This window comes from Taurulus bubalis, assembly GCF_910589615.1.
Source record: "Taurulus bubalis genome assembly, chromosome: 21".
In the NCBI taxonomy this organism is placed as follows: Eukaryota; Metazoa; Chordata; class Actinopteri; order Perciformes; family Cottidae; genus Taurulus; species Taurulus bubalis.
The window spans coordinates 8,294,244-8,366,332 of record NC_136609.1 but is presented as its reverse complement, the minus strand read 5'-3'; the positions used below and the strand labels follow the sequence as shown (position 1 = coordinate 8,366,332).

General features: G+C 44.7%; 1 protein-coding gene across 1 annotated transcript; it reads left to right on the top strand.

The window, feature by feature from the left end:
* Window positions 1–19,858: 19,858 nt before the first annotated feature.
* slitrk6 (SLIT and NTRK-like family, member 6) lies at window positions 19,859–35,888 on the top strand. Its single transcript, XM_079236502.1, has 2 exons — window positions 19,859–19,937; window positions 31,911–35,888. Exon 2 carries the CDS (start codon window positions 31,926–31,928, stop codon window positions 34,452–34,454), a length of 2,529 nt encoding a protein of 842 aa, XP_079092628.1. The 5' UTR covers window positions 19,859–19,937; window positions 31,911–31,925; the 3' UTR covers window positions 34,455–35,888.
* Window positions 35,889–72,089: the final 36,201 nt, after the last annotated feature.

Here is a 72,089-nt window from a genome sequence, read left to right as displayed (position 1 = left end):
AAAAATATTTTATTTTTTTGGGTGGTTCAAGGTGGGTGGGGCCAGGCCCCGCGGCCCTCCATTGGCCGGCCGCCACTGTTCAAATTGGATATGCTGGTCCAAGAACTTTTTGGGGCCGTCATTTATCGATATAAGTGTCCATTACTTCTCCGTCCAGTTGACTGATCAGTAAAAGACAGTTTTTAGTTCCAAAATGCCTCATGCTTAATTTTCAGCACAATGAATTTGAATGAAATGTTTTGATTAACTTTTTGTTTTGTTTCATTCCCCATTTTAAAAAAGCCTTCACGCTACGTTTATCCAACACCATATATCACTTTAGATTGATGGCGTCCTTCAGTGATGTAGCCAGATGTGTGTATTGTGGGTAAGCTATGACAATGGATGCTGACAAGTTGTTGTGATTAATCAGCAGCCAGCTCTGGTTTGCTGTGGGGATGAAGACTGAGTTTATCGTCCTTGCAGTGCATCTTTGGGACAAACTTAAGCCCCCCTTTAGAAGCAGCTGGCTAAGTTGTGTTTGCAACAGCCTCATTAAATGTACATTGACCACAGTACAGTACATTTGTTGTAACAGGTACTTTTATGATCTCAGTATCTTCTAAAGAAATAAATAGGATACTGAAGAGGGGAAAGAAAGTTCTGCTTACTAGCACTGTATTCAATATCGGGTAGAAATAAGTGCCGCACTTGAAAAACCTAAATAGCCGTGTGCACAGGAGCCACATTGCCTGAAGGTGGTTTGTAAAATAATACATTGTATTTAAAGGAATCACACGAGACTTGGACCTTAGACTCATTGATCAGCGGCATATTTAAAGTTAACCATGTTGGGGGCATTGTCTGGGGGACGCTTTGCCCTTTTAGAAACACTCATTACGGTCATTTGAGTGAGTCTAGCTGTTCTGCCCCATTCATCAGGGCAGCCTCTTTGTCAGCATTTGTACTCCATCTCATCAGCTTGTTTTTCAAAGTCTCCTCTTTTGTGTGCATTCGTGATGAGCGGTGAATGCAGCAAGGCCGTTGTCAAAGGTGTTTTTTGTGTAAAGAATGGACTTATTCATCAGCTTCTGCCTCAGGGTCTCTGCCTACCAGTTAATTAAATGAGAATAAGTGTGTCTTTGTTGTGGCAATTCATGAACCTGTTTTATCAATAGTCATCCTTTTAGATATAGGCTAGATCCCTAGCATTTAGCAGGAGTGGGTGATATAGAATATTGTGGTGGGTGTTTGTGCATAAACTTTCATATTGAAATGTCGATAAGAAAAGGAAAAAACAAAAAACTTCCTGAAGGCCACACTAGTTTTTTCTCTCGTGGACAAACATACAGTGTTGTATCGAGACATACAAGCATGTAGGATTTTACAAGATATAAAAAAACCCTCTTCTTCAAAGGCAGAATGATTACAAATCCACTCTTTAAACGCTCCCCCTAGAGGTCTGAATCAAGAGGATGAAATAGCCCTGCACCTATAGTGGTGTATGGCTCCACAACGCCATGCAATCAATAGATTGAGACTTTTGTACTTCTGATTGTGAACAACAACAATAAAATGTATTTTCTTTTCTTTGCTCACCACAATCAATACTGTTTATTTTTTTGTTCTCCTCCCTGATGCTTGCCGCTCCATTTTTTTTTCTCCCCAGAACCAAAATGGAACACTCACCCTTTTTTTCATTCACTCTCAACAACTATTATGACACTCAAATGTTTTTATATATATAATACCCTACCAGTCCCACTCAGTTAAGTACGTTATTTCTCTCCATCAACTTGCATCTAAATCTGCACTTACTGATTTAGATTGTGTGTTAAAATAAGATGCAAAACAGCTGACATCCTCTCTGTTACAGTTGCGCAACCACCAGTAGTTTTGACGAATATTTACGCCTGAAATTTGAATTATTCATGAATGCTAAATAAAGATATGAGAACCAGGGAGAAGCTTTGAAAATAAAGATTTGGATATATTTATGTAGATCTTGAGCCAAGACAGAGGATCACAGGGCAGACAGTGATTCGTATGTCAACTCCCTCTCATTGTGAACTAACACCAATCCCGAGTCATCAAGTTGAGAGAGGCTTTGAAGGTTGTCTCGTCAGACAACCAGAGCATCACTTAGACATGCAGGCAGTTCTTAAACACAGGAACTGCTTCTGGACATCCACCTGCCAGCGATTCCCACCCATCAGCACTTCTCTCTCACACACACACACACACACACACACGTTCGCCAGGCGGATGTTGCCAAGTGAGTCTTGAACCCGGGCCTTTTACAGAACACGCGCGTCCATTCCAATGACAATGGCCGAGAGCGTTGCGGCGCAGTGTGTTGGAGGAGCGACAAGAGCGGTTAGGCATGAATATGGGACACCAGCGAGAACACCAGAGAGATCAGGCTATTGTTTCCATCCTCTAAATATACAGGATTCTGCTTCCTGTGGCTGAACAGAGACGGAGAGAGAATGACATAACCATCCCTTGGAGAGGCAGACTCTCCCCTGCCTTTGCCACAAGCTTTTAATGCCCTCTTGCTGTTAGTCGGTGAACTGCATTTGAAAATGGAGGCTGCTTTTCATGAACCTGGCTTTACATGTGATCATTATGTTAGAGCAAGAACGATTGCATGTTTTCCTGTGTGGTGTTTTTAGCTTCTGTTTCCTCCCACAGACCTGAAACATTCTGGAAACCCCTAAATGTGATGACATTACATCCACTTAGTTTTTCACGTGCCAATGTGTTTTTTCTTCATTTAAGCTAGTCCGTTGTTCCCTCTGATACCAGCATGCGTGTTGTAAAATGCTGTGCCTTTGGCTCCCACTATGCTTTTTGATGGATGTAGAAAACACAGGCAGGTAATTACTCATAAAGTGTGTGAAATCTCATGATACTCACGCCAACGCAATACATTTACAGAAGGTAGAGGAGCTAAGGGTGGAGAACATGGTGAATGCTAAACATTTAGCATTTTTCTCCGAGAGCCACTGTTTAAATAAGTCACTGTGGGTAATAAACTCACACATGACTCATCTTCAGAATGGATATTAAGTAGCACAGACAGCTTGTATCTGGGAAGAAATTAAGTTAATATGAAAGGGCCTTTTTTTTTACTTTCCTGGAGGCCCATAGCAAGTGACTCATGATGTCACATGGGCGATTTCCCCAAAAGAGTCATCCCCGCTGACCCTGTATTCAGACAGTGAGATGTGTCTTGTAGCCTCTCCAGAGACTGTCAGCGGGGTGTCGGGATCACACTTAAACACATTTTACACGTTGGACACAGAGTTTGCGCCGCGGCAATTAATGTGACTTATTATTTCCCAGCTGCTGGAAACATCAAAGATTTGGCCAAGAAACTGAGCCTTTAACGGGCAGGTTCTGTGTTAAAACAGACCTACAAACGGAGAGATAACGAGCTGCAGTGGCTTCTGCGGCACTTATAGAGATATATGAGACATGAAAGGGAGGATTCCGTGGATGCCGCTGTACTGTATGTTACCAAAGATTTAAAAATAACTTCCTGCCTAAACATCTGTTCCTTCAGGCCGAGGGATTTAATGACTCATCCAAGAAAGAGAGCAACAGATACGATTTTTTTTAATATATATTTTTTACCCTCTCACCAAAGCATGGGATCATTTACTCCACATTGCAGCACGGTGCAGATGATTTTTCAATTTCCATGTTCCTTCTGGGTTTTCGTGAAACATATTGAGACTTCTTCTCTGAGTAATGGCTTGCCGGGGTTGCCTATAGATACAATTTACAACCCCTGCTATCCTCAGGAAGCACTATGCAATGCACAAGTGTCAATAGCTGTGTAAAAATGGCCAGAGGGATGATATGATTCCTTTTTTTTTTTTTTAAAGCTGAGGAATCCCGCTCATAATCGGCACCAAAATAAACGTTTGCGGAGATGAAAAGTCGAGGAGTAAAAGTTGCTTTTTGTTGTTTTTGTTTCTGTCGCTTTCACTCGTTTTATCGAGCACAAAGAAACAAGCCAAACTTATTTTACTTAAACGTGTTTCAAACCGAGCCCTCCGCCCACCGACCTGCACTCCTGTGCAGTTGTTGGCTCCAATAATATTTTACTGTATAATTTGCTACATAAATGACCTGCGGTGCTCCAGGTGTCATTAGAAACATACTTCCTCAGTATGTGTTTTATTGCCACTGTTAATTTTATGAGGGCCGTTAACTTAAGTGGAGGTGTACGCTGCCAGCAATCATGCTGCTTGAATCAGCGGTTTATTAACACCTCCATCTCCACATCCCCCCACCAAAAAAAGGAGGAAAAAGTAGATTAAGTTTGGTTAGCCACCGCCCTGAAGGCCTGAGAATGCAACTTGTGCCAATGCGGCTCTGTGCATGGAAGGATGAAGCCCGGGTGGAATTGGAATGCGGCGGCCATCGCCCGACATCGATGTTTCGCACTAAACTTCCTTCACTGACTCCGTTTAAAGGGGCAATGAGTGAGATTTATAGCGCCCCATAACGCCAAATGACCGAACATATCAGCGGTGGAGTTATTGATAAACGCCAGTGACAAAAGAAGAAAAAAAAACATTAATACACGAGCAGGTGTTTGGAATGTCTGGGTTTCGGAATGCGTGTCCAGCACAACCCCGGCATTCTGAACCGCATGGCATTGACATGATCTGAACTTTTCTCAAGCGTGTATTAATACTATATCCATATTTTGGATTGAATAATTACCACAAATCCTTTGAAAAATGTTGAACTTTTTCAGCAATTCCACAAAGATCCAAGCTCGGGGAGTGGGAATGTGAGAATAGGCGGGGAGCCGAGAGATTTAGAGCAGGACACAGGTGTCGCCTGCCGGTCACCTTGAGAGCAGCCTAAAGTTACACAATACTGATGAGCTTTTGAGTTTGTAGTGTTGCTCCAAAAAGCAGCTTTTTTGTTCTGATTAAGGACACACACAGAGGTGCAGAAACACCCCACTGACCCTGATGCTTTTAGCGTGAGTCGGTGTAAACAGGCAAAACTATTTTATCCACTGCTCGAGCTAATGGTATTGTTTCGTTCGTGTATATTTTAAAAATGCCACAAAAGAGTTCAAGCGATGCTCACATAATCTGTTTTAAGACCTTGTGCTTTTGCCCGCTGCTTTGCAACACTCTTGCAGATAATTCTCTCAAATTCGACCGGTCACCACCCTTTCTGTCACTCAAATTCACAACTTTGAATTACATTCCTTGATCTGAACAAACTCATTTCCAGACAAATCTGGAAGTTTTGTTCTGACAGAGGACGCTGGGTTCTCCGTTTTCTAAACGAACAAGGTCCCTGTATTCTAATCTGCAGTGCTCACAAAAAACCCACATTTGCATTGTGAAAATCTTTTTTCTATTTCTTTGACATATCTTGGGTTAGTTATGAGTTATTCAAACAACCTCTACTTGTCTCGCAGTCGTATAATTCTGATGTTTAACTTTCACCCGTGAATAAAAAACTGTAATTATTATGTTTTGTTTGCGGCTGAGCAGAACATTTCATCAGTGAGAGTAAATGGGGGTGGTGGTATCCTGCTTTGTGTATACTTAAGCGCTGAACTGTTGACAGTACGATTACATTTCCTCATGCAAAAATATGATCATAGACTGTCCTTATCTAATATTTCCCCAGATTGAATTGCCTCTGCACGTGGACGGACTCCAGCAGTCCCGCTCAGACTGCAAGAGTCACTTTAGATGAAGGTGACACGCAACATTTAACCCCTTCCTCTTGATATGGGGATTAAACGCCTGCATCCCTCGCCAATGGCCCTTTTTCATGGAGTGACTTTGGCCGCCGTCTGCCCCGAGCACTTGAAAGTGCTGAGCATTAACCCGCGCCCCTGGCACATGATCAATAAAGCTTGCCGGGGCGCGTGCACAGACTCACACACACACACAATGTGGCGTCATGCCTTCCATCATTGAAACTATTAACACCATGCCAAGATCGATCAGTCACCCTGGGCTCCTCCCTTCGCCCCAACACTGCCGCCCATCGACGGCATACGTGTCTGCACGGCATGCATGTGATGCCCCATACTGTTTTTCCTCACTTTTTAAAATAGTTTTATGTTGCTTAACAGCGGACATTACTTCCTTTTTTAAGGAGGAAACATTCAGGGAGAACCGTGCCAAACAGTTAATAAAATGCATGGTATGAAAATATCTGCAGGAACTGGAGAAGAAATGGCCACCCTATGTGAGGAGTTGACCTTTTGGAGTGTGGGAGGAGGCTCCTGCAGCACTCTGATGGCAGGAATTCAGCTGCAGGTTCACAGTGGAGCGCTCAGCGACTATATCCTCCCCAGCGGCGCCATTAATAATGGGAGGCAATCTGCCTCGCCGAGATGTGGGAGATGTAGTCATCTGTAGCGCCGTGGTGCGGAGGGCTAAATGCTGCTAATTGATATGGACAGCAGGAGCAGCTCAGTGTGTGGGATTAGAAGGTGGCGGGTTGTAGAGAGCCTGACGCGTTTTCAAGCTGCGACAACCCCCGACCCCCAAATAAAAAAGGATGAAATATATATATTTTCCTCCCTATTTTTATATATTTTATATATAGACATAATCCACATGCATGCATGCAGCGCTATGAGGCACATCTATTTTTACCCCTGGTCCGGTTGATTGATGCGTCCTTTCAGCATGTACACCCTTGCTATCCACAGGGATGGATAAACCACAGATGAGCGGCAATCTGTGGGGAGTACACACACACACACACACACACACACACGCACACACAGCGCAAGCACTTACAGTGGAAGTGCACTCGGATGTCGGGCACGCGCGCAGGATGAGAGCGCACGCTGAGGTACAAAATGTTTACGGAGGGGTGAGCACACATGCACACGTGATGCTCTCAGCCTTGGCTGCACCTTTTGTAGTCCTTCCCATTATTCACTCTGTTGCATCTGTCATGGATGCTCACTTGTTTGGCTGCAGTGTGTGAGTGTGTGTGTGTGTGAGGCCTCATCCCCCACCCACCCACTCCCCCCGCACTGTGACTCTGGGACAAGACAGCCCCACATCTATTCCTCAGACGTGCTTTGCCGAACGCAACAGATACGAGACGGACAACCGCGACCGGCGACACACGCGTCTCCTCAAAGAGCTGTCTGTTGGCGCCGCGCTCGGCGAGCTAATAGGGCCAGGTTTGTGAGTGATGGGGGGGGGGGGGAGGCCCCCGTTTGCCGCCATTACGAAGCGGAGGTGAGTTATGGAGTTGGTGTGCCCCCTCTGCTGCAGGGTAAAGACACAAACAGGTGGAGGCGGGGGGAATGGATGCTTGGTGGCAAAAGATACAGGGTCATGTGTTGGATGTAGGGTGCACGCTCACGCGGGGTGACATAAGGTCTCAATCTTTTTTCTTACTTTTTTTCCAGTCTCAATGACAGACCTAATTGCGATCCCTTTCACTCACAGACAGGCAATTTATAGGACATTCACCTTGGGGGACTATTTATATATGAACAAGTGCCAGAGAATGGGCTACTTACTCCAGGGGGGCATTGCAGTGTTATTGACTCGCCTGGATGCTTTGCAGCCAGAGCTTCGGAGAGCCACCAGTGCCCTCTTGTGTCCGTCCCAGAGCTGCTTCAGAAATGTGTCTATTTGGGTTTTCTTTTTTTTTTTTTTACTTAAGTGAATCCGTGAGGGGTTATTAGACGGTTGCAGTGGTCCGTTGACGCGAGGGGGAGTTTGCAAATCTGTCGCCACTGAACCGGCCCTTCAGAGTCGCGGTGTGTGACGCTGTAAGCTCCAAGCGCGAGGAGGTGGCTGAGTTCAAGTTGAAAGGCAAATTATGGAGTGTGAGGGGGGGGGCTTCTGGTGACTCTGCAAAAGAATGGCTCATAAATCCACGGGCTTCGATTGCGATACATCGACTCCCGTGTCACGTCAGTCTCTTCCTCTCTCTCAATAAGCACCAACACTTTCTAATAATGCAAACCCCATTAAAGTGAAGTCGCTGGTTACGTGTCTAATGAGATGATTGTGTCACGCTGCCGCCACGGGGGGCAATCAAGCGTTTGCATCTCATCTGTCTCGTCTGGCCCGGACTGCTGCTTTGATTCTATGCAAACAGGAGCACTAAATCCGGCCGATCGGTGCGATCGTAAAGCGCCCGGCGGCCTTTCCCGGTCACTCCTTTCCCGGACACATCCTCATATTAAGCGGATACCTACAGCGATTATTAACACGCAGCACTACATGCAGCAGTTGTGGCATAATTCCTAGTAATATTCAGCAAGATGAGAACATCGTGCAGCAAGGCACATTCCAGCCAATTATAACATCTGCCTCCACCCCTCGCCCTCACCAGTCAGAGTCAAACCACATCTGCCGTTGGTGTTGACAGTCTAAGACTTCATCGCGGCATAATTAGCTTTGAGGTGGTGGCTGAAAGTAAACAGATGAAAGTAATGCAAAGATACACAGCGGCTATAAAGAGCTCCTCTCTGACTGATCGGGTCGGTGGGGTGGGCGCTCCTCAAACAGAAGCTGTACATTATGTTTTGCTTGCTGGGTAATTAGGTGGCAGGTTTTCTTGTTGTTTGTGTGTGTGTGTGTGTGTGTTTGCGGAGAGGGTGTGTCTACCTGTTTATAGTCCCGTCTCATACATATGTGTAGAGCCCCGCGCTCATCTCTCAGCGTGTGTGTGTGTGTGCTTTTTTTGGCAAATCACCTTCATTATAAATGTGTCTCATTACAGTAATGAGACGCTTTCATTATCACTTAAACGACCTTGTCCCCGGTGCTAAACAAGGCCGGCTGTTACACACCCAGTGGGCCTCTTGAGTTGATTCGCAGCGGGGGGCCAGGCAGGTGGGCGGGTCGGCAGGTGTTCGCCGGCTAAAATTTGAATGGAGACGTCTAATTGAAGTGCACGACTGCACGAGCGAGGCTAAGTATGCGCATGTTTGACTGGGGATGGGGGTTGGCGGCATTAATGTGCAGTGGATTTTGGTGTTTCACTCGTGTAAACATCACACAAACACTCGTCGCTCATCGGCCTCAAAGTGAGGCGGATCCAGAGGGTTATATGCATAGTACACCGCTACGCTACGCTAACACTTGTAGCGTTCGCCACATATTGGCACAGATACTCGCCAATGAGGATGCTGTATTTGCACAGCAGGGGTCGGAATGAAGAAGGGTTCTTGGCCCAATCATAACCACGACATAAAACAACATCATCTAGCCGAATGTCCATGCATGCATTTCTGGCAGATTAGCCTCGCACCGCTGAACCTTAAATCACCGCTCGCATCTCCTCCATTTATTTTAGCGATGACTCAAATCAGTGTGGTGTTGCTCTCACGCCTCGCCCATCACCACATGGGCAAAACTAAATATAACAACCCTCACCCTCATTTCCAGGATTTCAGTTCAGAATAAAGTTTAAAAACTCTGCGCTATTTGACAGATTGAATGCTCTTTTTGGTCGGAAAGCTCACTCAGTGATGGGTCAAGACCAGTAAAGTTGGTCGAGCGTATTTCCCCTCGCACAGCGCTGCCACGGGGCCCAGTTTTAATTGCACAAGTGCCACTACAAGTGCAAAGCGGCAGGTCTTGTGTTTTGACTTTGACTTAACAAAAAAGGGAGCCAGGGGTCGTCCTGCAATCCTGGAAGGGTTTCTTCTATTATGACGCCTGGATCTTTTCATACAAAGTGCGTGGACACAGTAGATACATATGCACCACACGCGCCCACTCTCTCTTTACGGAGCTCTACCTGGCGGCCACTGAGATCTCCTCTCATCCTTGCTAAGCACTCAATCTGTTTGGTGAGTGACCTTTAGTTGTTGGAGAGCTTATCTCTTGCTTTTAAAGCGCCCTGCACCCCTGAACTAATCCTTGGAGCCAAACACTGCCGCCCTAATCCCCACTCCCCGAAGTCCTCGTTCACTATTTGCTTTCACTCTAATTGTCTTCAAGGCCCTTCAGAGCTCATTCAGGTTACTTTCCCTCTATGACTTTACCGATCTATGGATGTATGCATACATCATCACCTCATCCGTGTCGATCTGGGGCACTAAATGCTTGGTAAACCGGTGTAGGTGTGTGTGTGTGTGTATGTGTGCACATGTCTTTATGGGTTTGAGCTCCACAGTCGAGCAGGGACCGGTGACCACGCGGCCATCAGGGTGCATTTAGGAGGATTTCCACTGTAGGAAGGGATCAGGACCGCAGTCGGAACCAAAGCTGCACAGGCAGAAGCCCAGAATCAGCATTCAGCAGGTTAGGTGTGTGTGTGTGTGTGTGTGTGTGTGAGAGAGTGTGAGAGAGAGTGAGTATGCGCGCCAACCCCAAGGGTAACAGTTCCCGGTCACAGTCTGTGGATGAAAGTAATTGCCAGTGGAGGGCAACCTGCAGCTGAGGCCCAGAGATGGTGTGTGTGTGTGTGTGTGTGTGTGTGTGTGTGTGTGTGTGTGTGTGTGTGTGTGTGCGCGCGCCTGCCAGTGTGTGTCTATGCATGAAATTCAGGGCTGCTGCTTTTGTCCAGTGAGCCAATACTCCAAACACACTGTGCATTTCTGCTTAGACAGAGACCCAAACATGGAGTGTTTGAAGTGGGCTATTAAGAGATGCCTTTGTTTTATTGTTGTTGCTGTACAACCAATAATGAACGTGGGTGCATATGTCGAGTTATTTCAAGTATCTCGCTGGATCACTTCCCCTGCCAGAAATGAAGTGTGCACAGTCTGAGGTGAACAAGCTATGGCTGGACAGCTGCAGGGTGACACTTGGACTCTCGCCCCACAAAAAGTCTCCCGTTAGTAAAAGGTTTGCCATCCGAGTACAGCCCTGACGGGGAGAGAGAGAAAGAGAGAGAGAGAGAGTGGGCGGCCGACTCACTGTGGCAGTTTATTCATGGAAGACTTCCTCTCGGTCACGGAGGACCTGAGAAGTAAACCCATCTGAAATCACCTCACTCATCTTCTGAAGCCGTCCCATAAATCTTTTGGGCTGAGATCGATGGCCGCTCCGGCTTGAGACTCAGGGCTGTTTAGAGGCCGATGTGCTACACTCCCCTAGAAGACCATATATTAAACGGGGAAAAAACGGACCCAGTATTTTCCAGATCTTAAAGATTCTGCTTCTGAGAGTTTGCGGTTATTTACCTGGTGTTTCAAAGTGATTTTGATCAGTGGTGTGACTGGGTGAGAGCACTTTTATTAATCACCTCACCCTCAGATCAATATTCGCTGACACGCTGCTTTTGCGCTGCACGCCGCTGCACATGCATGGACCAAAGCAGTGGGTGTGCTGTGAGATGCTCACACTGTCCCTGTAACCCAGGACCTACCGCTCTGAGCTTAAAACTTAAAAAAGGCCCTTCGACTGGAAATCTGTCCACGCTGAGTGTGCAACTGTCTCTTATCTCAAAATGTGCTGGAGCAATTTGAGAGAGGACCAAAAAGAAAAAAGCAATTAGCTGCTTCTTTTAATCCACAAAGCAGTTTAGTTTTCCACAAAAACCAACTGCAGTTCTAAATTACTAAAGTGAGACGAAGACATTCTTTTTCGGAGATACATTTTTCTCTTATTCTTTAAACTGATGAGCTCCCACAAACGGAGGAGAACGGTTGGTGCATGAAGGCTGTATAGCTGCATGTGCTGCAGCTTTACGGCACGTATTCCATCACTGCAGGACATGCCGAATGTACAGTTGAGGAGATCTCCGGGTTCCCTTTAGAGCCATGATGTATAGAAAATGTGTCATATCTCTCCCTACATGGTAAAGCTAATATGAATCTCACCGTTTTAAATTTGCATTCATAATGTACAGTATCTTGTGTTTGTGTTGCATATTTTAGCATTTTGCAATACTGTTTCATCAATAAAGGATAACCAGGAACTGATTAATGCGGTTCTAATGTAAAAATGTATGTAGAGCAGAGGACAGTGTTTTATGTGCTTTTCATGACTGCACTGAACTATATTCAGTGTGAAATGTTGTAATACCGACTCGCCAGCAGAGGTCCACCAAAACTAGCAATTGACAACACTGCAGTGGTTTGTTGAAATCTAATATTAGGTTTATTGGCAAACAGTGAAATTGACATTTCTTCCCTCTAATCTTTTTTTTATGAATTCTCAAGAAAGAAAGAAAAAGATGCCGTTGCTAATTTTGTGCCAACTTATTGCATTTCCCCCAGGTGAATGAAGGCAGCCATGTATGTCCTGAGTGTGAACGTGATATTAGACCCCATACCCCTGCATGAAAAACATTCAGCGTGTGTGTGTGTGGGTATGTGTGTGAGAAATTAATGCAACGCTGAGGCCACTGGACCAAACTGGCCCCCGATTTCCGCAGTGACCCAAACAGTCTGCATGTGGCGCCAACAGAATGAAGGCTAGAGTGGAGGACAGGAGGGAGTCGGGGCCGACATGCAGAGTGACAGGCACCGCGAGCGAAATAAACCAGGAATCAGAGCGCAATAGACCGAGGGACCATGTGGCAGAGGGCTCCCGTCCCGGGGCCCTTCCGATCTCCCTTTCTGTCTCGGAGCCACTTACTTCATCGAGGGGAACAAGCTGTCCCCTTTCACCAGAGTTCCCGTCTGCCGCGCTGCCAGATCGGGGACGGGTTAGTCACTTGCTGTGTCACCTGGAAGTGGCTCGTAGATCACCAGTCAATAAAGGACGGCGCACAAAAGGCAGAGGTGGCTCCCAGCCTGATTACAATGGCCCCAGAAGCTTTGTTGCAAACACAAAAGCTCGCATTGGGTTTTAATTAAGAGTCGTCCCGGGTGTACAATGAGCAGGATATTGCCCAGGTGGTCAGCTTTTGTCGCTGTTTGCGACCGGAGGGGTGTGGTGCCGCGGGGGTCTCGACTGGAGCGGTGTCAAATTGAGCGTCCCCTGGGAGAGCAGACAGGTGAAAATCACGGGGGCGTTCTGTTCATACAGCACCCATGACTCACCCGCTTGCACAGGTGAAAAAGCCACGATGCTGAGGGGAAGGGCACCGTGACAAATGGGACTGGATTGCTAATATGATTTTGGTTCAATAATAGATCAATGGGCTCCGGCAGCATGAGTAATACACGTGCAAGATCAGTTGGCTCGCCTTCCGCTGAAGGACAGAGGGCCTCCATGCACAGTGTATTTCATGTTGAGGGTTTACTTTAATTGATGGCCGAACAGCTCTAATAGCCGGATGTCATGGTGTGTCGCCGTTGATCAGAGGTTAGCGGTAATCGGATTCTCATCGCACGACGGTTGAGGTGATGTAAGGTCCACAAAAAATGCTTTAGAGTTGGAGCCATTTGCGGGGAGGTGATTTGTCCCACGCCGCTGTAACGCAGAACGCCTACTAATTCTTCTCGCAAAGGCGATTTGGATTTGCAGTCGTCTGCAGAAACGAGAACGTAGAAACCGCGGAACTTTGCAAAGTGAACTTTGTCGAACTTGCAGACGTCTTCAAGAAGCAAATATGCCACGTGTGTGTGTGTGTGTGTGTGTGTGTGTTTCAAGGTGGCTTTTCTTATATATAGCCTCATTTTTTAGTGTCTGATCTACTGCTCTTGTGATTTATAGTATTTCTAGGGTTTCCTAGGAGTTTGGAACTTTGGATCTTACAAGTGTGTTCAGCTGTATTTGTTCACCCTTTACATAGCACCCGTGCGCTCCATTAGCTCCCATTAAAGGTGTTGGATTGCCGTGCGGCAAACGTCTGCTTCAGGCCGCTTGTTTGAATGCCTGCAATGGGCCGAAGTGTGCAGAATCTCTTCGGTCTGGAGTGTGTTGTGTGAGACTATAGTAATGGCATTAACTTCAGAGAGCATTTCAGGACAAATAAAGAAAGGCTTGCAGCACAGTTTCTTGTTTTAGTGCTCCTGCACCTCATAATACCTATAGACGTAACCCAGCACTCGTGTTTTATGTCCTTCCCTGTCAAGTTGTGCTCCACCAGGCACATTTTTTTACACCCTGTCATACACTTGAAATGTGTCTCCCTGCGGGGAACGGGATCAAATGCGACACCTGCCATGTCCCCTGCCCTGCCTTTGCATCTGGCCGCCATGCGTTCTCACCTTTTAGCCCGCTTCATCACAAGAACAGTGTAAGAGTGGAATTGGAAACAAAAGTGCCACCACGTACCCTGAAAACAGAAAGCGCTGCCAGGGCGAATGAGTGAGACTGTCTGAGAGTGGCTGCTGTGACTTTTTCAATAACGATGAGAATTACAGCCGTGGAACTCTGAAGCGCTGTGTTTTCGGAGCCGACAGTGACATCAGACGACGGGGGACGCAGGAGGAATGTGGTGGACGAAGAGGGTGGAATTACACAAGTTGCTCGTTGTTGTGGCGCTCAAAGCAGGTACGGTCTACTGGCCTGCAGCGGTTGCTTTGTTTTTGTTTTCAGTAACCACCAGAAGAACAAAAAATAATTTTATGAATTCCAGTACGTGGATAAGTATCTCATTACAAAACCATAAATCATTGCTAACCACAGGGAGAGCAACAAGGCAGAAACAAACTGTTACATTAAGTTAAAGAAAAGCATGTCGTAGCATGAAGTGTGTGTCATAAAACACTTGGTGTCTTGTATGACCCCAAACTGTGTGTAAAACATCCATTTCCCATGAAGCTTTGAACTCCAATGAACCCTTGAATATCACAGATGTTACATATATGGCACATTTCTGCATTTTGTGTTTAAAAAACATAATTCTTGTCCTGTCTCAGGACCGGTTCGACTTGCCAGAGCTTAGCAAATACAAGTCTGGACCTGAGTGAGGAAGCCTTCGGGCTCGTCAATCACGTTTGTCAAACCAGGGTTTGAAACTGACAAGAGGCAGCGGCGGCTGACCGCTGGATGACGAAAGAGGAACCTTAGAAGATTTAGGAGTAAACAGGTGTACATACCAGCAACGCGCTCGCTTTGACGGTTTTGAAAGACGGCTATTGCATCACATGCTGAATGTAAATGTTGTGAAAGTTGCATGGGAAGACGGTGTCGTGCGAGCTTTCCAACGTGACCGTCTTACTTTCCTCATCTAACTAGTCCGACCGCATACTCCGTGGGTGGAGAACCGTGAGAGGATGTCTTTTGAAGAAGATATTCTTTGAAAAGGCGATAAGAGCGTAGGCAGGCCTTCCATTGCCTCTCCATCAGGTGGTGCTTCCTGCTAACAATACCTGAGCGATCAGAGACCAGCGGCATTATCAAAAGCATCTAGGTTGACCTCATTTAAGTGACTCAACCACTTGCAGTCTCAGGAAACTCACCGCTACCGCGTTGTTCTCTTTCCATGCACTATGATCTGATACTTGAAATGTAGGGAACAGTTTCTTGTATCCTGTTTTTTTGTTTGTTGAGAAAGCTCGCCACACACTTACTTTGAGTATCGACCCGGTGTTGTTAGGGTTCATTGTCTAAGCTAGAGCCGCAGCAAAACAGCATTAGTCTGAATCAAAAGAGCACTTGGCTTGACCACAAGGGCCCTTGGGGAGATGCAGGGCAATTAGTCCAGCTGAAGCAACAATCGCGCCAACTGTGAAGGCACCGTGGGCCAACCAGAGGAGCACATGGGAGCAACTGGTCTGACAAAAGGGGCACACCGGGGCACTAAATTGCCCCTCTAAGGACAAATGGAACATGGAAGTAGCAAGTACGTATGTACCAAGGTTAAATGAGGTGTGGAAACTGGCCTCACCGCTGACTCAGGCTAAAGATAGAATATACGTGTTCCAATACATATATATGTTAATCTATCCTTGGCTTCAGTATTAAATACTTTTCAACTTATTTTAAGAATGAAGACTGTCCGGAATTACATGTCAGGGTTTACCTGTAATTAGTGTAATTTATAAACAGGTTTTGAGTACTGGCAGAACACTGCGTTCATCGAACCTGATCCACACAGAAGCAGCTTGGGGAGCAGCGCAAAAGATTCTCAAGTTTGGCTGGGGAGGCCTGTTTCTGGAGCTTCTCCTTTTTGACAGGAGAAGCAGCGAGGAGCGAGACTAAATTTACCCCGTCTGGGTTCCGGCAAGATGATTTATTATTTTTTTATTCCATAAGAATCCCTGATGCAGAGCATGGGAGACATCTCAGACTGCAACACACCAAATTGTGCAGCGTATGACTGTGGGTGGGCTATAGCTCCTTGGGCCAAGACCAAAAAAATAAGAAAAACAACACACACACACATGCAAGAGGCTCTTCCATTATTTGGGCAGAGATTCTCATCGCAGCATAAGCAAAAGTTGCCCTGCCTTTCGGATGTCATCACGCAGCAGCGTTCCACTCCTTTTGGCTTCTTGGGTACCGTGCGACTCCCGTGAAGATGAGCGATGGTGACATGAGGAGTATACAAAGTAGGAGCTGACATGGCTCTGAATGGGTGGCGAAATCCGTGAGCCTCGAGGTCCAAACAAAGCCAGGAACACATCCACAGGTTTTTTTTTTTTCTGCTTTTTGTGATGCAGAGAATATGGCCTTGATGGAGAGAAAAGAAATCGACAAACAGCTGCAGAATACATTGATGATAATTGTGCATATTGTTACAGCTCCATTATGCAAAATAGTATGGAGAAAGAAAATCTGTTTTAGCAAAGGGACTCAACTTTCAGAAAAGAGGAGTCGCCTCAGAAAGCTGTGACTCGAGAGCTCTTAAATTCTGCATGGGAGCAGTTGTAGCTAAGAAACTAACAAAACCAGATACTCAGATCATGGATGGCTTTGTTGCAAATTGAACATTCTCCAAAAAGAAAAATAGTTTAAAACCATCTGCATTGTTCAAGCACAGATTTTCCAACCCACGTCCAACATGAGAATAGTCGGATGGAGTCCTGCCCTTGCATATCTCCAGGCTCTCTTTCAGCTCGGATGCTGCTTCATCAGACGATTGGGAGCTATGTGATTGTGTTCAGACAATAGCGGTGCCCCTTTTTTTTCAATTCAGTAGCACAGTTAACAGAGAGGTACTGCCACTGATGGAGCTATGGGAGGAAGACAAAGGAGCACATTGTGGATGCAGTGGAGCTTGATTTTAATTTTTTTTGCTGTTAGGTAGATGGTGATTATAATGAAAATAGGACAGGTGTGTTTGAGCCGTTGCCAACAGATGGTTCCTCTGCGAGTGTCACCCTACTTTTTCAGTGGATGTTTAAAACCAGATGCATGCACTGCTGCCTCGAGCGCTTGGCTCTGTATTTTAAAGCCTGCAAACGTACAGCAGGGAAATCAACAGCAGGGTTCCCATGGTACGGGGGGCCGGGGGGGAAGAAAAAAAAGAAGAAAAACTTTAAAAACAGATTTCATGAATTGAATTATTTCAGTGTTGAGGGCCTCATCAAGATCCACGCTGACGAGTCTGTCAATATGTTGCTGCTCTGCACACACGCTGCAAAGTTACGCAACGCGGCAAAGGGAAACTCTCAAACGATGACACATCCCCCAAAACGTGGACCGACCCAAATCCCACACTGCCTGCGAGACACTTAGATGATATTTGCTCGTAAACACGACACGCTACATCCACTAAACACAGATTTAATAAATAGCAGCAGGTTGCATCACTATCCACAACGGTCTCAGGAAGAAAAGAATAAAGAGTAAAGCATTGTGAGCCACCCCTGACTGCTACTTCCTGCGGCGCCATACATTGCATGATGCCATGTTTCTTTTATTTTGTCCACCCACGGTCTGTTCAGTGCTCTGCTATGGAGCTACAAAGATGAACACAACGTGTGACATGCCGTTTGAACTGTAAACGTAATTTTTAAAGTTTTCAAGAGTGCTGCAAGGGTGACGCATTTGTGTTGACAGACCAGGAAGTTCACATCGCACCGGTTCCCTCTCTCTTCACCCCCCTGTTCTCCGACAAGGTGAAATAGTGTTTTGTATTAAACTTGGTGAATATCGATGTCCCATCTGCACATCAGCGGGGCTAATATTTAATCTGATTAGGGCCACCTTGTTCTGTGTTCAGACAACAGATCAATAAAAAAGACGTTAATAATCCCGATGACAGCCACCCACGCCCAGTTTGCTCCCGGTCCCGGTCCACAAAGGGGAACACAAAACCGATAGGCATCTTATCTCAGTTTTTTATTTGCTATTAGTCAGTGTGATAAAGCACCTGGACTGCTTAGAAACAGCGCATAAAGAAGTTACGGACAAAAGGGGCCTTTTTGTGGTTTTCATTAACTGGAAATCCAGGAAGTGGTTGAGCGCCACTGAAAGGATAGTGTGTGTTTACTCTGGAAGAGAGCGGGACACCAGGCGGGGGAGTTATTGGGAGAGTGACATTGCTGAGACCATTTCAAATACTCCAGCACTTGCTTTTAAAACCTTATCACTGCCAATAAAGCATGTAAATGAATATGTAAGTGGTATAGTGTACTGGCTAACTTTGTTCATCCTGCAATAACTCCTAGGGGCCCCATTGCAAGGATTTTCAAGGTTGCCATTTTGTCACTTTGACTTCCGCAATCCTCCAACCATTTTTTTTTTTTTTTTAGAAGATCTATCTGGGTTGGGTCACTGGTGAGGACTTGCATCACTTTGGGATGCTCCAGCTGGGAGGTGCAGTCACACTAATCCTGTGACAAACACGCTTGGCTTTCTGGGGCAGACAAACCAAGGAGAGGGAGACATCAGAAAGCGATCAAACCAGTAAGTGCCAGTGGATGCCGGCCAGGGGTTTAGATGATCAGACGAATCAGTAGCTCGCTGATGTTTTGATAAATCAAAGCTGGGGCTGATCAGCGTTTTGTTGGTCGCTGCATGGTGGAAGGTGAGCAACATGTGTGTGTCTGTGCCAAAGGAATTAGCCACTGGACGAAAACTACCCTTTTTTCTCTCGCTCTTAAGGACTGATTCTATTGCATTACATGTTTTCTGAATAAAGAGGGTTCTTTTTTTGTTGGTTGACGAGCTGCATCTGTAGCATTAGTTTCATGTTGCTGCAGCCGGGCTATTTAAAGCTCACCAATGCAAATGTTCTTCTTGAGCATTGTAAGAACCAAGAGGAGGAGCTCTGTGAAACTGCTAGAGAGCTGTCCCAGTTGCATCAACCACTACCAGATATAGACAGGGAAATCCCGGAAGCTGAGTGGCTTCTCCTTCTAAATAAAATTGCATGACGTTTCGGTTGTAAAGAGATGAAGCATGGACATAATACTTATTGGAATTGATGAAACAATATGTTTATTATATAGCAAAGTGTTTGGCTGATATAATGCCTCATATATTTTTTGCAAAGGAATAGTGTGCTAAATGAGGACAAACATTGAAATCGCGCTCGTGTCCTTTGAGCGTTGGGCTTTTATTGTGAAGGGCACCGCCAGAACTCCCTCCATTTACTGTGTCTGACTTGACGCAGCTTCCAGTCTCGGTCGTCCACCTCTACAGCATGCAAATTGCGGAGCAACTCCAATATATCGCAGATTGGTTAACTACACAGAGCGCGCGGCGCGGCGCATGAGCTGGACCCGGTGCGCGCCCTCATCCTTCAGAGTGGCCCCCTATCAGAAGACAGGAGAGAGTGTTTCTAGTCACAACAGTGCGCTGTCCCCGTGGCCCGAACCTGCAACTTAATCCTAATTAATTCCGAGGAGGCTGCGGGAGGAGGAGGACGACACTCGGGCATCCCGGGACCGGAGAGAGAAAGAAAAGCTCTCCGCGAGCTCCTCGCGCCAAAGGGAATAATCGGTGTGTGACAGCGGTGTCAGACTCGAGAAAAGACTGTGGACCCGAGAGGACAAGTGGGGACTGACGGGTCCTGTGAAGTTTATCCGTGTGTGAGCCCGTTTGTTTTTTTGTTTTTTTGGTGTCTTTTAAGGACCGAAGTGAAAGTGTGGACGAGGTTAGTCCCTCTCCGATGCGTATACTGATGGACTGAGGACGGTGACATTTGGAATAGCATTCCCCTGTTTTCATCTGTGTAAGACGGTAAGCCAAGAAGCAGTCACTTGTAAAAAATATATATATATATATATATATATATATATATATATATATATATATATATATATATTGTGTGTGTTTTTCACTATTAATGTGCTCAATTACTTTATTGTTTTATGACCAGCTTGGCTTAATGGAAGGTTTCACCTTTGTGTACAATACAACAGCCTATAAGTCTCCAGGAACCCAGGTGTCCATCATGGGCAGGTTCCAACTAGCTGCAGTATGTTACACAGCAGTGTGCCCCTCCATTTTTTTTTTTTTACACCTAAGTACATTCCTGTGAAATGCACAGTGCTGTATGTGGAGTGAGGTGTCAACGTGACGCGTTAGTTGTTCGCCACAAGCAGCAAGTCCTGTCAGAAAAAAAAAAGTGCCTGGACTTGGCAGGGAGAGAGAGAGAGAGAGAGAGAGAGGGTGAGCAGGGAGTTTTTCCTGAGGGGGCTCCATTACCTCGAGCACACCTGGCCGCTTGCCACCCGCAGTTACTGTATCCTACGCGTATGTTAATCAGGCCCGGTGCTGTGCCCACACACTGCTTTTTTAACTTCAAGCGGCTCTATTTGTCTTTGCGTCGATGGACGCGCATTCGAATTACGCTGCGCTGCGGCTCCTCCGCGTATGAATATTTATAATTACCGTCAGTGGTCGCAGGTGTGTTTAATGAGGACTGCGTCACGACGCCTAACGGACCTCAGCCAATCAGAGAGGAGATTTTTTTATTTTTTTTTAATCAGAAGCATATTTAGTATGTTTTATCTCATTTAAATGAATTAAGCGTTACACAGCACTGTTAACATTGAGCATACACATGGTTACATTGTTGATTGGGATGGATTAAATACCTCTTTAATGCATACAAGCCTAATTTAATCAGCCCCCTCCCCTCCCACAATGTGAGAGAGAGGTTATAGTCCTACTTAAATACAAGTTAATGAGGGGGAGAAGAAGTGTCTAATTAGCTTTAAGTTGTGAATTGCATAATTGAGTTTGGGCCCCAATTATTTGCTTGGATGAGTCGCTGGGTTAATAGCTTGGTTATAAGCGCCCCTTGCCATAAATGTATGGACTGCTCAAGCCTCATGTGTCTGAATAGTGTGAGATTAATTATTGATGGCTGGTTTGAGGACCAATTTAACGAATCATTCGACAAGGGAGGATTCACAAAGGGAGTATTGTATGCTGCTAATGGCTCGTGTTCCTGCTTTCTCATCAAAAATGTAAAAAGAGGTCTACATGCAAGTATTTAAATTCCTGAAGACTCCCATGGGCTCAACACCAACAACCAACCGCTATTGATTGCCCTGTTGAACAAATGGCTCGCAGTGGTCGGGGGAGCACAAGTGTTTGAATAGGCGTCGCAATGCAATGTGTACAACTGCCAAAAAGGTTTTTTTTTTTAAAGAGCATCAGGGTAAAAGGGCACTGTGGAACTTTATTAATAAAGCACAGATAGAAGGAACCGACGGATATATTGGAGAGCCCCTGCCTCCTCTGTGACATGGAGAAAGCACGGCGAGCCCACAGAATATTGAATCAGTCCCAAAAAAATAAATAAAAAAAAGGTCTGGAACAAGGGGCATGGGAGTTGAACTATCTCTTGCCTCTTGAGTGGGCGGATGTCATAATTATCATTTCTCCAGGATGGCGGTGGAAGGCCGCGGGCGCTGGCAGGACTCTCTGCGGATATGTGGGTGTAGCGGTGGTGTCGACCCTGTAGGGCAGGCCACATCACTTCCGATACAGAGGAGAGAAGGGACAAGTCCTGGCCGTAATTGGTGCCGGAGAACACTGCATGGCGCTCCGGGGAAAGTTGATGGACGGTCAGAGCCTCGTGCGCTTGCACAAACAAGGCTTTGGCGGTGGTGGGAGGGGGGAGGGAGTTGTGCGCCTCGTGCACGCGGAAGCAATAGAGTGCAGGGGGCTCTAATCTGGTATCCCATGTCAGGCTGGAATGAAACAACCCTTAGCTGGACGCGCAACAAGTCTTGCATTCTCTCTTCTGTAGCCAAAGCCTGACTTTAAGTATAATGGGACGCACGCAACTGTTGGTCGGTGACCTCTGAGTGAATAAGGAGAAAAGGTAGCGGGGGAAGTCCCTGCTGTGCTGCTAAGCCAGGTCGTTGGTGTTATCTGCTCCGTGTGTTGCAGTGAGGTTTACGGCTCGGGCAAATTGGTGTAAATGAGCAGGGAGGACTCTCACTGTGAAGCTCTCTCCGTGAAATGCTTTTCCGAGGTGTTCAGTGTTATTCAAACTAGCGCTTGCCTGTTTGTGCTGCATCACTCCTCGCTGTGTTGCAGGTGTGTGTGTCTGTTATTCCAAAACACCTGGAGGAAAATTGCCTCTTTCACTAAAAAAAGAAAAAAAACCTTCTTGATATAAAGCTCTCTGACATATATAGGAGGTGGGAGCTCCAGGCATGTGGATCTGTTATTAAAGTCCTTGCAGGGCTCCACTAGATTTCTCCACTCGGAGAGCCCTGGTGCTCTCTACTCGCGTTAGGAGCCTCGTATTAAATGCAGCAGCAGCACTTAAAGCCTGGGCGGTTTATGCAAAAGCCGTGTTTCTGATCAATGTTTCAAAGTGACATTTTGGGAATAACAATGTTTTTTTTTTTGCCGTCCTCTGGAAAACAGACAAGTCGTGACGGGCGCTGATGAGTCCGCCCATCCCTCTGTTGCCCGTCCATCAATCTTTTGCCGAGCACGTTCAAAGGCCCGCCTCTCGGAGAGCGTTCACGTGAAAAACGATCGGCGAGCAGATTATTCAGCGACTGTAAACAACCCTTTTTGTTTGAGACGCAAATGTGCGTCACGTGTGCGGTACAGTATGTGCTGTGTTGTACTGTAAATGCTTTTTAATCCTTAGTCTCTGTTATGATGTTTTTTTCCAGGTGCCCAGCAGGCAGTAATCTATCCCAAATACAAACAAGGAATTATGGGTGTTGTGACGTTTTGTGATTACAGCTTTTGAAGCTTTTGTCCTCCAGGCGGGTTTGAACAGGAGGCTTTCAAATCCAGTCCGGCTCCTCGCAGTGCCCGCTGTGGCATTCCCACTTAATTGGTCTTGAAAGGTCTTGTTCAGGACGACGACGCAGGTCAGCTCAAGTCTCTGCAGTTGTTAAGTCATTAGACACTCAATTAACTCGGCCACTGTACTTGATCTTAAAGAGGGAAAACAGGGCAGAAAAACAAGTTACCTCAAACTAAAATATGCGTTAAAGTTGCTGCCTCGAGTGTAATCTCATAAATTATTCAAAGCACCGCCAGACAAGACATTTATGTAAACATATAACTTCATTTTTATTTTTTTATCACCCCAAATCCCAAACATGGACTGAGATCCCATGGGTGTATCCTGAAACGTGTCTTTTTAACATCCGAATCTTACAGCTTTACAATGCAGCTTTTGATTGTTAACAGCCCCGTTTTTTCTAAGTTAATTTGCATCATTCAGGGTTGTTGTTTTTGTATCTCTTACTTCCTGTCTTTTGGCAAAACACAAGCAAACACCATGTCGTATGAAAAATGGTGTGGAAACAGTGAACTGCATATAGATTATGCACTGATTTGCATACAGACTTGACATCAATCGATTCTTCCATCTTCTAACCAGCCCATCCTGTAGAGGGCTGTTGAGTGGAGCTCTGTTCCAGTCCTCTGTGAAAAATATTTTTCTCCCCATCAACCCAGATTCTCTGTACCCGGCTGTGGACTGCTGGCGTCGGCTCCGTCTGCTACTGGCAGTTCCAAACGAGTCTTATTATCTCCATTGCGTGTGTGTCTGCCTCTTCTCGGGGCGCAGGCTTACGCTGTATCATAAAGCGACTTAAAGTGACCCCAGTATGGGAAGTATCGAATCCATAAACAGCGTGAGTGCAGAGCTGACGGAGAATCGCAACAGGAGGTGTATATATATATTTATATTACAGGTAAAACTTGCTCGTCCGTGTTTCCCAAACAGTACGAGATCGTCCGTGACTTTGAGATAATCTCCCGGCCTGAGGGAATTTTGGATATGTTTTTGCTAGGCTAGCTGAAAGCTAATCCACAGGGCTTAAAGCCGGGCCAGCTTTCTTTTGTTCGTTTTATTTATTTTTTATTCTTTTCATTCTCCTCGTGGACGTGCACACGCTCAAAGTTCTTGAATACATCAGTTATTATAAGGCGAGTCACTACAGGCACAAACCTGCCTTTGTTTTGCATGTAGTGGTGGAAAGAGACGTACACTATACACATGCAGGTGTTTATTTGACTTCTCTGAAATCTGTAGATTTCTCCCAAGTCCACCAAGAGTCAGCATCACCTATAGTGTCTTGCATAATGTATGGAATATTACAGTTAAAGGCTCAAACTCTGAGCCAGAAATCTCCACTTCAGTTGTACTTACACTAAAAGTTTCCATTTCATTCCTCTCTAAATTCTCAAGGTTTTTACAGACCGATGTGTCAACCCTAACCTGATTTCTACAACATTTTATTCCTAAAAACATGTTGAAAATCCATGGCTGTTGACAGTAATTTCAGATTCATGGAATGATAAAAAAAAAAGAAGCTATATCCAAAATCCCCTCTGAAAAACTTTGATTCTCATACGGTAACAAAATGAAACAAGAATTCTGAACCGGGCTTCATCCAATGTTCCGGGGGAAAAATGAATGCAAATGTTTGCATATTTGATAAGAGAATGCATAATTTGCATCTGTAAACATAACATTTCAGAAAATGTGTCAAGTGAGGAAGTTTTATTGTTGAAATCTGTCTTTTCCCCGTTTACCTGTGGTGGCAAAATTACAGGAACACTGTAGATTATAGTCCTGTAACCGTCGGTGACGTACAGAAACAAAGCAAAAAACGATGACACACACATGCTGTGCACACTCTCTCTAAAGTGTATTGTTACAGGAGGCCTCCCGACTAATTGCCCCGCTACCGTTCAGCTGCTGCTAATGACTACATCCGCCAGCAGCTGTGATCGTTAAAAAGGCTTCCGACTTGAGAGCAGTTCGTCCAGTTAGAGTCAGCAGGGTTCTGTTGAAGATCTGTAAACAGTGTATTCCCATTCAAACCAGTTTAATATGCCACAAACACACACGGCAGGGCACTGTAATCAGTCTTGTAATTAAGAACATGCTCAAAAGACTGATCATCAACTGGTCAAAAACAACATGGGGGACGAAGGCATGCTCACAAAATGACGCATAACATCACACAGTTATGTTAGGATCCTAATCCTGTTGGCGCAGACACCGTATGATGCTGTAGGTGGTGCCGTGTAGATTGTTTATCCTCTGTAAGCAGGTAGCATGTGGCTCCATTGAGTCTGAAGGTTACATCTACACATATTTATGGAGTGAATCACAAGACTGCCATGACTGTTGCCTTGCAGCCTCTTTACTGAGGCTGGTACTCCCTTTTTAAATGGGCAATCCAAACTGCTGAGAACATGAAGAAGATTATATAGGACATCCTAACTTCAAGCTGAACACTCCTCAATGCTGCTGTCAGTATTTCTCAACAGCTTATTAAAGTAACTCAAGCAGTCGCCTCATAATGTGACCTACACGAGTAAACGAGAATATTGGCTATTTCTATGTAGTTATTATTAATGCGTGCCACGGGGTCTAAAGGGAAACGCTACCGCTTAATTTTGAATTAAAAGTTCACACCATTAATAATTAGTTCGGAAATGATCTTACAGTGCAACAATCACGAGGGGGGAAAAATGTCCCAGAATATATTTTTTATTTTCACATAATTTTGCCTTGTTGGTGGCGGGCCAGACTTCCCTGACTCCGGATGGAGTATTCTACATGAAGTTATCTACAAATTGCCAGTCGTGTTGGGCACTCGTCACCCCAGAATAGAACGTGTTCCTCTTTACCGGGACAATAATGTACATGGAAAATCTACATCTGTTTGGTGCAGATGTCTTCCCTCACAAAATGTACCTTGACGCCACTATTCACTGGAGTAATCTGCCCTGCTCCTTTTTCTGGAGAACTAATTACTGCGCATTAGTTAAACAGACCATTTGAAATGCAAGCCTGCTAAATCACGCTTGCCAGGGGAGAGCAGAGCAGAGCCAGCCTCCATCCCCCCGCCCCGTGCAGTCTTTGTGCTTCTATTATTAGTTCTATCATGCATATGCTCTTTATCAGAAATTAAGGCCCACCAGCCGTACACGTTAGGGAAGAGGATTCAGTACACAAGGTAGCTCGAAAATGAAGCGGCGTTTTTTTTTTTTTTGTACCTGCGTCGGTTAGTCTCCCCGTGAGGTTTCTCTGAAAAGCGAGAGGCCCCCGCTGCTTTTCATCTTGCCATATGATGAGCTGCCAGCTGCCAGGACTGCTGCATGACATGATAAGCACACAGCTGACGTAGCTTTTGAACATGACGCTGCCGAAAGACGCAGCTCATCAGAGCGGGATCCTCCACGCCTCCCCGGGCGCCGAGGCCGCGTGCCTCCCGCCCCGCCAGGAGGATCTCAGTTCCTGCACGGTGGAGCGGCTGGTGCAGGGCCCCAGGAGGGGGGTGATTTAATAGTTTAAAAGATGCTGAAGTTTGGTCCAGCTGGTAGATGAATGGAACTTTTTGCAAAGTATGCACCGTTCGCTGCAATTTCTCTCCGTACACACGGACCAGAAGCAATCTTGAGACGAAATGTGAGGGACACCATATTTGCTTCCCCTCCCATGTTGTGCCGCATTCCAGCTAAAGTACAAATTAGGGCTGCACGATATTTGAAAAACTGACAACAATATTGAAACGTTTGAGGTATCTAGACATCAACACGGGGAAAGAAATGCAGGAAGGCTCGTCTCACATCTCAGTTGGTGGCTGGCTGTTGGTTTCGGAAGCGCTTCATTTGTTATGTGCCGAGAAAGCCTTTTTACTCGTCAGCCGTGTTCATTCCATTGTGGGGATCATGATTGCGATTACTCTACTTAATTGTGCAGCCCTACTCATCAGCCTCATCATAATATCCATCTTAAGAACAATTCACACCTGCTTGGAGCCATCCATCATCGTGTTTGATCCTGGTTATGCAGCGCAGATTACATTTACATTTCAGACATGTAGATGACGCCCCGGTATAATATACACTATTCATTCAAAGTCTGACAGGGAACCTCAGAGAATTAAAATGGAGTCCATCAACCGCCCTGTTGTCGAGGACCATAAATCACCAGGACTGCAGGTAGCATTGCAATGAGGAGGACCGAGGTCATAAAATGTTTAGAGCTGAGCTGGAATGCGAAAGTCTTCTTAAAAACCAAGAAAAGATATCCACTCGATTATGTTTTCAAACACAAATACGGAGCGACGCTCATCAGTCTTGATGGAGTCTGGAAGATGGCTCTATCTGTCAGAGGCCACAAGGGATAACAAGCCTTTCATACTCGCACATCAAGTTGCCTCACGCTACAGAGAAAGGAATTAGGCTCCTGCCTTTTGGGCTATTTGTGGCTCCAGCGTGCTTTACTTACTCTGACAGTGACGAGGACGGAACATGACTTCCACTGTGTTCATATTATTTAGAAATACTGTCAACCGGAGAGGAGTTTCAAATACAGGTTCCCGTTGTGTTGTTGCATACTGTGTCTGTATATGGTGTGTGTGTGTGTGTGTGTGTTAATTCACTGCAAGCTATGGCGAATGTATGGAGGGAAATAAGTGTTATCGCAACGCTCCGGCCGCTCGGTGCATGAAGCGTGCGAAATCGATGGGAGGCGAGGAGCACGGGTGTGCTCCTTTTGTGAAGATCACACGCTCAGTGAGACATTTCCAAATGTATCACCATTGTCTTCCAGAAGTTGTGTCGAAGTCACAATCTGCCCGTTCACTCATCGGAAACGGGAAAACTGCAAGAAGCAACATGAATAAATGAAGGAGAAGAGAATATTTAAGTCTGTCGTGTCCGATGGGAGCCCAACTTCCTGCCTTTTTTTTTTTTACGTTGGCTGCCTTACTGACGTGTTGATGAGCAAGACACTAAATCATTACTTGCTGCAGGACTCCTCTGCCTTTTTGGAGGCAAAGCGTACCTTCCTGTGAAAGACTAAAGCTCCCTTCAGGGAGCAATAAAGTCAAAAGGTTGAACTCGAACATCAGTGAGTGATGTGCGGGGTTGCATGTGGTATTCTGCAGCCGAGTCTGTGGGCTGGTAATCGCTGTCATCTTCTTCACATTGAGTATATTAGTTGCAGTGAACATCAGTGAATATAGTTAAAACTGCTCATCGTGAAAATTGGCATTCATCAGAGAGCGATCTGTGCGGCATATGAACATGTGTATTCATGACCTATCTCCGAGTGTTGAAGAGGCCTCGTCACGGTGATGCGGACCCGATCCGTACATCCTGCCTGATCTGCACTGCACATTACTGCGAACTAGTACTACACACCTGTTGTTAAACTCTCGTAATGTTTGCTCTTTGCAGCCGGAAAAAATAGTTTTATAAGAAGGTCAATTATAGTGTTATGATGATGTGTTCAAAATGTAATCTTAACGCAACGTTTCAGCAAGAAATTTGATGGAATACAGTTTTTTTTTAAAGGAGATGTTTTCACAGCAAATTAAATTAGGTATCGGAGATGGAGTTATGTTTACCTGTTGAGCCCTTTTTATATCAGGAAAATCAAGAAAAAATCCCTCCCCCCCCAAAAAAACAAACATGTTAGGTATCAAATTAAACATAAAAATCAGGGCTACAATAATATATAATCCCAATGTACAACCTCTAAACACAACTCAAACAATAAATAGGATTAGGGGTTATGGTTATTAGGGTTAGGGCTTAAAGGGCTACATATTGGAAGCCGGCTCAGGAATCAGGAAGGATAAAATGGCATCAGGACATCTCTAACGTGGAGGCATAGGACTTCCATGATATTATGGAAGGTGTTATTGCATTGGAACAATACAACATGCAGCTGGCCCAAATAATGTGTCAGCATACTATTTATGGTTCTCTAAGTGGCCACAGCGTATTGTGTGTGTGTGAGAAAGCCTCAATGTGTGATAGCTATCCCATAAAAAGAGTTCTCTTCTCCACTCTTCCTCTGCTGTCTTTTCCTCCTCAGCTCTGTACTCGTTTCTTTTTCATTTGATGTCGGACGATGAGTTGGCTTCACACACATGCATGAGGTGAGATCGCACAGGGCTTCAGTGGCTCTCTAATTGAGTTGTCTGAACAGCAAAAGATGCACATTTGAATAAGGGAGCGCATCCAAAGACTGGCACCGACCGGGAAGAGTGTTTCATCTCTCGTGCCCGTCACACTGAATTCCATGCAACATTGATTACCTGGAAAATGGATCAGCTGGAGAAGTCTGTTTGAAATACGGAAGAAAGAGCGCACAAGGCTAATGCCTTCTTCATATCTGCCCTCTGCAGCGTTATCGTGCAGCATGCGATAACATCTGTTTATAGTCCCTTTCATTTCTCATTGTCTTACGAGCCATCAGGGTCACAGAGGTGAGGGCCTTGGGTGCCATGACCACCGCCGGACTTCTGGAAAAGCAAATACGGATGAGTTATGAAAAGGAAATGACCAGCCAATAATCTTGGTTGCTAGGTTTTTGGAGCCATTCTCTGAATTTGATCACCGTCTAAACAATACATATTTGAATGGTTTGAAGAATCCAATGTTTGTGTTTCATTAGGATTTCCTTTCCACTTCATATCTCCACATGTTCTGCCAGTTATTGATTTAAGACGGTCATTTTCGAGCTGGAATGTATGACCGACTTCATAAACGTGGGCGGTTTCAACGCCTCCAAGTTCTATTTGCATTTTGCGTCATCTTCATCCGCCTATGTGTAACATAGAAGAAAGAAAAAAGATACACGCAACATTATAACATTATTGCAAATTTGCAATCTGTATCTTAAGTTACAGTAACATTTGTAAGATATGATAAGAATGGCCCTTAATTCAATATAATTACTCATTATAGCGCAGTGAAATCAAGATATTGTGACAATGTAACAGTGACTTGTAATGCAGTGTGGCTGGTGAGGGGGTCGTGCTCCAAGTTGTTCCTTTTGTTTCATATTGTTTTTGTATTCTCTGTAATATTATCCGGGGTTTGTGGAGTGAGAGTCTAGATCTGGCTGAAAAGTTTGTGACCGTGGGGTATAAATGCCTGAATACATCAAAGATGTTGGAGATAGTGTTGTCTTGGTTTTCATCAATAATTGTGTCTTCACCCTACAGCACACACAAACATGTATCAAGACACATTTGAAACGGGCAGAAAGAACATTTCAAAGAGAAAGAGGAAGGGAGAGTAACGTTACTATTTAAGAGACTCCTTCAGATTTTAGCTTCAGTCTTTGGAGCTGAGAGCTCCGTCCAGGGGTTTGGTCGTCTCCTCAGACACCGTCCATGTTGTGTGTGTGTGTGTGGGGGGGGGGTTGGGAAAACCTTTATCTGAACTAACGACAGTAATCTAATTCATCTTTTAGCGTTTGTAGTCAGTTGCAAGTATTTAAATGAATATACAGTGCGGTACGATGGATAGATAAACTCCAATCAACCCTACCCCTTGTTGTTCCCTATGTCTCATTGACATTCAATAAGGAGAAGTAATTGTTTTTGGAACTCATGTCAAAAGAGAATGGAGTACCAATTATAGACGGATCATGACTCTGAGGTTTCGGTTTTTGACGAGCACAGTTCTCCACACGCTGTATCGGCTGAACTAGGCTCGTCTGTTAGAATGGAGCTTTCCAGATCCTAATCGGATTTGTTAACAAGAACCACTGCGCCGCCCCGCCTTCTTTCCACGTTTTATCTCTTTGAAGAATTCTGGTAGCGAATGGCGCATATCTCGTTATCCTTGATCATGGGAAGATGTCTTTATTTCTCCACCAGTCCCCTCCCCCTCCCCCCCGAGAGTGGCCGAGCCTTTGATCCATTGTGATCTTTGTCAAATTAATGTAATGGTTTTAGATGTGGCACCGAGGCCTCGCATCATTAAAATCACATCTCAGCGTATTGTTTGTCATTCAGCGTGGATCGTGCTCACGATGAAGTTTGAATTCTCCTCATGACAGCTTGGTTGAATTATTTTTTTTTTTCACTGCATGGGGAATAAGACAAATCAGAATAACCGCACGAGAAATCTGATTCATGAATAGAGGGCACGGTTCAAGATTAGTTCCTTTTCAGTCCAGTCGGGTGAGAGTTAATTGGCCGAAAAATAAAGCCACAACTTCATTTTCAGTTCTTTATTTAAAATGTCTTTAATAAATGTTGCTTTGACATGGACTCTGAAGGGACAGAGCCGATTTCTGCCTTTTTATGACTCACACCGAGTAAGTCTTTGTTCAGACGAGTCTGCATATAAAGGGCAGGAAAATCAGTCAAATGAGAAAGTCATTTCTTTAAATGTACCATTATCTCAGTGTGAGTCACTGGAAAGAGACGCTGTCCTACTGTCATTACTCACCCTGTGAAATGCGTTTACTCATTGGCAGCGCAGTGTCCTGCTAGATACTGTGGATGCTGATGATGATAATATGGATCATTAGGATTTAACTGCTCAGTCATAATGGCCACGAAGGGTTAACTTTATGAAGATACATTAGGATAAACCTAAGGCTCATTTTTACAATTAAAGGAGTCTTGAATAGTGGATGTAGACACTGATGTTTTATATTTGTCATGCCTTTTTACTATATGAAGACAATTAAACAAACCACTTCCTCCCAGCCGAGTGTGACTTCCACTCATGCATTTCATGTACCCATGAATGTCATTTCACGCTGTTATGTTTAAACAGCCAAAGTTCATGTAATATAATACATTAAACTTGTATGACAGTTGGATCACTGGGACTAACTGTCATTTCTCATTAATTGAAATTGATTCCTTATTCAGAATGCATTTACAACATACACTTAATGTTCTTTTTTGTTTCCTCCCCCCCCTTTCTTCCCTCTCTTCACAGATATCTCAGACCGAAATGCTGCCCTGCATCTTTTTCATCGGCTTGTTTCTCACCGCAGCCCGGTCCCAAGATATCCATCCCTCACAGGCATCGTCTATAAGTGAGTCTTGTGACTCCTTGTGCTCCTGCGAGGGGAAAGATGGCATCCTTCATCTTAACTGTGAGCAGAGAAACATCAGCAGAATCTCCCAAATCAAAGTCCCGGCAGGTGTGCCCTTCCACCTGAACCTTTACAAAAATGACTTGGTTGAGCTCCGTGCCGAGGAAATGGAAGGGCTTAAGAATGCCCTCTCACTGCACATCGGGGGTAATAGCATTCAAGAGCTGGAACCAGGGGTCTTTAGCACTCTCGGTTCACTGAAAAAACTCCACATAAATAGCAATTTCCTCGTCACTCTGAAAGAGGACACTTTTCAAGGTCTGGTGAATTTGGAGTTTCTCCAAGCTGACACGAATTTCATTCGGGTCATCGAGCCGGGGGCCTTCAACAAACTGATCCGCCTCAAGGTCCTCATCCTCAATGATAATTCCGTAGAGTTCCTACCTAACAACATTTTCCGGTTCGTGCCCCTCACCCACTTAGACCTCCGTGGCAACAAGCTCCAGACGCTGCCTTATGTCGGCTTTTTGGAGCACATCGGCCGGATTATGGAACTTCTCCTGGAGGACAACGAGTGGGTCTGCGACTGTGATATTTTGCATTTAAAAATCTGGATGGAGAACATGAGGGCCCAGTCGGCGATCGGGGACGTGGTCTGCAGCACGCCACATCACCTGAAGGGGATCACTCTGGCTAAGGTCAAGCGGGACGTTCTCTGCCCGTCCCATGCAGATATAAACCTGGAGGAGCCGTCAAAGTCCCTGGATATGGTCGTCACCCCGTCATCCAAAGTGACCCCCAAGGTGAACGACGCCAAAGACGACGCCAAGGTGCCGACGCCGTCTCACATTCCCGGCAGCCCTTGTGTGGAGCACTGCTCTTGTCACAATCACCCTGTGGCTGGGTTTTTGATGCATTGTCAGGACCGAGGCATTCAAAAGGTATCGGATATCGGTATACTCCAGCAAAGCCCCACTAAACTGGTCATGACAGGAAATATGATCCAGAAACTCTTGAAGTACGATTTTGTCACATACGACAGTTTAGAGTTGCTCAACTTGGCGAACAACAGAATTGATTACATTGATAATGAAACATTCCTCAGCTTGAGCAGTTTGAAAAAACTGTATTTGAACGGCAACCGGATTGAAAAACTGTTCTCCACGATGTTTGTGGGGCTCCACAACCTTGAATACGTGTATCTGGAATACAACCTTATCAAAGAGATTGCTCCAGGCACATTTAATCCCCTGTCCAACCTGAAGCTGTTGTCATTAAATAACAACCTGCTCAGCTCTCTTCCGGCGCAGATATTTCGCAATGTGCCCCTCACCAAATTAAACCTGAGGAAAAATCTACTTATGCACCTGCCAGTGAGCAACGTGCTTGATCAACTCGACTCGCTGGAGCAGATTTATTTAGAAGACAACCCCTGGGACTGCAGCTGTGACTTGCTCAGCCTCAAACAATGGGTGGAGAAACTCCGAAAGGACACAGTGGTGGGCTCCATTTTGTGTCACACCCCGAAGAAAATGATGCAGGCCGAGCTCCGGAGCATACGTCACGAGCTGCTGTGTCCCGGGCTGGGGACCTACTACCCCATGTCCCCGGACGGGGAGGAGAGCGTGACGGCCACCTTGGGGCCCGGCAGCGCTGACGAGGGTTTGTTCAGCTCCCTCATGGACACTGTCCCGCTCTCCGTGCTCATCTTAAGCCTCCTCATGATCATCCTCATGATTGTATTCTGCGCGGCCGGATTGGTGGTGTTTGTGGTGCACCGGCGGCGGAGAAGGGCAAAGAGAAAAGCAGCGGAGGAGCAGCCCAGGGAGAACAGCGGCAGCAGCCCCATTCACCTCCACTACAGCATGTACGGGCAGAAGACGACGCACCACACCCTGACCCAAAGAACGGGGTCCGCCACGCTGTACGAAGAGAGGTCCCACAGTCCCATCGTCCAGATCTGTCGCAACCCCACCTACTGCTCCCAGCACAAGGAGCACGACGTCGATTTGGATTACGGCCTCGACGACCCCGGCGCCAAGCACCACGTCTGCCGGAGCATCATGGAGAAGGAGAACACGTCTCCGCTCACGGGGAACCCCGGCTCAAAGTTCCGACCGATGACCGGAGAGTGCCCCGCGGAGTTCGTCACGCTGGGAAACCCCAACTCGTTGTACCGGAACATTCTGGAGAGGGAGAAGGAGCTGCAGCAGCTTGGAATAACGGAGTACCTTCGGAAAAACATGCCGCAGCTGCAGTCTGCCGTGGACATGCAGGTCCCGGGGCACCAGGAGGAGTTAAAGCTAATGGAGGCGATTATGTACTCACGACCACGCAAGGTCATGCTTGAGCAAACTAAGAACGAGTACTTTGAACTCAAGGCTAACTTGCATACTGAGCCGGACTATTTGGAGGTGCTGGAGCATCAAACTACATTTAACTGAGCTTCAGCAGAAAAAAAGAAAACAACTATATATATATATTATGTTTTCAACCAAGTGCCTTGTCCTGTTTGCCCTCCTGTACTTTCCACAGTGTGATATATATATCATGGGCACATCACTTTAAGTTTAATTGTAGCACAGAATGTTACTGGTTTAGTGTGTGTGTGTTACCTTTTATCCGTTGACAGCCATGTGATGTAGCTGGTGAAAGGTGTAGTCATTTAGGCCAAATGTAACTTAAAGAAGCTATGTGTTGACCGGGCCTGGGCTGAAACCCTCTTTTGAAATCAACTCAATCAGCTTTGGATGATTGAATACATTTCCATGGCACACTGCCACCAAATGAATTGATCCGCAAAGCTCTCTCACTTACACACACACACACACCACAGGCTGACATCCTGATGGGATAAAGCAGATGTTTGGAAAGAAGTGGGTGAATTCCAATCGCCGCTTGACCCAGAATTGCTGTTTAATCAGACTATCCTGACTCTAGATATGACCTGATTACGCCCTCTGTCAACATATGGCAGCTGGAATGCTGTAACCAGAATGCTCATTGTGCCGTAGTCAGCAAAACGCCAACTGTACATTGGAAAACCGTGATAAGAGTGTGGTTCCACTGCTATTTTCATCGATCCAGTCCACTGCACCGTTGCAGGCATAGGACCTTTATTTATTTTTATATACAAACTGGTGACATTCAGAGAAGGATGTTTTATTTTCTGTCAAATCAGTAAATACAGCACTTAAAAAGTACAGTATATATTATATTCAACTGTAATCTTGTAAAAAGAAGAATGCATTGCACTAATCAAATGCCATAGGATGGTGCATGACAATCAACAAAGTCCTGCTGAAACCTTTTTTTTGTTTTTCTGTTTTCTGCTAGAAAAAAAATGAGCCACAAAACGTGTATGATGTTTCAGTGTGTGTGTTTGTGTGCGCGGGCGTATGCGAGTTATGGCGTTTCACAACACTATTTTATGTCTGACAACACTCCGAACAGCGTGTAGGAACGCCCCGCCTTCCTCTTGCCGACTGGCTGATTTGGAACTGTATGGAACTGTATCAAGGCGGGGAATATGAAGCTGTTTGCACATGAACGGTTTCTGACGAGCGACATCCCCCCAACTGCAGACAACCTGCCGGCTGACTCCAGCCAACAAAGCTATGGACTGCTGGCAACTGACATTTGCAATGTTGACATTGTCAGAATCTACATTACACACTCCGTTCACACTCCTGGGAACAACTTCCAGACGGTTTCACGTAAGCACACACTCTGTAGCTTTTCTACTCGACTAGTTCAAAATTATTATATTTATTCTGTATATTTTGTACATACTTATGTTCCATTATATCTTAGTTTTATGTGTGCCTTCAGTGCTGTACAGAATATAAACAGAAGCTGTAACTGATAAACAGGAAATAAAGAGTTGCAATATTACATAAAAGTGGAGTGCTTGATGGGAAGTACAGTGTGTACCGCGTTCAGACGACATCCATGATCTCATAGACGCTGTACAGTGATGTGGAACTCTCTGCAGTGCACAATATGTTAACTAATTGACACAGCTGAGCCTAAAAGAATGACATCCCCTCCTAATTGGTTTAGTCCTCCACGGTGCATATGGATGTGTGCATGCATGTTTGTTTCCCCGCTGTGTGAATAATGTAACCCCCCACAATGGCTCAAACCTGGTCCTTAATCACACAACAATGGCTGCTGGGCTTTCCACCAATCTTGCTTTCCCGTCTGCCTTTCATCCCCTCCCCGGGGAGGACGATGGACCTTATCTAATTCCTCCATTTTCTGTCATAATTGATGCATTTGAAGCTCCTTTGGAGGAACACACCCGCAACCTCAGTGCACAACGATGGAAAAACACAAACACACGTGCAGCACACCCATACAAATATAATAAATATACCCCACCAGCACGGATAAATAAATGTTGATGAATTTGTATGCCGACACGCATCATTTAAGGCATGCAAACTCACGGAGGGATACGCTCGCACAGCAGGGAAGACAAATTAGCCTCCGCAGACTGATCCTGTGAGACTCGTATGCAGTACGCTGCTCTAAAGGTGAGACATTAGCAAAGTGCATATCTGTGTTCAGAGAGATTCTTTGCTTTGGGCGCTCGCTTCGAATAAATGGAATCTCTTCTCAGCTGAAGCTCACTGAGGCGCCCATGTTACAACAGAGCCGCAGTGGTACTAGATCCATTTCATAAGATAAGTCAACAGCCAAAACTCAAAAGAAGAGTACATGGGGGGGGAAAAATCTCAGCTGGGACTTGTTTTTCTTAAAATGTAATTTTGTACGCAGCCTTTTGCAGTTCACTTAAGTGTCAGAATGACCCAGCCTGTTAGAGGAGCCTCATAACACTTCTGCAAATAGAAAACCCTGAGAATGATTTGAATATGTTTTTAATAAAAGAAAAAGCATACAAGAGAGAACAAGAACTGAGCTTCAGGAGAAATGCGTTATAGAAATGTTTTCGTACTCATGTTTATCTTAATTTTAGCCACCAGCATACAGCGCCTTCGTCTGACACCCACTTGTGACCGTCACGAGGCTCTGTTATTTCCATTTGCACAACCATGATGAAACATGGGGGCACACTCAAGCTAAGTACCTCTTTCTTGGTATACAATGACTGTGGATGTTCATGTTTAGAGGTCGAGGCTGCTGCTGCAAAGTAACACCGGCGTTCTCGCCGCTCTCGAGTGTTACGCAATTAAGTGTGGCAACACGAGCAACGCTGATTGTGCGACTCGTAATAAGCCCAAGTGCAAAGGTAACTATTGGTGAAAAACATACACTGCTCCCGCAGACAGGCGCCTCCGAGCACAAAGGGTTTATTCACAGTCAAACAAGTTCCCACACCTGAACTCAAACATAACACCAGTAACCAACTGTGACTATTTACAATTCATTCCCAACACTGTTTGTTTTGGCAAGAATCCTGTCTTGTGACTGCAAATGTAATTAGACTTTTTTTTATTTGCGTATGAGCGCTCAAAAAATGGTAGACAAATAACGTGTTCCATACAACAACAAAAAAGAGCGTATTATTGCAATAATAGCATTTGAGTTGCCTTCATTAGCGCAGACGACGGTGGACTTAACGGAGTGTCCACTGTCTCATTTGTACTGCAGATGATGTATTATCTTTGTTCGGGAAATGCTTTCAAATACCAGCCTGGAAAATCAATATCATCTCACCCAGTTATTATTTTATGAAATGGTCTGTTTAAAATTGGACTGCATCGTCCCACTACTGCAAGTGATTAATATTCATATGTGGGAGCACAACAACAGAACATCTCTTCTGGGCAACATTATCGATCCCTCTTTCACATCCAAAAGGTTTCAGCAGCTTCTTTGTAGTAAGCTGCAGTCAATTAAACGCCTCACACATTGCTTTATTCAAGCTGCTCCTCTTCCCCGCCTTTAATTCCTCCTGACATTTAATGAACAGTGAGCGGCAGAAATGCAGAACAATCCCGCTGTTGGATTTGATTGCTGGGGGACAGAAAGGGTTCAGTGCGTGCAGGAGGTGAGAAGATGTAGGTCTGAAGTCAAAATTGGCTACACCGCTGTTCCTCAGGGTTGAAAGACGTGTTTAGAATTTCCTCTTCAGCAAATGTTACTGTACCTGTGTGTCGTGTTTTATAAGTTGGGCATATGTTTTGCATTTCTCTCTGAAACGGAGTTGAAAAATACTGGAAATGTGAGGTTTCCTGATCTTAAGCAATCGCACCCAAAACTTCTGTCAATATGAAAGGTTAATGAATTAAAGTGATTCAGTATTGGCCTTCTGAGAACTTGAGGGGCTCAGAAGGCTTGTTAAAAACAGAAGAGTAAACCGCGCCTCTGTACCCTGAACTTCATCATAAATGTAATGATCTCGATCAGTTTTACTCTCATTAAACTTAAATTCGATTTGCTCTAATTGACTCAAATTAATCAAATTTTCCTCGCTAACTTTATCGATGTTGCGAGGAAAGGTTTGTCTAATAAGGGAAGCTGCATTCCATTTAATGTAACGTGATTGATGCAGTTGGTTCAACCCATGATAGATAATAATGTTTTATAATATGCAAATACTGTGACGCTCTATTGGTTTTAATGCTCAAAAAAACTATAATTGAGTGTCGCAATTAAACTTCCCCATAAAACAAACAACTGTGTTTATTTAAGGGCCTGACATAGTGCAACAGTTTGCTTCTCAACCATGGTTTCCTTACCTAGCCTTGGCACCCCGATGAACTGCTGCTTAAACTCGCTCTGCAGTGACACGACAAGTCGATTGGAGGCGCATTTAAATTCTCCCCTTGACATCTCCATCGCTTCAGTCCACCTGTGGTCACTTTAATTGATGGGGGATGATTTAGAACGAAATGCACATCCATCAATCCCTCCAACCACACCATTTTCCACACCCTCGCCTTGCTCTTCAGGGTCGTGACGGAGGACTGGATCACATCCCAGCGTGCACTGGGGCAATGAAAGGCAGACGTGCATGAAGTGCATGTTTAAGTAAAGCGATACGGAAGATTGAGCATGTTTGAGCGGAACAAATTTGCATTAAATCTATTAAAATGTCAATCGATGCAGTAATGGCTTCCAAATCTGCTGGAGTGTATTCATTGGACAACATTGGCACGGAATACCTACTTGAACTCCTCACTTTGACAAATATACGACTGTTGAAGGAAAAAAAGAAGAAACCGAGCACATAAAGAAATCACAGGGCGGCATTTCAAGGCCCTGAAGTGAGAGTAATCCCTATCGAGTGCCCATAAGCCGTGTAGTGTATTCCCGATTTCCAAACATGAATGAAGAGCCATTATGAGTGGCCGACTTTGTCTGTCAGTACACACCCACTTCCTGCCTGAACCGTGGTCTGTTACTGAGCTCTACCCCGGGGGCGTCTTATGATGCCGCCTTTGCCAATCCGAGCAGCTTGCTACGAAGCCATGGACATTGAACCCCTATCCTGTTGTTCGCTTGGCACACAGTTGAAATCATCAAGCCGGTGACCCAATTTCCCATCAGCACATCAGAAATATGATGTCGTTGGATGTGCTGCGTTGCATCTGCTGTACGGAGAGGGGCCTCGCAGGTATTGGGGATGAAACAACTAACTGCTGTGTGGAAAGGGAAAAAGCCTTCCCTCAAATCAAACGTTGAAACCCAGAGTCCTCTGACAATATTTTTGGGAAACTTCTGCTTTGTTGTTTGTTTTTGGCGTCGACAATGTTGCACTGCGGCTGTGTCACTAAATATGCCTCCATCTTGCACTGATGTTCAAGAGGCACCAGCTCCGGGAAAAGGTCTTACAAACCGCTAATCGCTATTAACCTTTGCTGAATACATCGCAGATGGAAGCTCAGGTAAGCTGTTGGACTCTGGGTAATGTAGGAAGATACTATGTGGACTACAAATCCACACAGGCACAGTGAGAGAAAGACAATTACAGCACTTCATCACCAAATAGCTCCTGGAATGTGTTGAACATCCCAGATTGATGATATGTAACACTAAAAGTATCTAAGGGAGGATTTATCCCTTTAATGGAGTGTGCGCAGAGTTTTATCACATACAGTATAGCACAGTGAGAGTGGACGGGGAGCAATAGAGGAAAATGAAGAGTGAGATCATAACCAATTGATGGATTAAATGGTGGGTAACGTTGGAGTACGGAAACAGATTTTATGGATTGCATTGATTTGTTCTGTTCTCTTGGAAATACCTTTTCCTCTTCTTAAATCAACCGGGGAACAGTAACTCTCGTAAAGTACATAAAAGCCATTAGCGTATCCTATATGATTGATTAAGCCCTTTAAACCCTATCTGGGATTATTTTATTGAGAATATAATATTGAATTAGACAGAATCTTGAGTTCTATGAACGCTGTACAAAGAGGGCTCAACCCAATAGGGCATAATCTTTTGACGTCATTTATTTTACACCCGCATCGTCACATGATGGACCTGTTTAGATTTGTATGAATGTGCAGAGGTGTGACAATGAGCGGAAAATGCAAAGGCCGAAAACTGTAAAGGAATTGGACGCGACCTTTCGGACGTCTAGACATTGAAATGGGGCCAGAAATTAAGTTTCTTGGCACATACGAGTTGAACGTAGCTCAGCATCCAGATAGTGCTGTCACACTGAAGGCATGCCAGATGCCAGGATTTGTCAGTTTGATCTAAATCATGAGGACCTCAGCAGAATGTCTGCAGATGATTATATCACACATTTAAACATCACGTGTTTCATTTGGAAAACCATGTGCTTGGAAAGGTCAAGAAAATCTGGTATGTTTTCCAACATTCATGAACAAATGAGAGTTAAAGTGGCCACTCCCTCTCTGCTCTATTACTCTGAAATATTTTAATCTGATCTTCTGTCAGAAAATGCTGAAGAAATACCGTTTCGTGGAGGCCTTTTTGAGGTTAGTGCTCATCGTGTCGACGAATACATTGTTTACTTTTTGGGTTAACAAAATCTGAAGTTCCCCCTGAGTTGTTTGGAGGGTTATTCAGCTCCCCTGTTGTGCAGGGTGTGGGGCCCGGCTCCTAATTAGGATTTGAAAGCAGCTTGGCGCATTTCCCCTTTTGGCCAATCAGGGTGTGAAGACGGCCTTTCTTCGGGGCTTATGGGAGGTGTGGAACTGCACATCCTGAACCTTCCTTCCTTGTCGGAATGCAGAGCTAATTTTAGCTTTTTCAGTCATTGCTGGTCTTCAGGCTCTTTTGAAATGAGTTTTTGTCTGTGAAGGTTCCATGCAGCTGGGCGGACCTCAGGGCTCTCTGTGCAAGTGTTTGTGCTGCCTATGATAATACATGTGGTCTTTGTCTGTGGTTTATTTTCATTTTAAAAGCCCTCATTACACATATCAAAGAGGCCTTTGTTTCTTATCAAAGAGGCATTTGGTTCTCATTTAAAAAAAACATTTTATGTTATTGAAAAGGCATTTTTATCTAGTTGCTGGGTACTGGTCCCAGTCAGCTGGAATCTGGAGCATAAGTAGCACCACAAATGCATATCAAATCTAGATTGAAGGCCTCACCGAGGCGGTCTCCACTATCGGCAACGGAAGCTGGTTGGTGCATGTAACTCCGTGACGCGATGGTTTTTAGACTGAAAGATTCTATAACTTTCCAGGGCCGGGCACTGCTCATCGATATCAAGCTTGGTCGGGGTAGCCAATCAAATCGAGCAAGAGGCGGGCTTCACTACTTTACCACTTCCTTCCTGTTTTGCTGCGGGCATGTGGCTGGGCTAACTCGATACCTGTCTGACTGTGGGATTAATATCCCTCCCACGTGGACCATTTAAAATCTCCTTGACTTTCAGCTGCTCACTCTGACTCACCGCTTGTCCCACGCCGAGTGCAAACCCAGCCTGGTTCAGATAGATAGAAGACGCATGCGAGAGTCCACGTATGACCTCGTTCATATATAAATGTATTGCCTACGCCGCATGAGAGAAACAAATAAATAAACAAACAAAGCTCGTTGAAGCTCATCCCAGAACTGCCGTCCTCCCACTCTATGGAGTCAATGAATTGAGTTTTACGGGCGAAGGAAAAGCCCATTCGTGCACACGTAATGCGTGTGCACGTCCATGAGCGACCGCTCCTGGTAACTCCGTGACGATCACGCGGCGAGGTCGCCCGTGACATCTGCAATAAAAACGAGGAGCGAGCGAGAGGGAGAGAGAGCGACGCCCTCCCGAGACGAGTCACAAGTGACACTTGTGCTCCCGACTGCGAGAACAAATCTCCTCGTGATCCCGCTGCAGAAATATGGAATGGTAGCCCAAAGTGTTTCTAATAATATTACAAGCTAATGACCCATTTGGAGAAGTGCCTGGCCCAGCCCGCTTGAACATTGAACAGGATCACTGATGGGCTCTCATGACCCGGGGAGACGTGCGGCAGAGGCCAATCCTTCCTCCGCCGAATGACGGTGCAATTAAATGTTTCATGGTGTGCCAACATCAGTGGTACCACTGCAGTGGATCCCAGCTATTTTCTTCCTCAAAGAGCTGTCATGCAAAGCACAAAGAAGATGAGATGTAAGCTGTTTTCATATTTCTCTCTTTTTCATTGTTTTCATTTTTTAATGTTTTCCTTTCTGTTTTTTTGGGTCTCGGCGCACCAGAAGTGCATCTAAGTCATATCAATTAGAGAAGTAAACTTTCAACCTATTGCTCTCAAAATGAACTCTGTATTCTCTGTGCGATGCAAGAAACTTTTTTTCTCCCCCTTTTGGATTCTATACAGCAGAAGGGTGGGGGAAACAAAATGCAGATTGAATCACTGCACCTGGGTTTTAATCACAGTATATCCAGCATGTTGCGAGACGTCTCTTCAGAGACGACACGTTTTCCTTTTTTCCTGCTAAAAGGTATCTGCAGGAAACAGATTGAGCTGCTTCTCTTTTCTTTGGAGGAATTCTTAGATCACAGGTATGGAGCAGGACAGTCCTTGATCAAAAGTAGAATGTACCAAGGAAAATAAAAAAGAGGGGGACGGGGGGGGGGGGTGAAAAGAGATGTGCACATTTGCTGAGATATCCCTGAATAAACAAGACACGTGTCGACTAAATGTGGAGCACAATGCATGAAAAGACCATGTTTTGTACTGTATTTGCATTGTACATGTATGATTGAACACGCCGCCTTGAGCTGTTTGTGCTTTTTAAAACGCTGCCATCATAATAAATTCATGTTCATAAGTTGCATACAAGTCGTGAACTCCTGAGAATTTCTCTGCACCCAATAACCCTCCTTGCAGCTTATATGAAGTGTTTATATACATACATGTTCATGACCAGAGGCCTCGCAGGCACACTCTAATATTTTTCGACATGCTAAATACATTTGATGATGTGTTTGAATGCTGTGCAGTCTGTCTGATCTGGACGGATGTGGAGGTCAAACGGTCGTAGCAACACTGGAATTGGCTTGGCTTCTTTTTTTTTTAATGAGTTTTTCCTCAAACCGCAGCAAACGTCAGGGTCAAAAAGTTGTGAAGTCCAAAGTGTTTTGGCAGATGCAGAGTTCCAAACTTGCACATCAAAGACCTCTCCTATTAATTTTGTTCTCATTTCAAAGCAGAGATCGTTACTCAAATGTGTCGGGACAGGGCGGACAGGGCGGACAGTTGGACCAACCAACAGATTCTACGGCTTCCCAACAGTGTGCCATTTGGCAGCCCTGAAAGCAGTGCTGTACATCTGGCTGCTGATTCTTTTTGTTTGAAGAGCGGCCCGAGGTAAACTAAGTGGCTGCTTTGGACCTCAGGGCCACTGAAGTCATGTCTGTCGCTTCATCTGTTCATGTTTTGTCCTAATTTGAGGTTTTCTTTTGCTCATTTTTGTGTGATCAAGTATAACGCTCTTTTTACCTGTACAATATCAAATGATTTAGAAATAAACGTGTTAAATCAATGGAGTAACCAGATCGCAACAAACTCTGCTCCCTTTAAAAGAATAAAAAAATGGCCGCATGTTAAAACGCCTTTGTTTTCATGAAATCTAAGTGACACATTCCGTGGTTTTCTCAACAGACCTGTCCCCAAAAGTCCATCCAAACCACGGATCACATGTGACTCATAGGTCACATCCCCCCAACCGTCTGGAGTCCCCCACCGTCTCGGTCTTCGTGACACACTTCCACGGGGTGTTTGGGGCTTAAGACCGCCCCCATGGTGAGATCACTAAGACCCTAAAGTCTCTTATGCGGATTTAAGAAGCCTCTTATTTGGAATTATAGCCATTCCTTAATCTTGAAGATTTAAGAGGAAGGGATTGCTCTCAAAGAAAAAAGAGGGTAATAATGTGCTAAAAAAACAGAATTAAAAAGTACACTCACGCAGACTATACCTTCGAGTGTGAAACATCACATGTAAGTCATTTCCAATGTGTTGTTTTTATCTCCAGAGTAATATACTCCATGATATCTGCTGGAACAGCTCCCGTTGAAGACAAAGCCCGCCCCAGCATGCACCTGCCATCTTTGAACCTGAACTACTTTCATCCCTCCAACAATAAGAGAGCGCAAATCTAGCATGCATTTACTTTGTCAGTTTTTTGTTTGGTTTTAGTTCAGCAAACTCTAAATTCATGCAACAGTATCTGAGCATCCTTGGCTCTGGGCTCCGTGTGTTCCTGTTGTTGTACTCTTGACGTTCCAAGTCAAAACAATTAAGTCAGTCTTCACCCATAGGCCTGTGTTGTATAGAGGCTGCAAGAGTTGAGAGAGCAGGGCTATTTTAAACACGTTCATCCCTCCACACTGAAGAGGCACATAGGCAAATTCACTTTTTTTCCTCTCCCTTTTTCAAAGATCTAAGACGTATTAAATATTTATCCCTACTGTGGTTTTAAAATCCACGTCGCAGCCTGTAAAGAAAACCCTAATTAGCAGTAGTTTGAAGCAGTGCTATATAATACGACTGCACAAGTTGTTGCATTTGGATCGTTTGCTTGACAAGAACACACACGCTCTGTATTCATTTCCAATCCTCCCCGGGGGGTTCAGGGTGTAATCAACGACGGTTTACTGACGCACAGTGATTGCTGAACCTACACCTATATAATGTCACGGGTTGTTTTTTAGCTAGTTTTTTAGACGGGCACAGTCAATTCTGGTGGCGTAGGAAGATGGAACACAAGGGGGGGGGGGGTCATTGATTTTGGTTTATGCGACTGCTGCTCAGGTTAAAGTGAGACCTGCATGCACAATTAGCGCACACACACACACACACACACACACACACACACACACACACACACACACACACACACACAAACGGGCCCCGACTCGCTCAGGAATGATTGCTGGGAGTTGACGCTGCGTGGCCCCGGCACACATGGCTGCATTATGATGGGAGCGAAGGCTGCTTTTGTGTTTGTTTGTTTGTGTGTGTGTGCATGTGTGTGTGTGTGTGTGTGCATGTGTGTGTGTGTGTGCACCCCACAAGAGTTTCTCCGTTTCCATGCTTATTTAAGCCAGCATGTGCTTTTTCAATACCACCCACCATAAATCTCGCGGCCCGGCCTAATTTGTTCCTGATGACAACATCGCACACTCCTACGTGCCTACGGAACGCACACATACGCACACACACACACACACACACACACACACGCGCTATGAATCAGCGGGCCTCACCGGAAGAGCTTCTTATTGCGTGTGCATTTTCCTCAGCCAAACTTGACTAACTCTGCCGATCAATATTCGGTGTGGATGCTGCACTCCTGCCCCCGCAAATGATCCAGTGGACACGGACGTGAACTCTGCACACGTTGCGTGCAGACCCTGAACGCACCCCCACCCACCCATACACACACACACACACACACACAACTTTGCACAGAGACAAATATGAGTGTAACCGACATGGTGAATCATGGCCGAATTCCCTTGGAGCTTTTTGTGTGTTTTTGTTTTAGCGTGATATATAGTGTGTTCAAGGGGTGAACGGGACACTGCTCGGGCTTTTGACACTGCATCGTCATCCACCCTGGTGCTAGTGGGCTACAGCTCCAGTCATTTCCGCTGTGAGCTAGGTCACACAGCCCCCCCAACACACACACACACACACACACACACACACACACACAAACACACGTCCAAAGGTGCACAAGCATAAGGGGATTTGTATAACTGGATACACACACTCCTGCTCAGCGGGAGCTCCAGCCTGCTGTCAGTTTGGTGAAAGGAGTGCTGCGAGCCCCTGGTGTTTGGCCTCTTCTCCTCCCATCTACTGCCGAATTCTCCTCACCCCTCCCTCTCTCTTTTTCTCCATCCGCCCTTAACACACACTCCATCCTGTTCTTTCTTCCACCATCTCTTTTTTTCTTCACTCCCACACAGCTTCTTCTTCCTCACAATACAAAATGCAGCGACATGCCACTCTCCGTCCCGTACTCATCGAGTTTGCATGCAGCCTCTCTTGCTCCATCACCCTCTGGGCTATTTATAGCCGCCTTGCAGCACCTACACAAATGAGCCACAGCCTCCTCCAACTTAACCGGAATCTGATTATGCGGCACCCTCTGAAAGTTAGACGTGGGGAGGAGTAAATCTCCAAAGAAGATCGAATCTCTTTGATACACTGGGCTTGTGGTGCAGAACTGGTCCCTAAATCCTCCAGGAGATAACACGGATGTGACTGCAGTGGCTCTGTGTTTTCCAGTTCCTTTTTCTTTGGTTTCAACTTGTTTTCCTGTGTGCATTAGGACACTGAAATCACTCAGGCATTTAAACTATGTCCTCTTAGCTCTTTGCTGTCAATCACAGTGAGTCGTGTACTTGTAATCCCAGAGGGCACTTTTTCAAATTCCTCCCAAACACATTCACTTATTTTTGCTGTTTTTTTTAAATTAAAAGGCATCTTTCTTTAACATGCAAGGGGGTGCCAGCACTGGAGGACAAACGTGAGAGGATGACCTTTTTTGTTGCCGTCTCTCTTTTAATTAATGTTGCACCGGCTTCTCGGCGTTATGTATTTTGGATGCGTTCGCCTCGTAAACATTTGAGGCTCTCACTCAAGAAAGAGGCGCTCATGCTTTAACTTGCATAGGCTGACTAGATTTAACTGAATGAGATCAGTGACCTAGAATCACAAACACCAACGCAGTGTACAGACAAACACAGAGGGTGGTGTGGGGGGGGCTTATCACAATAGCTGGACAATAAGAAGCTTAATGTGTGTGAGGCGTTTCAGTGCAGGGCCTGACAGCAGACCATGGTTGCTTTCTTTTCCCGTGGAAGGGTGACGTAAAAGGGGTCGGTCGGGTTAATTTTCTACAGGTGCGGCTCCAATGACAATGGCAGCTGCCATTTTGAAGGTAATCAATGACACTTGCCCTTATACTCTGTCGCCTGGTGGTAGAAAAATATGAACGTCCCAGGTTGATGGTGCATTTGTTAGCATAACTGCTTCTCAGCTTGTAATATTAAGCCATATTACCTGTCTTATTTCACAAAAATGTAACTCAAAAGTAGAAGTATGTTTTCATGGCAACTCACCCAACTTTACTTGATTTTTTAAGCATGATTTCACGAAAAATGAAACTCACGGACGTAAAGCTAAGGCTACAAAATGACTATTCTTAATATTCTTACAAAGTGAGTAGCCATTGTCCGAGCATCCATTTAGCAACGAGTAATGTTCACCTCATGGAGTTGATGTAACCCTCACAACCAAACAGTCTCTCTGCTTAATCTAAAGCTTAATGAAACAATTAAAGCTTTCCAACAGGCATGGCTTACCTCAATAAGAAACCAGTGAACTTGAAAGGATTCGTCCGCTCGCGAGCCGAATGCTTCTTTAAGCAGTTTGATTGTGGGCAAAGGTGATGGATGGTCCCATAAAAAGGTCCAGCAGTGCATCCAAATGACCAAGATATTGCCTGGGAAAAAAAGTTGTCTGTGGGTAATGGCTTTGAGAGAAGGGGATATTCACCCGTAATGGCTGCTTTCAAGTGCATTTGAGAACATGCAAAAACAAGGTAAGTTTCCTCTCGTCTTCCTCATGATTTTCTCAAGGACTTTGCAACGCAAAGGCGCGCAGAGGATTCCATAAATTTAAAGTTTATTACACATAACACAGTATGCAGCAGTCACTTCAGGGCAGCTTTGTGCTAAACCATGGATAAAATATGAAATACAGTGACAAGCCTCATTCCCTTATGTGTCAAGATAATAAGGCGCTGCAAGGTTATGCATATAGGATTACGCCAAAGGTGCTTTCACAATATTTGGGCTCTACATCTGTGATCTCCTCGCGAGGCTCTCTTAAGGCGACGGCCCGGCATGTCATTCAAAGGCTGCACAACTTTGTGCCGGTGCATGAAAATGTCAAGTGTCAATTACATATAAATGGACGAAATGCTGGTGTGGTCGGGTTTCGTCGCCGTACGCTCAATACAGAGTTAGGAACTGTGATGAGGAGAGGGATGCCAGCTGCAATGTAATATACAATTAAGAGCTTCGCGGTTCAGTGCCAAAATATGAAATGAAAGATTTAATGTGATTGCAGAGTGTGTGTGTGTGTGTGTGAGCCGCCGTGTCCTGAGTGGGGTTATTTCACGACCCAGCCACCCCTTTCAGTTGTCACCTGTTCGAACAGAAGCGCCGTTATTTAAATCAACAAATGTGCCTGAACGGGCCTCGCACAGGCTTACAGCTCCGTCACAGGTGCCTGCGTCTATTTTTAAGTTCCATTTGTGTTGGCTAATAATGTGTGTAAATGGGACCGCCGGTTTTGCATTTTTGAACAGTTTCAACACGAGAATTGAATCCACATTAGGCCCAATTTACTTTGTACGTACATCCACCCATACAGGTGTTCTAATGTCCTGGAGAACAGCATGGGCACAATGGTAGGCATCATCTTTTTTGCCATGGTAATAAATTAGGTTAAGGTTTTTTGTTTTTCTCTTATTCTTTTCATGATTTTTTTGCGAATATTTTGACATTTGAGGATGTGGTGTATTTATTTACATTTACAAATATATACATATTGTTTATATTGTTTTGTTTGAGTGTGGCAATTTTCAAAAAGAGCAAAAAGCCAGGACCTACATGAAAATGTGAAGACAATAAACACAAACAGCCTGTTAACTGAACCCAGCCGGAGCCGCTCTGCATGTGCAGCACAACATGAAACAGTGTGCGCTTTATAGAAGGCGGGCACACGCCGGGCCACTGCAGCTGCTGTGCGGTTTGCATGACCAAATAAAACTTGATTATTCTTGGCAGCTAGCTCTTGCAGCAAGTTTCCAATATGTATTTTAAATGATTAATTGCAATGGGTTTTGCATTGGGAGGAGGGAAAAAACCACACACAGCTGCCTAAAATTAATCAATAGTAAGTGCAAGAACAGGAAATATTTACATATTTCATATTTTTAGATGTGTTAACTGCTTCTGGAGCTGCCAGCTCACTGGTCATATTATGCCAGACTTATTAGTTCCCATCACAGCCAGAACTCACATCTTTAAGGTGAATAATCATGCATTTATATACTGTTTGTCCCCAAATTACTGTGCAATAAAAACCACATTCCACTAGCATGTTTTATTGTTCATGTTTGATTTGTTAGAGGATACAAATGAAGCTTCCAAGGAGACCCTGAATCGGGGAAAACAAAGTTTGCATGTGGCCGTGTTTTGAGGGATTACTCCCCGACGCAGCCATCCGTAGCCTCCGTACGGTGTGTACACCTTCCTGTGGGTGATTGGCAGTCAGAGGAGTGTAAAGTAATGCAGCGCTGATATGAAGACACTCAACTGTGGCACAATGAAATAACGATTAAACAGACTTTGACAAAACCAAATTAAGGTTTCATGTTTACGATGATGGATTACTGAGCCCGAGCTGTGGACATTTTAAGTTGTTTCAAGTATGGTATTGAGCGGCAGCAAATCACTTCCTGAGAAGGCATGAAAACAAGCCTCAATATGTTGGGGGGGAGAATCCTTTGAGCCGGCAATCTGAATGATTGATTTTTTTCCCTCTTTTTTTAATTTATAATTCTGTACTATATGCGCCTTAGAGAGGCTCTCTCCCCGTCACAGGATAACGATTTTGAGTCCGAGCAACTGAAGAGGACTTAAAGAAAATGGTGACCGATGAAGTCTTCAATCAGAAGAGAGTAAACACAAGACTTAGTAAGCAGGCGATTTACATTTATATTAAGAGCTCATGAAGGTGCTGAAGAACCAATCCGGAATAAAGAGGCTTGTCGTCCAAGACTTGCAACGCCTCTAAGAGGGAGATTAGTCTCATTCGCCAGATTTATCTATAAGGCCTGTGAAGAACCCAGCAAGGCTTCTTTGACGAGTAATCCGCCCTTTACTTCGCCACAGATGGCAGATGATCTGGCTCCAATCTGGTGTGAGGGACTCCTGGAGAGGATTCTTGACTTGAACAAGACCCGCTGATCTTGAGGCTTCATTGCTCATGTTTGATCAAGTGGTGGTTCAGGTATTCCCTCTGAACACGCTCAGCATGACCGGCCGTCATCACGGGTGACTGTTTCAGGTCATAAAGCTCAACTTTTTAGATGTATCTTTTTTTGTTTTTTAAGCTATTGGTATGAGCATGTTGTAATAATAATAAGAAATTTGCAATATTTTTAAGAAACAATTTTACGTTCAAGTCAGAAATTAGTAATATTTAAGGAAAACAAGTATTAAAATGTTTTGAGACTAAATTTTGATATTTTTTTATTATATAAAATCTATCAAGATATGAGAAAATATTCACAGGATTCTGATTTAGAAGTTCCATCAAAAACCATTTCTCTCAAAACATTAAACACACATTAAAGTCATATACTATCCGTTTTTGTTTTGTCTCCTGATATTGTGTGGAACAACAGAAGAGAATTGGCCATGAGTGACCATTTCTCTCCTTGTTGCAGTGAATTACGGCAGCCAAACACAAGCGGTAAAGTCAGTGTCAACAAGAGACTAGAGATGGCGATAACTAAACAGAGCAGGAACCCAACAGAATCCTTAATGAAACATGAAAACTCAGAATGGGACCGGAAGTTGGTGCCAAGAGCATTAAACAAGTCTGCACCGGCTGATACAAATACTTAGTTTTAGGTATTTATCAGCCCTCACAGTTAACCGTGTTCAGTCCATCTGCCATTATGGCTGGAGGCCACTTGCCAGCTGCCTCAACAGGTTTTTGGGTTGTGGTTCAGTGTTAAATAAAGGTATATTCATCAAGATTTGCCCTCTTTTTATCTTTAAACACTGTCTATCTTTGTTCAAACAAACTGCAACCGGCCGCCAGGCAATATATTCTGTGTCAAACCACAAAAAGTATGGGTATTTCATTTAATGGGGTGGAACTGCTGGACTTAATAGTCCTTTTGAAAAAAGTTTCCACGTGACGTGTTCAAAAAGCTGAGTTTATTTAACAAAAAGTGCAGCGTTGGCGTGCGTCTCCTCATCGCAGGGCAATGATATGGACTTAGCAGTTCACGCTGAGTGACTGTGGAGGTGTTTGTGATCAGCCAGCTCATACTAGCGCGCCGCTAATGTGTCGCTTCCCAACGGAGACGCTCAAACTCTCATCGTCAGCGGGAGAGATACAGTGTGAATTGTGCCGGTCGAGGCCGTAACATGTGATTCACACAATCGGCAGTACAGTGTCAGAGAGTGATGAAACCCTTGGGGGTGGGACACAGAGTCTATGTGCCTTTTATATTTAATAAAAAAGCTTTTATTAGACCCACTGTGTGAGCATTGAAATGCACCAATGGAGTTCACATGGTCTTTGGTAGTTCATTTCTCTTCTGGGAACTTAAACAAGGCGATTCTGGACGCAGTCTTGAATATGAGACGTACGCGATCAAAAGCGTGTTCCTGCCAGTCATACAGTTTGCTGGCTGTTAGCGTGTCACCAACAGAATGTTTTTGCATCTCATGTGTTTCATTTCCTGCATTGGCAGATGCACACATCGACCATATGGTGGGAAAGAACTTAATTTGGGACTGAAATAAGTTTTTAAAAAGTGTTTCTTGATGTGACACTGGACGCAGCTACCTTTTTAAAGGTTACTTGTCTTTACTTTCCTTTTTAAACTCATACTCACACACACAGAAGACTTGTGGGGGGAAAGAAGGAGCCCTCTGTCAGTAGGCCGATTTCATCTCAATCAAGATTATCAGCTGCATTGAACTATCATTGGCGCCAAACTACTAATGAGTCTGGATCTCTGGCTTTGGAGTAAGAAAAAGCAAAAGCTCCCACAGTGGTGAGAGAACACGCTAAAAGAGCTCATTACTATCCGTGAATCGTCGCTCCTTCTACTGTACGAGCTGTCATTAGGCCTGCATTTTGGATATAATGACCTTGTGTTGTTACATGGCTGCCAAGGGTTATATCAGTAATGGTCCTCAAGCCACTGTCTCTCACTATTGCGGAAATAGTGACACAAGTTAAGGACACATGCGCGCGCACACACACACACAAAGTGGGTGCCAGTGTTTTCTCCGGCCATCCCCGAAGGACCCAAGAGCCATTGGCCAAGTCACGCTGTCTCGACACCTTGTCAGAATCCTCGGTCTGAGTGGTCAGAATTGTGCATGCATTTATATATATGTGTGTGGTTGTGTGTCTGTGTGTGTGTCTGTGTGGCGTCTCCTCAGACGTGTTCACATAGCGAGCCATATCGATGTGACACGGCAAAGTGCGAGGCCGATTGCGGGTGTATCGCTAACAGCCTGTTTGACGGCGGTGATCGTGCCATAAAGAAGGTCATTTATATCGAGTTGTGCTTGATGCAAATTGGACCATTTCCAATTGGCTATTAGATAACTCGGTTACACCCCCCGCTTCCGTGAGATCTATTTCCTGCTCCGCTGATCAAGAGCCGAGGGATGAAGAGGAGAGGAGCACAAAGTAGCGGGAGATGTAAAAGAGATGAAACTGATGTCTTTACTTCACTCTCCACTTCTCTGACAAAATGTTCTCGTCTCCGAGAGGCGCGATCAGGGTTAATTTTCAAACTTCTAAAATTAGGACGGCGTCCAATGTTGCAGCTCTGGACCGTAAAATAGCAACCAACACGAGAAAAAAAAAAAAAAAAAGGATTTCAGTCGCCCTCTCTATTCCCTTTGATGTGGTCACTTGATCATGCAAGCGAGCAGCAACCAACTGTAATGTAAAAATACATTTTGGGTGACACATCCGTTTTGCCTGCTTAATGTGCCTCAGATCAAAGAAAGTACATAATTTTGTTTTTCCTCTCAAACTTTAACCGCTCGCAGGTCCACTGTGTATAATCCATTTTAAGTCTTATTCACACTGTGTACCTTTCGGCTGAACGGCGGGTTACAGAGGTGGGAGGGAGCATTTGTCTTCCTCCACTGTTTTTTCCACTTTAGTCACAACTGCTCGCTAAAGCCAGCTAAAGCTCCTTGTCCTTCCCTATAACTCAGACGCGGGGAACAAAAGGAAGAATTCATTAAATATTGCAAGACGCCGTCTTCCTTTTCGCAGGTGGAGGTGGAGGTGACGCGTTAATAGTGTTGATGCGCATACCAACGCATTGGGATCTGAATTATTTATGTCGGACATGAAAGTAAATAGAATAGCTTGTATGTGTTGGTCGGGAAATCGTTCCATTCCCTGTTGACTTGAGTTTTCTGAGAGGAGTGTTGATGTCTAATCAGCGGAAGAAAAAAATAGCAATGTCGATATTTTGGGGTTTCAACTCAACTGATTCAAAATGTGTGCCAACTTTTGTCCTCCTTGAATCGCCCTCGACAAGAACTCTTATCAAGAGCAAAATTCGGAATGTTTTCCGTCCTTTGCAATAAAACTGATATCATCTCAGCAGCCTAATATGTATGTACAAAGATAAGATGGAAAGTAATTAATTTTTAAGTCCTCTTTCTTGCTTCTATGTGTGTTCGTGGGAAGTTCCTTTCGTATGACTTTCCGGGGCAGGCCATTACTTTCCCCAGGGACGAGCTGCCCTGCTACACCTCCGTCATCATTTCTTTTCCGGCGGGGATCTCCAAACCACATTGGTTTTCAACGTGTGCACACGTGCCCTTCGGCGTCTGCATGAATGCAAAAAGAAACAGGGCGTTATATTAGGAGCGTCATTATCACAAGCAGAGTATTCAAGTGTAGCTTCATCGGTATGTTAAATATTTTACAAATGTATGTCTTCTCCAAGAGTCTTCTCTAGTATTTCTAAAAGTAAGCGAAGTGTAAAGTAAATACTCTGTGACATGCATTTACAGAAGAAAGATTAGTTTAGGAGGACTGGAAGGACGGCACTTTGCTATCCAAGCACTGATGGCTCCTCCAGAATCCTGGAAGTCTGGAAGTTGTCTCGGATGACCAGTCTTTCAGAGAAAGAGGGAGAAAGAGAGAGAGAAAAAAAAGAATCGGTAACAAAAGAAGAATAAGTGACAGAGCTAAAAATGATGTGGCCATCAAGCCAGAATCTTTCTGCAGAAGTTTTCTGCAGATAGAAAAGATGCACAGACAAAAGTCCCTTTTATATATTCCATTCATCTTCCCTCGTATCATCTTCCCTCGTATCGCTTTGTTGCATCCTAAGTAGGAGGAACTAAGAAAAATAAAATTGTGCCCGGTATCCCCACTAACCATTGTCTCCTGGAGATGTGTGTGGCCACCTGGTGTTCTAAAGACTTGAATCCATAGTGGACCAATCACTGCCAATGTTCAGCACAAGCTGAGATTGTTGAAGTCAGTTTGTGAATATCTCACATATCGTCACTTGTTATTCAGCAAAAGATACAAAGTTTTGCTTCAACCAAGCTTTACCTGAATGTCTTGGCTTTTGTATTATTGTCCAATATTGGCATTCCTATCTAGGCATAGCGTTGTCTTATGCCTTTGTCAGAACTAGTCAAATTGGCTTTTATCAAAGACAACATTTGAATCATAAGTTGTTATCCTTCTTTCAAGCCAATTTCTGTGCACAGGACTTGTTTCCATCCCTAAAAAAGAGTATTTTTGCCTAAAAAAAACAACATCCTTGTGCACAGATAATCCAAGGACAGACCATAGCAGTCTACAGGCCACACTAAATTCCTGCACCAACAACGGCACTGGCCGCTTAGCAAAGACGGAAAGCCAAGAAAGGGGTTTGATAATTCAATAACCTGTCCCTGTGGTACCTTTGCATTCTGTCGGGCATATGGCACCGTTAAGGCAATCTGGTATTCCTGACTGCCTGCGAGGTTAAATTCACACCTAACTGCCTGACAGACCGCCCCTGTATGGCTTTACTTCCTGTCAAGCATCTGGTATTGTCTGGCAGCTACCTACTCTAGCTTGGCTTCCTGGGAGGCTTGACGTAGCATTATGCTGCCTAGCAGACTGCTTGTATGTGTAGCAGCCTGTATCTAGCATCACTTTGTACCTTCTGCCTCTCAGGCACCGGTTCAAAATGCAGCCCGCAAGGCCGACTGCGACTTTTTTCGAAGTGTCTGCCAAAATGCTTTTGCAAATAAAAACCTCAGTAACTGATACCGCAATCCCTGTTTCTAAGGGGAAATCTCTGCATGTATCAAGTATTCAGGAAGAGCTATTTCAGGGCCATTGTAAAGATGGAGTAGTGTGAGTAGCAGATTTCTTTTGGATGCCAATAGGCTTTTATATGTTTTCATATGGTGAGGTTGAAGGTCCATTTTCACATGGAGGCGGCTTGCATGACAAAATGCAAACTACAAAAAACGCCAAACACTTTCATTGCCGACAACCACTTTGATGAAGGATGTGATGGAGAAAGCTCCGACCCTCCTCAGACAGAGTGGCCCGTGCACGCTGTGTTAGAAATAACGGAGGTAATTAGACTGGCCTTGATTACGCCTTTAATTAGAATTTAAAGGTGGCAGTCCAGCCAATCGTGCTCATTACTTAACGATTGGCTAATTGCAGGAGTCGAAGCAAAAGTGGCTCGCAGACAATAATGTCTCGGCTGGATTCTGGTACAGCTGCAGCCAACATTTTGAAGCCGATGAATGAATCCGTTGCAGTGGTGTTGCGACGATAACCAAAATTCAATCACTTTTCACAAACGCTTTGGATAGTTTCAAAGGCGTGGGATTTCACCATCACCTCCCCAAAGGCCCACACGGACTGGCAGACTTGAAAGAAGACGGATTGAAATAGAAGTCTGGCTCCTGGAGGTGGTCTGCAGGCGTCGGTGCGAATTGTCACGGGAAAAAAATGGATGCATCAAACGGTCCGCCGCGTCTTGAACCACGTCCCAGTCTCGCCTGAGCCTGTAGACAAAAGTGACGCCAGGAGAACAAGATTGGAACTTTTACAGAGCCGACAAAGATGGACGATCCACCGACGCGTCGAGACCAACAAGCTGCCCTTCAACCGTCAGCTGTGTCGGAGTCGCAGTTCGCCTGTGTGTTTTTGTACTGCAGCATGACACAACATCTGCTTATAAAAGTCGGGGATTGGTATCAAAGTTTGCCGTTCAAAAAGAAACTTTGCAAATTACAGGTCGACTCCATCAGAGGGGAAGTGATTTGAATTAACCCAGGTTACATGCTTTGAGCAACGCTTCCAATGGGATTATGTGGAGCTCCTCGGATGGATTTGTTTGAGTGTGTGTGTGTGTGAGTGAAAGAATATTGAGCCTCAGCAGCCAGATGTCTGCAGAACAATCCCTCTCCACAATTACCTCCGGACATCTGGGACCTATAAACACAGCGAGTGAGCTCCAGCTACGTCTCTTTTTCTTTGTCCCTTATTGTCTCTTTATCATTGTCCTCTCCCTTAAGTCTTTTTCTTTTCCGCTTGCTCCCTTTTCGTCTGCATTGCTTTTCTTCTTGTTGCACACACACACACACAAGTTGTTTTTCTCTGTCTTGCCACCCCCTGCACACACATTTAACTGTTTTCCTCCCTGTATTGCACATACATACATAATCCCTCTATTTTTCTCCCCCAGCTGGTGGCCGCTCTGCTTTCTCACCCCGCTCCCTTGTCGTCGTCTTCTTCTTTCACTTGTCACTCCTTTTGACTCTTGTCAAAATATCATCTCCTCCCCGGGCACAAACAACAGCAGGGCCTATTTGCTATTCAAATTGTTTTTTTTGTGGTTTTCATAGGATCGTCACCTGGCGCGTGCATGTGTTCTGTGTGTGTTCTCGGCACAAATCGTCACGCAAATACATATATGCATGGTGAGCGTTGTTGCATATCATATTTATGTTACTCAAACTCTCCTTCCAAACGCTCCAGGGACGCATCTTTTGTCATATCTATCTTTCTCTTTTGTATTTAACTTATGTAATCGAGCACGATGCTTTTGGGGGTGTTTGCTGACCATCAGCTCCGCCAGTCCTCGCCTAAAAATTGATTATTTTCATTTTGAGGCTGCGAAAAGTGGGCAGGGATGGATGCAATTTGCCCAGAGCAGCGAATACTGTGCATGCAACCCCAGTCTGAATAGTACTGGGATTGCAATCCCCTTCACAATACGTGTTACTGTGCAAAGTAATCGCATTGCTGCCCAATTCCCAAGTCTCCCCGTATGACAAAGGCAAACATAATACCAATTTAGTCCAGTCAGAACACTGTTTGAGATTGCCCTTTTGAGATTGACGCGTAATGGCCTTGTTGCTAAAGTGTTTGTTTGAAATAAGTAATCTTTCCGTTGGGGTTTAATTATTGGTGAATAGCACACGGTAATTGCCTTTTCCACTACTTTAAATATTCATTCGAGCAATAAAAAAAGGTCGAAGGAACATTTTGTGCCCGACAGAAGCCGAATAACACTGACGATGTCCAAACAAAGCACAAACCTTGCCTCCGGAAATAGGCTTACCTGGAAAAACCGGCTCAAAATGCCCATCATCGTTTTATTAGCTCAAGCATCATCTCGCAGTCATGCAGCAAACAGAATAATAAGATGAAGACATGAGCCTGTGCGCGATATTGCAGAATCTAATTGCGCTCTGTTTGGAGAGCCTCAAATATAAGAGAGAGGCGAGCGTGTCCTGTTTGTGCCCCAGCCGAGGAAAGGATAAATAATTTCCCCATAGCAGGAGGCGACGGTGTCTTGTGATGATTACTGGAGCCAGAAGGAGTAAACGGGGCCCATGAAAGTTTACCATGGCCCAGATAGCTCAGGTAGGCTGTCACGGAAAATCTAAATATGAGCGGCGAGGGAAACGTGTGTGTGTGAGGTAACTGTTTTTGTCCAGAGGATAAACAGTGGTGCACAGGAGGCTGATTTAAGGGGAATGGCGGTGGGTGGCTGGATGCGGTCAGAACAGCTATCCTTCCCCGAGGCAATGTAAGAAGGAATTACATTCTTCTAGTTTTAGAGTGCTTTTTAATTCAAATGCACAGGGCAATAATCCTATGTTTGCAGCCGGATAGCGCAACGCCCAAGATGTTTAGTTTAAGTATTTATATTGCTTATGCTAAATGAGGGAAATGTATGCTCAACATGCATGATTACATAATATTACATACATACCTATATATATATATATACCGATGTGAGGTCCCGGGACAGGGATGTTATGTGTACAGATTGAATAAAGCCAAAAGGCAAACTTGTATTTGTGATTTTGGGGTATACAAAATAAACTGAATTGAATAATACATGTAAAGGAGATCCCTTCCCCCCATCAAACTGACTCTTTCCCCTTTCCTACAGTCCAACATTTTTGCAGTGCAAACACAGCTTTCCATATGTCCACCCTTCCTCCCAGTGTTTATGTGTATAGCTCTCTCGCAGTATAACGTATTGAGGCGCAGAGAGCATCAAGGACCAGGAGATGACAAACAAAGCCATAACACAGGCGAGAGGAACATAAAAACTTTGGCGAGAGACAATGCCTCTCTTTTTTCAGTGAAACATGAAAGGCCACATTCTCTCCGACAGCGCAATGCTGTCCCCCTCACCCTCTCCTTCTCAATATTATTGACCCAGCACGTCCCTGGCGGCTTTCTGAATATGGGACGAGGCTTTTCATTTATTCTCGGACGGCTGTCGAGAGTCCTTGAACTACTTGTCCCCGTCATCTGCGGGTTTCAGGTGGCATGCAGATCCCCGCTCTGGGCTCTCTCGGCACAAAGCATCTTGCAGGGACACGAACCCATGATCACAAGCAGTGTTAAACCAATGCATTTCAAATGATCTATGTCACTGATGAGGACAGCATGTATTGTGCTTTCGGGCCATGCAAAGTTTTCACAGGAGTCAAGTAACCAAATACTTCTTTTAGATTGTAATCTTTAAGATTTCAGTTTTTTGGCAATGCCCATGGTTACTGTGGAAACAACAAGTGTGGGTTATAAATACAGCAAACAGACATTGAGAAGGCTAATTTGTCATAAAAACTGTTGTGTACATATTTACAGTGCAGCCAAACAGCCTTTTATTAAACAGGTCAATCTTTCTACACAGCCGGTATATTTCCCGCCGTGTCAAGTACACATGTTTCCTGTGGCTGCTTCACAATAAAGGCGGGCGGCAGCAGTGGGAAAACGATGAGTTGGCATTGAGCATTAACTGCTGGGAGATAGAATTACAACGGAATACATTCTGCTGCACGTCACCCAAGCTGAACCCTAACACTTTCATGGAAATCCTAACAAGTGCAACTTTAATAAAAATGTTGTCATTTGACATTTCAGATAAAAAGTAACTTCACTAGACTGCTCATCCTTGAACAGTATTGTATAATAATTATATTAATACTGTGGTGTGGGCATAATGCAGGGATGAATAACTCCAACACGCAGTGTTTCTATAACAAATGAAACATTTGGCACATAGCCTCCACTTGGCTTATCAATATTTAAACAAGTGGTGTCTTGGTAGAATTCACACCCTCATGGAGTCCTTCAAATACAGGCGGTTAGTTGCATGTTCATTATTGGCGCTTATGCCTCCTGACAAAGCTGATCGCTTTTGACTTTGAAGTGCGTATTTGAGGATGACCACAGGGACGTGGCCCAGGTATCTCATTGCTGAAACAGGAGAGTGAGGCTGTCAAGGTGTGACATATGAGCTAATGACCTTTTGGCCTTGGAAATGCATTAGAGCGGGGGGGGGGGGGGGGTGCGCGAAAAGGTAAAGTGCCTTTTGAACAGCTGTGAACTGCTGTTCAAAAGACTTGGAAATGTGTTCCTAAACATTTAACTTGGACCAGACTTCCCTCTTATACGCCGGCCCCTGACATGAACAAACTCCACCGCATCCATATGGAGCTCCATCTGGACCAAATATTTGTTAGATTTTTGAACTGTGTTTATAATGTGGGCTTCTCTCCCTTCGCATAATCCTGCAAGGCAGTCAAGATTTGAGGCATGAGGAAGACAATTGTTTGGGAAATACTTTCACGTAATCCTATGACCCACTTTTGGTCTTTGGAGAAAAACCTCATTGAATTATTTTATATGGCTTTATCACAAGCCCCACTCAAGAATACATTTCCATCCTTTTAATGTAAATGAGAACTTTTTTTTCTCTTCTTTTTTAAAGATGATTCCCATCCAGCCACTCAGCATGGCTATGACTCGCCTGGTGGGTGAGCAAAGCACGAAGCAGACCTAACCCTATTTATTTTAACAAATGTAAATGCAGGCGTCTTTTTGATGCCTGGGATTTGTTTGTGGAGTTCATGTTAAAGGCTCCTCTATCTTATAATACAAAATAAAGTGATGATATAGCATGTACTGTGTAAGACATTGGCGTTCGGATTGGATTACCTGAAGGCGTTCCCGTGTGAACGGAGATGTAAGTCAGGTGATGTGGGCAGGTGCTGAGTCTAGAAACCTTGTTCTTCTTTGATGTGACAGCGCTTATGTTTAGACACAAAACATAGGTCAGATTAAAAAGTAATTCCAACATGCAATGCTTTGCTATGAGAGACCAGTATATGAAGATGGGAAGCTTAAAGTTGCCTCCTTTCTGACTCATTTTCCACTGGGTTTAACTCAAGTGATTCTTAGCCAGCAAAGAAATTGAGTTGTTTAGCTTGGCCAAGTGACTTTAAAACTCAGCTAATGAGTTTATTTCCGGCTCAAGAGCCGACCGGCTGTTGAACTTAAATTATTTGCAAATAAAAGGCAGACATTATGCAATTTGGGGGAACGGCACACAAAAATAAGAGTATCAAGTCTTGTTTTACCATCACAACCTCCAGGATGGACGGATATAAAACAGACAAATGGCAAACCACAAACTTCCTGGTTTTGTAAACCTCTTGTAGTCGAAGCCATTTGTCTTTATTCAGGAAGGAAATGAAAGCAGTTTAGTAATCAGTCAGTCTGTTTATGTGATGACGCACACAAAAGCACAGCTGAGCGAGTAAAGCGCCTGTTCTCAGCTTGTTTTTGCTTTTTTAGATTTTGAATGGTTTCATGCCGATAGGTGATTGGAACCTGCAGAGACGAGAGATGAAGAGTCAACGTCACCCTAAAATAATCTGTGCAAAATCTACGACAGATTTATTAATATGTAAAATGGTAATTAGTTGTTGATGATTGTCATTTTTTTTCTGACTGATTAACACATTGAGACTTTTCTTGTATGAAGTCATGGCGCTAAATGTTACTGCTAAAAACACAGAGGTGTGGTACCTATATTATAAAAAATAACTGATTAGAAACACATTTTTCCTATGAATATGCATAGAAAATGCACTTTCAATCCACTTTTGGAAACGAAAGCTATTTTTTCTGAAAAAGTAGGAGAGGAAAATGGCTTGAATTATTGCATGTTGACATTTCTTTAACCGGTTCATTTCCAACTAATCTCTAAATCTGTATGAACTGTTTTCAAGGTGGCTGAGCTCCACAAGCAGCCGCAGCATGTTCCGTATAACACGTTATTCCAAGAAGACATTTACACGTGTCACTCACGCTCGCGCTACATGAACATAAAAATGGAATGACAGTCAATATTTTCTCAAGCCAACCGCGGCAAAGTTTAATTTTCCCTTAAGGCCAAGAACCCCAACAGGTAAATGGACACCATGTGGAAGGCTCTAAAGTGCACTTCCTGGCGTTACCGCTGAACTGCCTTGATCTTAAACGGCCGCCACCGGGGACCATCCTTCATGTTCAAGGAGGAAAGTGAAAGCAGATAAGTCTCGTAAGAGCCTGACTGGAAACAGATCCGACCGGCCCATATGGGCTCGTAAAGAGCGCGGCCCCGCATTGTAAACACTTCCCATTTTTAGTGCGCTTAGGGGCCGACACAAGCCAGACGGTGGCCTCTGCGACGCAAGAGCCGCGCTGATTAGAGCGGCCTTCAGACGGTGTGTGTTTGAATTTGGAAAGGAATCACTCTTCTATTTAGCTCTACCTCTGCGGCTTCAACACTTACCCAGAGAGAAGGGGGCCGCGGCGTCTTCTTCGTTTAACGCCCTCGCCTGATAAGAATGCAGGAGGAAGATCCCTCGTGCGAAGACGAACTGTATTTTTAAAACATCCCTCATTCTTTGACAACGGCACGGGCCCGAAGATGCTTCTTGTAGAAGGTTTCTGACCTGTAATTCTATAAGCGGCCTCCCAACAATTACCCACAATTCTGCTGCCAAACGGGTGCAACAAAGCCACAAACAACCGCTGTCTCCACACAGCAGTTGTTTCTGCAAAAACACATTTCACACATGCTTTCGTCCTCTTTCATTTCATCCCTGCCCATTACGCAACGTGTTAGAAATGCTATAATCAAATCTACGGAATCCTTTTGATGACCAAATGAGCCGAATAAAGCTCCGTGACATCAGTAGCATTTTGGCATCGCCAGATTTTTTTTTTGCTTCTTCTTTTTTGTGGCTTATTCAGAAGCATCAAACCGCCCCAGTTTGGTATTTCCTGTAAAGACTGTGCTCCCATTCATAAACCAATCACTTTGATACCACTCATCCTCTGTAGTCACTATGACCTCACTTGAGACTTTCCCCAAATCACTCCAGATCAAAGAATGTGATGTCTGATCCTCTGATAACAGTGCAAAGCCCCCAGAACCTCAGATCAGACCCAGACTTTGCATCCAACCCGCCTTTATATCCCTGCTCGGCATATTGCCATCTTGAATGAAAAGCATCTTGAAAGAGAGCACAACAGGAATGCACAAAAAAAGTCACCAAAAGATATTGAGGATGGGGGGTACGGGGCACTTAGAGGAGTAATGATGCCATTTAGCATCGCCAGTCTCCCAGTTTGTGTGACCTAGATAGAGAATGACACGAGCAAGGCTGTGGGGACTGGAATCGCTTCCATTTGCTCCACACTGCTGCATTGCTGATACATTTGTGCTGCTGAGAGATAGGACGACTGTCAAGCACAATATGCAAATGTCAGTATTTTTCACAGAAGCCATCTGACGTTTTTTTTGTGTTTTTTTTCGCATCAAATTTACGGATGTGCTGCAGCAGCTGGGAAAAAAAGTTTGGGGAGTAGAAGTCGTTTTTTTCTTGTTGCTGCACATTTTCTGCAGGGTTCCCTCTCCTTTTTTTTTTTTTTTTTTACAAATATTTTGTTTGTTTGTTTGTTTGTCTGTCACACCTGTATGTCAACTCTTTTGAGCACCGGGTGTTTGTTTATTATTAGATGCTCAATCCCCAAATGAGGAACACCGCAAGATTGCTGTGTCGAGACGTTCCGACAAGGACAAATCCTTCAGACTCACTGCGAGTGGCCGTCCTCATCTCGCTGTTTACATATTCATGAGGTGCGACTGATATTTTGGTCTTCATCAGCACAAAGACATATTGAGATGATAACAAATTGGCTCCAGCACACACACACACAGACACACACACACACGTCTGTCACCATGCTGGAGTCCACTAAAGGAGACCATCCAAGGGCATCTTCTGGTCCCAGACGCTCCCTAGTCTGAACATTCTGCATCACTCTGCACTTACCGCATAATTCCCCCTACTACGGGTCTCAATGACCTGCGTGATCGCCATGAATATCAATGTCACGCGTGCCAGGCTTCGTCAATTTGGCTTGGTTTTGATGCATGACGCGGGCCGTTAGAATGCTCTGTAGGGATGGAGGAGGAGGAGGAGGAGAATGAGGAGGAAGATGCACAAGTCAGGTATTGCTAGCCGAGGCATTCATGTCAACTTTTAAAAGAGATGTATACATCATTTTGAGGAATGTGATAAAACAAATTGAAGGCTGTTTTCCAGAGCTCCTTCAGGATCTAAAGCCTCTTTTTCACTGTCATTTGCCGGGGAAATAATGGTTATTTTAACCTTCCAAACCAGGAATTATGTTTCAGCTGTGTTACCTCTGACTTTCACAAACAAGCCAAAGTGAAAAACAATTTGACGGCCGAGTCAAATGCCATTTGCAGCCATTAAAAAAAAAGAAGTGCAGCAGGGTCTTCATTTCAGACGTATAAAAGTTTAATGGGTCAATGTACAAGTGTTGAATACTAAAAGCAAGTGAAGACAGCTAAAGGCCAAAGGAGAGAAATCAAATCAAATAAAACTTCAATGAGGAAACGTAAAATATTGAATTATTAGTCTTCAGGGTGCAAGACGCAAACTCAAAGCCTCTGATTTTTATTTGGTATTTACTGAGCTTTTGATGTGGATACTTTGTTACAAATATCAGTTATGATTCAAGGTTAGCGTAAAAAGGAAGAGTTCACATCCCTAAAAGAGAAGAGTGACTTCAATTTGTATGAAGTCAAAGTCAAGCATGCTCTTAGTGCGCATAGTAAAACACAGAAATGTCTTTTTCATGGGAAAAGTTATTTTAAACGGATGTTGAATTCAATGAGTTCAAAGCAAAGATGTTCTGAACAGAAAGTTGTTTGTTGTTGTTTTCAAATAACCGTTTTCCTCTTGGTAAAGGTATATCAGTAAAACGTCTAACCAGGAGCAGAGCTGTCCTGCAGCGAAGGGAGGCCCGGGACAACCGGAACCAGGAACCAGTCAGACCCTGATGGAAGAAAAATGAGGTTTTCTAAAGAGAATCTGGTGCTCGGAAACATTACCGTCTCTGTTCACAGGGACCGCCAAAATCAAAACAAATGAAACACATGCAATATTACATATTTGAAATATTTCATTCTGCAAAGCTCCTGAAAAAGAGCACTTCATAATCGGACACTAATGAAAACCTTTTAGTGCTCGCTGCTTCTCCAGGCAAAAAGACCCACTGAGAGTTGAAGGAAGCGGAAAATCTCCTCTGATTTAACGCACTTGAAGTATATCTGTATTTAATACAACCCCGGCCCTATATCGCCGCTTTCATCCCGTCGTTTATCGAACCTAAAGTTCTTATCCTCTAATGACCATGTGAGATCATGTCACTGCAAACTCCTGCTGTCGTTCCGTGTCAGATTCGCTAATTCGACACAGACCACCACTGGTGCTCAGCCAGGACAAGTGCCCTTCAAATAAAAAAAATCTGTCAGCCAGATTTCAACATGCAGAGCCATCAGGCTCAGCTGCTGCAGCCCCTGACCTCTCTGACTGGCTGCCCTCCACCACACATTACAATGGTTTAATGAGGACAGGGGAAAAAAGAGTTGTAAAGGTTAGATTGATCCTCAATCCGTATTAGCATAGTATTAGCTCGCCAATGCTTGAGCTTTTTCTACTCCTACTGGTGTGTGTGTGTGTGTGTGTGTGTGTGTGTTGAATCCATGCAACAGCCCACAACCTATCCCCATCGGACAAAAGCAAACACGATGCAAATGAGAAATATGAAAATGACAAAAATATCTACGCCTAAAAGAAACCCTTTTTTCCTCTTCTTCTTTTTTTATAACTCTCTGGGGACTTCAGTATCAGACCGAAATGATCCCCTCAGCTATATTTCCAGTCCGCTCTTTCCAGTCTCTGAATATCAGCCCAGACTGTCACATGGCACGCCACTAGTTTCATTGCCTTTACCTTTTTTTAAAGAAATCAAAGAATTATTATCTTTCAAGCGCTTGCTCGATGTGACTGCTTCAAACCAGGCCAGCACAGGGGAGGGTTGCGTGTGCATAATTGCATGGACAATGTGCCTAGAGTAAATTTGGACCTATGCCTTTTTTCTTCTTTTTTTTCATATATCCAAGCCCACTCTTATGTCACTTTTCAGAACATCACATTTGGTGAGGGAGCTTTCTCTGAGTGATATTTTAGTTTTAGCCCTGCGTTTGTGCTCATAATGAAGCAGTCGGACGAGATGAAGCTGATGTTTCCTGATGCACAGCTCAGAGCGGGTACTTGAAGTCGGACAGAAATGCCGACTGAGATAAACTGCAACGATTTTGAAGTCGGAAGCGTGTGCGCACACACACACTCACACACACACACAAAAGACAAAAAAGTGCTGTGCACTCGTTGCTGTTCTGGGTCTTATTGCGTGCTGCGAGTTTCCTAACTTAAGCTTTTTTGTCTGGCGCACCTTGATCATACATTTCTTCTCCAGCACCAGTAAGGTAGAGCTATCAATAATTGATTCACCAGAGCAAAAACCTGCATGCTCTTCAAGGAGTGGCTGCCGTCTGCCCTCTTTCTTTTATTAGGCGTCTGAAGACAACACGGTTTCAAACCCCGACACTCTTTGCCACATTATCTTCCTTTTGAAGTAAAAATCCCCAAAAATGAAAGATAATTTGAATGGAATTGACAAGGCCAAGCATATCACTTCTTTAAAAGAAAAAGAAAAAAGCACTTAATTTAAAATATAACCTAGAATCCTCCCAAGGAAATTTTTCCAGAAACCTCCAGTGGTTCCTAAAAGAGCAGGTTGACCTAGCTAAATGGAAGGTCAAGGTTTCTCGTCTTCAAACGCCGACATGGAGTCTAATAGAGGCCATAAAGGCATCCATTAGCAGTAAACGTACATGGCAATCGTGTATCCTATAAAATGTGAGTCGGACCGGCTTCTCCTGAAGTGGGACCGCACAGACATACATGATTCATGTCCGTAAAGTAGCCGAGCAACGGCGCCACTCTGCGAGAGGCGCGTATGGGAAACGAGACGTGGCACATGCTGTGGCTCATACGCCAAGAACGCCTTCACTACTGGAGAGATGAAAACACAGATTAGGACTGTAAAGACAAATAGGTGTGTGCGTGTGTGTGTGTGTGTGTGTGAGAGAGAGAGAGTATAGGAGACGTGGGGAGAAACCCATCTGGAATCTCCTCTATGATGAGATGTGATTTTGCCTCTGAGGGGATGAAGAAAGAGCGTCCCAGCTCATTACTGTAAAAGCGGGGCGGCGGGGGTGCGTGTGCGATGACAGCACAATCGCTGTCACGCACTTGATCCTGCTTTATTAACTTGGAGTCGCTGCTCCTCTCTGCGGACGGAGGGGCGCCTTGTTGTGCCGCGGATTAAATGGAGCATAGATCTGAGATCACTTCGCGTTGCCGGAAGCAGGTCCGGAGGGGGAGGCGTTTCAGTGTAAAGAGGAGGGGGGAGAAGAAGAAAAAATGCTGTGGTTAAATGTATCTATATTAACAATTAAGAGCGTTGGGGTTTTACGACGCATCCAGGCGACATATAGGTTATCGTCCCTCGAGGATGTTTACAGCAGCAGCTCAGGATCTCAATCAAAGAATCCATATTAAAATTTTTGTTCAAAGAGTCGTCACACTCGCCTAATTAGAGCGCAGTCCCGAGCAGCTACGTCAATTAACGCAGACTGAGTTTTAGACATAATGAAATGGGATTAGACGCAACTCGTTGCCCTCTGTGGACTTTCTCATAGCTCAATTAACTTAGCAAATAACCTGACTAAAATATGAGCATATTGCAATATTCATTGCAGAAAAGAAAGAGGACCAATGACCGCCCGGAATACGTGAACATGTGATCCGGGTAGACGAATAAAAACATGGAGGCGTGCGGCGGCCGCGTACACGCCGCCTCTCTCCCCTTCGTTTCTTCCTCTCTCTGGCAGAGAGCTCCTTTTAACCTTTTCTGTCTGGGACTCAAATGAGAAATTTCCTCCCTCACCCTGGGAACCGAGCTCATTAAAACATATTGGGCTGCAACTCATACTTTGAGTATCCAGGCCATGAATATGCATTATTCAAACATAGGACATTATCTGTCTCATTCAGCTCCCTGTGAACGTTCGTTTTTATCCCGAGGGCGAGGGAAATAACGATGGCAAATATTTTTTACGCCGCCAATATGTCATCCTCATAATCATACAAATATTGTTACATTTAAAAGCTTCTTTAATTGCTAATTTTAAGATATTCTAGTGTTAAATGGGATCACGCTTTTTGCTATTTTCTGGCGCAAGGAGGCTTTTTTTTTTGCGGGGGGGAATACATAAAAGGCAAGCAGCTACTTGTGTAATTCACAGATATTTTTTTTTGTGTGTGAATGTAGTACAAAATAAGAATCGCGTGCGGTGTCAGTTGCATAAGCCGCCGTCATTCTCTCCCATCATGCCAACGAGCACAGAAGGGAAATAAAGTCTGCTTCAACTGCCTTCCAGAAACTACCAGATGCTTTAAGAGAAAATCACAGTTTTTTTGCTCCACTGTGACAATATCCATCAGCTGCACTGTTCTGTACATGTTGTCCCGCTCAGGCAAATTGCCATGCGTGATTCACTCAGCCAGAGAATTGATTATATGCCTGTCAGATATCTGATCACTTGATATTCTGCAAACTGCAAACTATGGCTTTACACTTTTTGGGGGGGGAAGTTTGTATATTGCTCTGCATTCAACAGCATTGCGAGCACACAGGGAGGCGAACGACACACGGAAAAACACACACAAAAAAAAGTTCCCCCTCGGCGCGGCTCATTTGTCACCCTGATGATAATCTATAATAGCCAGGTTGCCAGGTTGCCTGCTTGTGCGGGCCGCACTCGGCTGCAGCCTGGAGACTCCGGTTGCCATGCGTATTTGGCAAACGATATCAGATGTGAGTGGGCGGGGATAAGAAAAGAGAAGAGAGTTTGGATTAGGCAAGATTTACACAAACGGAGAATAATTTCTGATGACATTGCTCTTACTAACACAGTTCGGCCAGCGCGGCTCTCTGCCACAAGTATTGACCGTTGGCGGCGCCCGTGGTTTGTTTACTGAAATCCGTCATCTGATTTGCCCGCCAGCGTCTGGCGCTTGTCTGCTGCGATGGCCGAGAGAGGATATTATTAAGTGTCTTTGGAGTAGCTTGTTCTGGGGACAAGGCAAGGAAAAGAAGAGATGGGTGGCAAAGTCACGTGAAATGCAAAATGGATTGAGTCGTTGTTAAAAGCCCAAACGTCTGTTTCCAAACTCTCGGTTGGTAGAGGGAACATAAAGGTACCCTCTTGGGACTTTGACCCTCTTGTGGATAGATGTTTTGATATGCAGGACCATGGTTGGTTTGCATCTCCTGCTTGACTAGTATGTCTGTGTGTGTGTGTGAGGACAGCACCGATTTTCCACATCAAAGTCCATTAACAGGGCTTGGGGAGCGCTACTGCACATGTGCAAAAAGAGGTATGAAGTCGGAGTTAGAAAGAAGTGAGCTTCTCAGACCTCCGTAGCGCCGCTCCTCATCTCCGTTGGAGGCTACATGTGCCGCCACTTAACGCAACGGAACAGTCTGTGGCCGATACAGAATATGCATGATACTGGGATTATTTTCCCAACCCTCTGAACATTAATAGAGTACAAATCCAATACACACATTCATTTGATACTTTAGCGGCGTGCCGCACAAAAACATCACAGCTACTTAGTTCTTAGCACAAGAGAGGACTTGTCAATCATCTACATATTTGATTAGTACTGAAGTTGGAGTGGGCGTCGTGCTTTTCTTTTTCTTTGTTCTTTTTCCCCCTTCTGCTAATTACCCCCTTCTACCGCTGATATCCACAAATGCCAAACAATGTACGCTGGTGGCTGTAAGCAAATGTTTAATAAAAAAACAAAAAAATATGCAAAGGAGGCAAAATGACATTCTAATTTGTTTGATTTTTATTCACAGTATGAAGAAATGTAATGTTAGTTTGAAGCAATTTGAAATAATGCAGCAATCTCTTCATATGCACCATTATTAACACATCCCATGACTAAAATAATCAGACATGGTTCAGACACTGCTGCCTCTCCTCCCTACAGGTCATGTGGCATCCCGCCAGTGTTGGATGACGCCAGCTTTTGTCAGAAAATGTTGTGGATGTAAACAACTCAATAGCCTGACAAGAACCCGGCCCTCTACAATAACAGCGCCTCGTTCCCTCTCGGCTCTTTTTGCTTTCATGTTTGTATCTTAAGAGTCGGGCTGCTATTCCTATGAAAAAAAAAAAAAAGAAGTAAATTTGCTTCCAGCAATGGTCCCACAGTTCCCTTGAACTTCAAAGAGCCGTAAGGGAAACTTTCCTACTTCGTAATGCTGCGCTCACCTCTGTGCCACAATCAGGAAGGCTCCATCTATCTCCATCTTCAGCTACTCACCGATACGGGCCCAGAATATATGAGGGTTTCTCCTGGTAATAAGTCAAGTGAGGTTTTTCTTCTTCCCGCTGAGCTTAAATTAGACACCACAAAAACCTGCTGCAGCAAACAACCACATGCGACATCAGGTAATCTGATTTGTTTTTAAATTCGATTCCGTCTGCAGTTTGAGAGGGTAGGGGGTTTGTCACACGCCGGCCGAGCTGATTGGACGGACTAATCAAAAGGACACAATCGGGGTGGATGATGAAAAGAGATTCTCACTCTCATATTTGCATTTTTCCATCTTAGCCTTTCTCCCTGAGAGACGGTCCCATCATGCAAGCTGCGCAGAGCCTTCCGAAACATACTTCATTTTTAAAAAGTGATGTATGATTAGCTCTGCCAAGCACGATCCTAATTTAAATGAGTTTGGGCTGTGCGGCAGGGGGGGGGGGGTGTGGGTCAGGGATGCACAGCTGGGCCTGTTTCAATTGGTCGGGATCAGTTGCTGGTCCCGTTCCGCCCCGTGGTACAACGATTCAGCTCCCATCGGCGGTTGGAATTTGCTGATAAGGTCATGTGAGGGGAAAGTTTTAACAAAGTGCAAATTAACATGGAACACGCTCATGTTTGCAACAAAGGAACCATATAGCTTAGCGGAGAGCTACACAGAAATCACTTAATTTGCACATCAATGCCAATCCCGAGCTACAGCACTCTATTTACCCCTTTCAAGACGATCCATCTCCAGTGACTCATGACGCGACTGGGCTGGGGGTTTTGTGCTGCATCAAGATCTGAAAGGACAAGTGGAAAGTGCGCTCTGTGACAGCCAGGAGTGTGGCAGTGTTACAAACCGGGTACGATCTACAGTACGGTAATGGGAATGTGTGTGAAAAGCCCCCGGAGCGTTCCCCACTCACCTTCGGAATGGCAGCACAAGGCAGCCATCCTTTTCTTCCCTCCGGTAACAAGAGATCCGTCACTCTCTCTCTCTCTCTCTCTCTCTCTCTCTCTCTCTCTCTCTCTCTCTCTCTCTCTCTCTCTCTCTCTCTCTCTCTCTCTCTCTCTCTCTCTCTCTCTCTCTCTCTCTCTCTCTCCCACCCGCCGCCGCCTGTGGAATCCTGTTTGGTTGCTTCAGGTCTGTTTTTGCAGAGCTCTGCACACTGACTGATGCATAGCCTCGGCACAGAAGCAAATTATTGAACGCAGTTTGTGTTTTGCGTCGCAAGAAGAGGGAAATATCAGTTAATAAAATAACGGGATGAAGCATTATTGATGCCGGTGGCCTCAGGAGTGCACACTTGTTGCAGATGTAATGATGAAGATGCAACAGAGGCAGCCACTTAAATCTGATTTGCAAATTATTATTTTCCTTGTTTGTTGCTGCCAGCGGCTAATTATTATTCACAGTGGGGACAACAATGTGTCATCTTCCATTTGCTGGGGGATTAGAGTGATATGGCTTGAAATGCACATGTTTATCACGAGGAAAAGAGACGCCGAGGGCCCAAACATTACGTCGACACTTCATTTTGATAGCAGTTCATTTTGATAGCTTTAGAGTTACTGAAGCTGGAGGCGTCATCACCGTAACACCTTCTGTATAATTGAAATGCTGTGCAACCAGACGGCCAATACTGTATATTCAGTTCTGTTGACGTAGAACATTTGCTTT

Coding starts and splice junctions, on each gene's coding strand:
- slitrk6 (XM_079236502.1), top strand. CDS start 31,926: ATGCTGCCCTGCATCTTTTTCATCGGCTTGTTTCTCACCGCAGCCCGG.